The sequence below is a fragment of the Pteropus medius genome, unplaced genomic scaffold, assembly GCF_902729225.1.
Source record: "Pteropus medius unplaced genomic scaffold, Ma_sr-lr_union100, whole genome shotgun sequence".
Classification (NCBI taxonomy): Eukaryota; Metazoa; Chordata; class Mammalia; order Chiroptera; family Pteropodidae; genus Pteropus; species Pteropus medius.
Window position 1 is genome coordinate 8696935 of NW_024352786.1, and position 72089 is coordinate 8769023.

A 72089-nucleotide genomic window follows, 5' to 3' on the forward strand; every position below is an offset into this window, starting at 1 on the left:
TTTTATTTTTCTATAAAGAGAAAAGAAACACTAACGTCATACTTTCATTCTCTTTTACAGATAATGTGGCATACATACACATTAAGAACCTCAAATTAAAGTTGCCAAGCTTTTCTATTCTTGATACCTAAAATGTCATACTTCTCTCTGTTCTCCTACTGTCCAGTTTGTAGTCAAACTCAGAGTCTGAATAAGAACAAAACACTAATACAAGTTTTAGTCTTAAAAGGATCAGGCCAATAAACAGGGAATGGCTCCCTCCTAGTCTATGCATGCTAATATTTTATGAAATAACACTTTGTAAAATATTAATGTAATAATTAATAATTATTAATACCTTAAGAAAAAAATGAGCTATCCAATGTGATATATTGCCAAAAATGGTTCTTTTTTTGGATTATGGAAAGAGGTCCTTTAGCAATACTCAAAAGAGATTTCTGATAGACACAAGATATCAGAGTAAATGGATCCCTAGCAATATCTGACTCACCAGCTCTAACTTTTTCTTTAGTTGACTATGCCAGGACAAGCAGCTTCTAGAGCCACAGTCTGCCTAAATCGTAGCTTATTCAACTGATAACACATATTTTTTACCTGCAGATAATTTCTTCAATCATCTCATAAGGTTTTCCAAATTTTTCTCCAGAGACCAGATATCCCTTTGATTAATTTTTAGACTTTTATGAGTTTTATTAAAACTCAATAATCAAAGATTCTACCAATATAAAGTGAGGCTTGCAGACTTGGACCAGTAAATCTCTCTGGTCAAGCAGTGGCTTTTCTTTTCCTTTACCAATTATATGAAAAACACAAACCAGAATGTCAAAAAATATTAGCAATGAAACAGATCTTAGAATTTCCAACTTTTCATAATTGTCCTTGCAATTCAGGATGCTAAATTGAGGAATGTGAAAGGAAGGAAAGAAGATAGAAGGAAACGTATTAGGGAAGAAATAATTTTTGAGGATAACTTACTCCACTGCGATGTTTTTTAAATATGAACTTGCATTAGAAGGAATTTACTTTGAGTAAATGATCAGAATCTTCAGACTGCAAGGACTTGGAATGTTAGCAAGATTATCCACAAAATAGTTTCTGTACTTCAAAGGATAAAAAGGCAAAAAGTACTATAGCATTTTTTAAACTGAGATTATTTCATAATTTTTTTAAAAAATAAAATGTTTCTCATAGATATAAAGAAATTCCTTAACATTTTCCAGTAAAATATTCCCATTATTTAGAGCCTATAAGCATAGCTTATCATATCCTTTGTGTTAGGTTCAGTATTGTAGAAAATGAATGGAATTTCAAGTCAGAGGGCCCGCCTTGCTACTTAATTTTGAAAATTTATGTCATGCCCCCAAACCACAGTATCTTCACTTATAAAGTAAAACATAATAAAAATCAATCACGCTTTTATTTTGAAAATGAAACCTATGTAGATGGATTTATTTAACAAATATTTTAAAAGTACTATACTAAAGTAGTCATAATCATTTTTATCATTTTGAATAGCACATTGCAAAAAAATGAATGAATAAGAGATCATTCTCTTTTCCCCAGATTTATTAAATTTTTTTTCTGAAATTAGGTTTAAAGTTATAGAACAGGACATGAGAGAAAACTCCTTATTAAAATGCTAACCATAACTGAATTTTGAAGAATTTTTGACTTATCCTTAGAATTTAGTAGTCTTCTGCTTCCATTCCAAAATAACATTTTTTTCAGAAACTCAGGTATTTCATATTTCAATGTATACATATATATATACATATATATGTATATCTCATAGAGGCAAAATAGTGAGGTAACAGTGAGTGAACAGAAAGTAGATTTTGAAAAATATTTTATACTAACTGATGTTTTACAAGGTAAGGAACTTGATGATCTTTCTCCTTAGTATTTAAGATTTTCTTTCCTTAAAAGAAATCAAAAGAAAAGAAGAGTTAAAGAAACTTAGCTATAATTCGAGTTCCTCGGGTTTGTTTTGGATGTGGCATCAACACAGAAAGCAAATCATGATCAGTTTTTTCCAAATACTAAAGTTTGTAGATCATGAATTAAATCACCTCTCTTAATTACTCCTCACGGTGTTTACTATCCAGTTAGAGTGAAAACACTGAAAAATCTTAAGTCAGTGGTTGTCAAACTCTGGTATGCTTTAGTACCACCTTGAGGGCTTGTTAAAACACAGATGGCTGAGCCACACTCTCAGAATTTCTGATTCAGCAGATCTTGGGGGAGGCCTGGGAAACTGTATTTCTAACAAGTGTCCAGGTGATGCCACTGTTGCCAGGGCCCACACTTTGCTGACGACTGCTCTAAAAAAAATGTGGCCCCTGGCAACAGTGACATCACCTGGACACTTGTTAGAAATAGTTTCCCAGGCCTCCCCCAAGATCTGCTGAATCAGAAATTCTGGGAGTGTGGCTCAGCCATCTGTGTTTTAACAAGCCCTCAAGGTGATACTAAAGGGGTGATTGCTCTAAAATACTATACAAATATAAGTGAATAACAAATATAAGTGAGTAACGTAGCTATTAAATAGTTCATTGGAAAAACAAGTCTTCTGAAATAAAATACAACCCCATTGCATTAAGCTGCAGCAGGGGTGAACACAGCAGGCACCACAGTAAGCACGAACTTCTCAGATCACTTCAGGGATTACCGCGCCAGGCGTGTACACGTTGTGGTGAGAATTTTCCAAACAGACACTGCTGTGCTCAACAAACTGGAAGAGAGGAGTGACTCGGCCACCCAATTCTTTTTTAAAATCCCAGAAGTCTGCCTTGCTAGTAGAGATCACTTCCTGTTTGGGAATTTGAGTATATTCTTGTTTTTGCTTTTAAAATCCTACCAATCAACTCGTTCAAACCTCAATGAAGTTTTGATCAATATCAATCTGGACTCAGTATTTAACAGAAATATTTGGTAAGGGGTGGTATCACTTTACACAAAACAAATTGAGGGACATCAAGCTTTGGTAGTCTTGGCAAACTGTAATTCCATTTCCTCTCATTTAGCTCACTACTATTAAATATAAATAGTGCTGAAGCTGCTCTTTTGACAAAATTCAAAAATTTAATTTAAGCCTTTTCACAGAGCTTCCGTATTATGGAAACAGAACTCTTCCTTGTGCCACAGTAGCAAGTCCTAGCTCCATGAGGACAGAAGCTGCTTTGTTCAGGCCCTTGCCCTATATATCTCTTCACCCAGATGTTAATTTGTATCCTTATATAGCCTTTGTAATAAATTGGTAATAAATCTAGTGAATAAAAAAAATTTAATAAAACTCTCAAGAACTCTTTGGAAATGTATCTCTCCATGAAACAAACTTATTTAGAAAAAGCCAGAAACTAAAGTGTTTTTTAAAACAGTATTATTTACAGTATTTACACACAGCGTCTTTCACAGTTGTGTCAAAGTTACTATTTTCTTCTCATCAAAATAACACATTTTGCCCTACAAAATGAATCCTGGACAAAGAAGTCCTGTGACAGTGATCCACTAATAACATTGTCCCATGTCTCCTTAAAAAAAAAGCCTGAGGATTCGAGAAGAATTGTTCTACTTTGTTCAGTTTTACCCTCAAATTATTATCCTGCAAAGTAAAAATTATAAGGCATTTTATTAACAGATTTCATTCTTTTCTATATTAAGACTCTACTGCATTAACATATCTAACACAGATCTGCTTGTAAAAACCAAGTGGTCAGGACAGGCTCCAGCCCAGAACCTCATATCAGCTCTGAGTTGGCTTTTTGATTAATCTTCTGGCTTTATAGAGAAATCCTATCGGAAATTTGTGCATAGTAAACTAAAAATCAGATAGCACTGAAAACTAGACAGCACTCTTTCTGACATCACCAGTTAGCATGCTGGAAAATGAAAGTGACACTATATGTCACCATGCTGACAATAGAGATGCATTTGAGCTTGCTGAAATAAATGTCTTAAGGTTAAATTCATTAAGGCTAGATTAATTAAAGCCTTTCCCAACAAATTCTTCAAGAGCTCTCTCATAAGTTTTCTAATAAACAGACATAGAGATGAATTCTCATTTACTTTGATATCTTACTGGAAAATTGATATTGACCATTGACATAATTAAGGACAATAAAGAGAATTGAGAACTAGTTCTTCCATGTGGGAGGGGGATGGGGAAGCTGTGAGTAGCTGTGACCTACGGAGAGTATTTTAATTCTCATTTCCAAAATCCACACGGTACTCACTTCTATGCAGTATGATTACAGTTTGTGCTATATGTAGTACTTAATAACAGTGAAGCCTAAATTACTGACAGCTATCATATTGGATTCTAAAACTTAACATGCATCCATGCTCATTATAAAATAGTTACATTTTTTATAAAAATAAAATAAAAAATTGTATTGCTCAAATACAGCAATAGTTCCAGCAAAAAGTATATGTTGTTATTCCAGCTGTATACATTACGAGTATTCCATTCAACTTATCCTTTATATGAGTAAAATAGGCAACTTGTAACTCTGATGAAGTCTCAAGCAAATTATTTGATAATTTAAAATGACCTATTATAAGAAAAATACATCTTAGAAAATATATAAAACATTTGTTTATGACAAGTGATAAAGCGTCAAGTCTACTGAATAATAAACTCGATACAATAAAGAATAGGGGGCTCTATGTCCCCCAGACCTTTTACAGATGAGTAAAAGCAAGTTCACTGGACTTCTTCCATCCCGTTTTCTCAGGTTCTGAAAAAAAGATGTTCAAACAAGTTTAACTCTTTATTTAGGAATAGGCAGCCTATTAAGGAGCAGGTGTATCCTACTCTTCCTCTACACTCTATTATTGTGCCCTAAATTTTGAGGGTTGGGGCTGGGGGATGGCAGAGCAATGCCATGTATTGTTAGTTTCTATGAAAAAAAAACAAAATGTAAGATGATTCGAGCTTTCTTTTCACAATATGGCATATAAATGGTTTTAAATCCCATCCTCCCTTCATTAATAGTGAAGTCATTCTCAATGAAAAATGTTTGGATTTTTTCCCATTCTTTGGAAAAAAAATATGGGAGCAACTATAAGTCCATAGAGAATAAACATTTCAAGAACCATTAAAAACAGTAGGCTATAAACCCTTACAGCACATTACCATGCATCAGCCTTACAAACTCGCAATGTTCTTGGACAGTTAATCTTGAATCTATCTGCATTTAACTTTTCAAGAAACCCATCACACTGAATGTTATTCTATTATTCACCAAAGCCAAAATATATATGTATATTATATGAAAAAATTATATAATTATATAAGTATGTATATAATATATAAATAAAGCCACATAAATACACAATAGTTTTCCAATACACAATAAGAGAAAGTTCTGTTCGTTCTCATTTGTCTTATTTGGTTTAATTGGTAATTATCAAGAATTTGATAAAGTTATGCATTAAAAATTGGATAAAAATAAATTAGAAAATGTTACCGGACTTTGTGAACCTCACATATCACTAACAAAGACAGACACGAAAATGTATATAGAAAGTAAACTTTAAATTTTGATTTCAAAAACGAGGCAGACTCATAAACAGATAATTATAATATAGTGTGATAAGTGCTATATTAGTGTTTTTTTGCATTTTACTATAGACAGTAAACAAGACGGAGATCAATTGAGTTTCCCTAAAAGTTCTGTGTCTAGGTCTTTTCCCTCTGTGTCTTGGAGTTCCTTGTAACCCAACCATCCTCTCCACCATAGCAACCTACACACGCCAAGTGTTAAATATGAAAACTACTTGGTGCTTAACACAGCTGATCTGCAAACTCCCATCCCTGGCAGCAGCTCATTGTCATTATCAGGTGATTTCCAAAGTGTCCCCACCACAAACACACCCACCTGAGCAAAGTCGGGCCTCCCCTCCTCTTCGGCACATGAAAGCAAACAGAAACATTTGAAGTGGGTCACAGAGTGAGAATAGCATTAGGAGTCCAGGATGCAAAAGACCAAAAGTATTGACACAAATGCCTGAGGAATTTCCTTTTAAACACAGATTTCACACACACACACACACACACACACACACACACACACACACGACACTATAGCTCTTCAGGGATGGGCTCCAGGCTCTGCTGGGTACTGTGGATTCAGAAAGGAAAGAAGGAGATCTACTGTAAGGACCACATAATCTGATAATTGATATTACAATTTAAAAAAATTGATTAAGACATCTTGTATTTGTAACTTAATAGTTATCAGAAAATTTGACTACACAATATATTTCTATAAAAATTTGCTGCCTCATTAGCTACCAATTTAAAATATTGAAGATATTTTTAACTTCCAAAATTTAACTACCATTTTAATTAATTAACACATTTAATTACCAATTCTAAATATTGAAGACATGCTTTAACAGTGGGTGGGGGTGGGAATGCTTCCTAATTAATTGGGTTGAAATTTTCTTAAGGAAAGTAGTGTGTGCAGCATCATAGAACATCAACTCTTACTGAAGAAAGTGCTTTCCAGCAAGACACGTACTCTCGTTTTGGGTATATTTTAACACACAATCTCTCTGTCAAACTGATCCCTGAATCTATAATTCCACTTCCCAAAATAGTCCCCTTTTTCTCTAGACTGGATGTATTTACAATTTCTAATAAATTTAGGTGGCATTATTGCATTTCAGCAGTAGGCGTCTTAATGATTACCCAGTCAGTTTTTAAAGTTTAATTCATTATGAACTTAGTTTGAAATTCTGCATATTGTATGTTATTATCAGTACTACTCATAGAATGGAGACAAAAAGTACTCACAAATTTTCATCATGTCCATGACCCAATTGTCATGAGTTCACATTCAGTGCTTTTTATTCAACATAGTAGGCAAGCAGATTAGTTTAATCTTTTGGCGTTTGTGATTTTTTTTCATGCTACAGAACTTTTCTAAAACATAATCAATGAACTATTTCTAAAGCTCTAATGCTTGTCTCTGGTTTGGTCATTTGGGAATGTCTCCTAACCAAGGAATAAGAAGAGTTCTTTGCCAGGATGGATAAGAGAAAAATAACAGTTTTTTTTTTCCTCCACAAATCCTGACTGTAAACACAGGCCTGCCCCTCTATGACCCTGGATGCTGCCAGTTACACACATGCACGGAGCATGGGAATTCTCTGCTCTGGAGCCCTCATCTGCCAGTTCCATCATGCTGCGGCAGCAGCTCCAAGCAGGCAGTAAATCTGTCAGCGGGGCCAAGTACCAAATGGCACAGGGTTCCTATCTAGCCTTTTAAGACAAGCCTCTGAACAATTTTTTTCCCTTTAGACTGACATAACTGCTACGCTCAGAAAAAGGCTGATACCAAAATCTTGACTCAAGTTGTTTTTTCTCTTTAAAAATTTTATCAATACAAACCGATAAGAATACATTTCAAAGAATCATCTAAATGTATCCATACTTGAAAAATCAAGGACACTCATTTTGTTTTGGTTTGCCCATAAATACTGCCTCATGCCTAAAGAGCTAAAGATAAGCCGAGTGATATGTTGAGAGGGGGTCACTTCCAAGTCGGGTTGGAAGACTGTACTGAAGACTCCATCAACTACTTCAAGTGGGAGATCTGTGTTTATCCACCTTCCACTTGGATGCTGCAGTTTCAGCTTCTCTTTCCCCCACAAGTTCCAGTTTGTGCTATTATCAATGATATATTGGAATAGAGTCACAAAGTAATCTGAGGGAGAATGGGATGGGGTGGAAGCAAGACACCGCATTCTAAATAGTGCAGCCACGTGGAAAAGATGACTTTAACACAGAAATCCCCAAACCTCTCAACTGATATAACTTTCCCCAAACTGAACTAATTTGTAGTATTTCAGACATACAGCTCATATTTAAAATGAGCTTAATGGTTTGTTTTCTCAATATATATACATATAAAAATGTATTCCCATGCTAGAACAAGATTTTAGAGTGAGACCTGCGTTCAAATTCTATCTTGGTCACTTATGCGTAGGTTTATGAGGATTAACTAAGACAGTATATATAACTATCTGGAATGTGACATGTGAGTAAAAAAAATGTCTATTAGTTCTTACTTCTACCTCATCATATGTAAAATATTATAATTTAAAAATATTTTAATGATCAATATATATTTATTGTTTTTAAATTCTCTAGTAACTATTTGATTTTTGATTATTTTAGTAGTTTCTTTTGATTTGATTGATTGATTTAGTAATGGCTGACTTTATTTCACTTTATAACCTAAATCAAGTATGGTGATCAAGAAAATTTTAAGATGACCCCAAGTTTCCTGCTTCCTGGTATGCATACCCTGTATAATTCTCATGTAGTCACAATATTTGGATATGTCTTATGAGCAAGGTGATGAGATAGTTACTCTCTGATGTGTTATATTATAGAAGACTCTGTCTAAGCAGACCAGAGAGAAAGAGATTTGTTCTTAACCTTGAAGAAATATGTCTCAATGTTGGAGTAGGGCCTCATGGCAGGGCACTGCAGTGGCTCTTAGGAGCTATGACCAACTTCCTGCTGATAGCAAGAAAATGGAGACACCAGCCTACAACCATAAGGAACCGAATTCTGTCAGCAACCACATGCTCTTGAAAGAGCACCCAAACTTGAGGAGAATACAATTAGCCAAAATCCTGGTTTCAGCCTTGTAAGACCAGGAGCAGAGAACTCAAGCTCCTAACTCACAGAAAGTGTGAGATAACATACATGTGTTGCTTAAGTACTGAATTGGCCATAATTTGTTACACAGCATAGGAAACCAATTCAAGAAGCAAATCAACATTTCATATTAAGTGAATCATGTAAAAGTCATTCCTTCAAGGAGAGAGTAAAGTAAGAGTAATTAGCTCCTTAAACCATAATCTGTTAGGGGAGACATGTCAACCCCTATCTATCAGAAATCAATATCAGTTGGCAGTGAAACAGAGACCTACTTAAAAAAAAGCAGATAGGTATACTACAAATGATACATAGGAATAACAGTGACAACACACATCTATTGGCTATGTCTTGTTTGCAAGAACTGTTCTAAGCACCTGATGTCATTTGCCCTTCCAGATGTTTTTCCATGGCATATAATTGAAAGTTGAACAAAAAAAAAATCAAGATTTGTTTTTCAATACTATTTTCTCAAAAGAGTTCTAGTGTTTAGAACTTCTAGATTAGATCTAAATTTATAGCTATTAAAAATCCAATTTATTCATATGGAATCTCAAGAGACCCCAAATAGTCAAAAACATCCTTGAAAAAAAAACAAAATTGAAAGTTTCACACTTCCTGATTTCAAAAATTATTACAAAGCTACAGTAATCAAAACAATGTGATACTGGCATATAGACAGACATAGAGACCAATTAAATAGACTAGAGAGCATGCGTATACATGGTCAAATGATTTTTGATCAAGGTGCCAAAACCATTCAATGGGAAGAAGACAGTCTTTTCAACATTTGGTGCTGGGAAAACAGAATATCCATATGTAAAAGAATGAAGTTGGATCCTTACCTTACGCCATACACAAAAATTAACGCAAAGTGGAACGAAGATCTAAATGTAAACCTAAAACCATAAAACTCTTAGAAGTAAACAGGAGAAAACCTTCATGGCATTAGATTTGACAATAATTTCTTGGATATGACACCAAGCTCAGATAACAAAAGAAATAACATAAATTGAACTTCATTAAAATTAAAAACTTTGTGCATCGAAGGATACTTTTAATAGAGTGAAAAAGCAATACACTAAAAGGAAGAAAATATTTGCAAACCATACTTCTGACAAAGGGTTAATATCCAGAATTTATAATGAATTTCTAAACCTCAACAACAAAAACAAACAACTCAATTAAAACATGGGCAAAGGACTTCTGCAGATATTTTTCCAAAGAAGACATACAAATGACCAATAGGCATATGAAAAGATGTTCAACACCACTACTCATTAGGAAAATGCAAATCTAAACCACAATGAGATAACACTTCGCTCATTAGTATGATCATTATCCCAAAACCAAGTAAAGTTGTGTGTTGGTAAAGAAGTGGAGAAATTGAACACTTGTGCACAGCTAGTGGAAAAATAAAATGGTGCAGCTGCTATGAAAAACAGTAGTGGTTCATCAAAAAATTCAAAATAGGATTACCATATGATCCAGCAATTCCACTTCTGAGTACATACCCCCCAAAATTAAAAGCAACTACTTAAATAGGTATTTGTACACCCAAGTATATAGCAGCATTATTCACAATAGCCAAAAGATAAAAACAACTCAAGCGTCAATGGATGGATGAATAGATAAACAAAATGTGGTATATACATATAACGGAATATTATTCAGACTTATAAAGAAAGGAAATTCTGACACATATGCTATAACATAGATAAACCTTGAAGACATTGTGCTAAGTGAAATAACCCAGCCACAAAGGACACATATTTTATAATACTACACAGATGAATTTCCTAGAGTAGTCAAATTCATAGAGACAGAAAGCAGAATGATGGTTGCCAGCAGGCATGTGTGTTTGGGTGGGGTGGAGGATAGAGAGTTGTTGTTTAATGGGTTTCAGTGTAGGAAGATGAAAATTTTCTAGAGATGGATAGGGTGATGGTTACAAACACAATATGAATGTACTTAAGGCCACTGAGCTGTACATTTAAAAATGGTTAAAACGGCAAATTTTATGCTATGTATATTTTATCACGATAAAAAAAAATCACTTAAAAAACCCTTATTCTACCCAGAAGACAGTTTTAATCAACATATGGGAGTGTGATAAAGAAAATCCATTCAGACCTATAGGTTAACACCACGCTTTGAAAAACTGGTTCCAGTACACTAACCAAGTTTCCCAAAGAGTGTTACTAATAGCAAATTTAAAAATAAAATGAGTCCTCGCTCACTCGAAACGCTGTAGTTAACAATTTTAATGTGGCAGTTAATTAAGACTCAGAAAGAACTAAGTTCAAATTCTTATTCTACCACTTAGGTATGGAAAATTGAACAAGTACTTAACTCTTAGTTTCTTCATCAACAAAACTTTATCCTTTTAGGACTGCTATAAAGATTGTTATAATTTAAAATATATGTGCGTGTCAGAGTAATCTCAGTGGCTTAACACAAGACAATGTGTTCATTTGGCATCCTTTTACATGGGTCTTCAGAATCTTGGTTCCTTTTATCTCATAGATCACTATCCACCTGCTACTCTGCATTTAACCAGCAAAAGTATGTTGAGAGTGAGGAAAATCTTGTAGTGATTTTGTGGCCAGGGCTGGAAATGGAATGCAACACTTTCACGGACATTTAATTGGCCAAAATCTGGTCCCATGATTCCAATCTGCCTGCAAAGGAAGCTGCTAAACATAGTCTTGTTTGCCCACAAAAGGAAATGAGATAGGGAAGCATCTAGTCTGTCTTTGCCACAACTTTGGCATAGGGGAAAGTTGCCATCCATCTCTTAAGAAATATCTCCAATAGTATAGTGTGAGTGAGGAAGCCAACTATTTCATGTCTTCTTCGACCATTTGATGGCTCCTGGTGTCAGGTATTTCTCTCTTTGCAGGTGAGATTCATTTGCCCTCAGGGGCATGTAATTGTTTCTCTGGGCTGCTTAAAACTATAAGATAAACACTGTGTACTTCCTTGCAATGTCTTAACTGGTGGGGGAGTGAGGTAGGGGTGGAAATTAGTTAAGTGACTTAACTCGTACATCGTTTAAAACTTTAAATTTATGAAGTAAACTTGAATATAATATAGAGTAGAATGAAAATTTCATATGAATTTTTAAATGAGCAAACATGAAATTTCATACAGAAGGGGGTGAATTTATGCTGAGTTTCCCCATTGCTATGTGTATGTGCTCATTCTGCTTCAGGATTATTTCAAGGAAAAGGTATCATAAGCACCGGAAAAACATAATACCTTTTGTGTTTTTCATTACTTAACTGAATCTTTCTACTTCTTTTTGTGTGTCAAATATTTTATATGTATATAATTACTAAATATCAGCATAATGTGAATATTGCACAATAGATATACAAAAACTTATACTCCATTATACTCAAAATGCTTTCTCACGCCTTCAATATAAATACACCAACATTCTTTCAGCTAAAAACAGTTATCACCCGAATGGTACTATGTCTGCATTGCCGTCCAACTGTTAAGAGCATTTCTCTCTTGCAAGTGTTTGAAGATAGGCAGGTGGAGAGGTGTTGTAAGACAAAGTATATCCAAGCCAAGGAACTAGTTCAAATTCGTGTCTGTCGACGTTTCATAAGAGGCGACTTGTTGACTAGATTTCCAGACCTAAGACATTTGTTTATTTGAATTTATAACACAGATAAAGGTTGACCCTTTCGCTTTGCATTACATTATTTAATCTTAGAAAAGAAATTAATGCTAATGGTATGTAATGAAACGAGCTAAGATGCACAAAGAAGGAGTTAATGATTTCCCTTCTTCTCATTGCAACCCGCCCCACTTCAGTAACCAATGTAACATTTTTCTTCTTGATCATGAAAACATATATAAGCATACATGTACACAGAATTCTTAGATGTTTGTTTTTACAAAAGTGAGATATTACCAAACACATTGCACTTCTCACTTAACATATTATAAACATTCTTCCAGTTAATAAATGTGAACACATTTTGTTTTAAATTATAGAATTATATTCCCTAATGTGATATACCATAATTGAATCAACTTGGACATTCATGGAGTTTTTGCTTGTATATGTGTTTGTAAATCACTACAAAAAAATCTGCAATAAATATCCTTCTATAGATATCTTTTCATAATGGAATTTTTATTTCTTATTATAAACTAGATTTTCAAAGAACCAATAAATGTATTTATTTTATTTTTTAAATTTATTTTTTAATTACAGTTGATATATAATATTATATTAGTTTTAGGCTTACAACATAGTGATTACATTATTTATGTAATTTACGAAGCGATCACTCCCATAAGTCCAGTACCCATCTGACATCACACATAGTTATTACTATATTATTGTCTATTTTTCCTATGCTGTACTTTACATCCCCATGACTATTTTTATAACTGGCAATTTGAACTCCTTAATCTCTTTCACCATTTTTACCCATTGGCCCAACCTCCTCCCATTTAGCGACCATCGATTTGTTCTCTGTATCTATGAGATTTTTTTTCTGTTTTCTTTGTTCATTTATTTTGTTTCTTTAGATTTCCATACAAGTGAAATCATATGGTATTTGTCTCTGACTTATTTCACTTAGCATACTGCATTCTAGGTCTATCCATGTTGACACAAATAGTAAGCTTTCATTCTTTTTTATGGTTAAGAAATATTCCATTGTATACATGTACCACTTCTTCTTTATCTATTTGTCTGTTGATGGATGCTTAGGTTGCTTCCATATCTTGGCTATTGTAAACAGTACTGCAATGAACATAGCATTGGATCTGTAGATTGCTCTGGGTAGTGTTGACATTTTAACAATGTAAATTCTTCCTATCCTTGGACACAGAATAGCCCTTAATTTATCTTCATCTTTTTCAGTTTTGTTCTTCAATGTCATAGTTTTCCAAGTACAAGATTTTTACCTCCTTGGTTAAATTGATTTCTAGGTATTTTATTTATTTTTTATTCAATTGTAAATGTGATTATTTTCCTAATTTCTCTTTCTGTTAGTTTCTTATTAGTGTATGAAATGGCAACCAATTTCTGAATGTTAATTTTGGATCCCTGCTTTACTAAATTCCTTTATTAGTTATAATGGTTTTTTGGTGGAATTTTAGGGTTCTCTCTGTATAGTATCATGTCATCTGCAAATAAAGACAGTCTAACTTCTTTCTTCCCAATTTAGATGATCTTTATTTCTTTTCCTTTCTTGGTTGTTGTGGTTAGGACTTCCAATACTATGTTAAATGAAAGTGGTGAAAGTGGACATCCCTGTCTTTCACCTGATCTTAAAGAAAAAGCTTTCTGCTTTTCACCATTGAGTAAGGTGTTAGCTGTGGGTATGTCATATATGGCCTCTATTATTTTGAGGTGTGTTTCCGCTATCCACACTTTACTGAGAGTTTTTATCATAAATGGATGTTGGATTTTGTCAAATGTTTTTTCTGCATCCATTCATATGGTTATGTGACTTTTATCCTTTACTTTGTTAATGTGGTATATCTTGTGAATTGATTTGCTGATGTCGAACCAAACTTGCATCCCAAAAATAAATATCACTTGATCACGGCGCATGATCTTTTTAATGTATTACTGAATTCGTTTTGCTAATATTTTGTTGAGGATTTTTTTGCATCTACTTTCGTCAGCAATATTGAGCTATAATTTTCTTTTTTTGTAGTGTCTTTGTCTGGTTTTAGTATCTGGATGATGCTGATCTCATAAAATAAAGTTATGGTTAAGATAAGGGTTAGGATTTCATTTAGTTCTTTTTCTGGAGTTTTGTCCTGTTCCTTCATTTGGGACTTGCTTTTTCTCCCCTCATTTTGGCCTACTCGCTGCATTTGTTTCTACATGTTAGGTAGATCTGCTACGTCTCCTGGTCATGGCAGATTGGTCTTATACAGAAGGTGTCCTATGAGGCTTAGTGGTATAGTCTCCTGCTCATCTAAGCTGGGTCTTTTAGGGGTGTCCCTTGTGTGAGTGTTGTGTGCCCTCCTGCTGTTGTTGGGCCTCAATCGCTTTTGTCATGTTGGTGGGTGGGATTAACCGTCAGGCTGACTAACTCTGGCTGGCCATTACTATAGCAGGTGAGCTGTTAAATACAGAGTGGGAGTCACTTTAGCAGGACTCTGGTACCAGCCAAATTCATCCTCAGGGTGTCATTTGTGGAGCTGGTTAGGTGGTGTTTTGGTGTGTTCTGAAGCGAGCCACCAAGTATGTTGATTCTAAAACCTCTTGGGAGGGGCTCTGGTATAGGGGCTCTGGTATATATTGCCTGGTTTGGGGCTCTTAGTAGGAGCTACCTAGTGATCTGCATTTGGCTGCCACTTATGCTGGTCTTGGAGACACTTGAGAGGGGCTATGTTGCAAACTCAGGCTGGCTGCTATTTGTGCTAGTCTTGGGATCCTCTGGTGGGTACCACAATGCAAGCTGAGGCCAGCAGCCACCTCAGCAGGTCTTGTGGCCACTTAGTTGAAGCTATGTTCTAAGTCAAGACTAACCACTGTTTATCCAGGCTTGGGCCACCTTATGGGAGTTGCAATGCAAGTTTAGACGAGTTACCACTTGTGCCAAGCTTGGGTCTGCTTAGCATTAGGTACAAGGCACATGAAGGCCAGTTGCCACTTGTTTTATGTTTGTGAACCTTTGAGACATTTTAAGAAAGTTCACACAGCAAGCCAAGACAGATCACTTGCGTGCAGGAGGTGCCAGAAAAGGCTCAGGCCAGGCAGGCAAGTAGGGTAAGGGTCTCAGGGAATCAGCTTCTTCACTATAAGAATTATCTCACTTAAATTGCCAATAGTTTAATTGTTGAGAAACACGATATTTTCATAAATATCCTCTAAACTCCTGTCTTTTATCAGCAACAGCTTCTCTATCCTTGACCTTATCTCTGATTGTTCATTTTAACTTCTTGCTCTAAGAGAAACTGGGCTGGTAACACACCAAGGGACTCTTCTCAAGGGGAAGCTGTCAAAGCTCCCACACTCCAAGCTCTTTAGTCTCAGCCTCATCCAATGTCAGTCAGTCTATATTGCCCATTATCAAAATCCATGACCTGTGAACTTCAATTGAAAGAAATTTCCCTTTAAGAGGCCAAGTATATTTATTTATAGGAGAAAATTCACCCATGCATGTTGTTGCCTCTCACAGGTTGTGGCGTTTGAGAAAATCTTGTCTTCCTACATAGAAATTTGCAGTGGCAATGTACCCAGGCAGCAGCCTTATTTGAAGAGGCTTCCACCCTTCCCTGACATCTGGCTTATTTAAAACTTTCTCATTTCCTTCTGAGCCTGCATTGTCATCTTCCTAATATTGCAGTTGTCTGTGGCTTCTGGCCTATGTCCTGACAAAGCTTTCACATGCTCCTGTGTGCTGTGTCACTATCTCTTGCTATGGAATTGCTTATGCCTATGAGATCTATCTCCTGGGGAAAGTTTCTCCCACATATCCATGTTTTTTTTCAGCTGGAAAATAACCATTCAATAGAATGCTTATCCGAAGCTTCTACTGATGCCTCCGAAGTCCGTGACCCCTTGTACCTGGTGAGGAGTGAAATATTTCTCATTTGCCTTTAAACAGAGTCTCAATTAAGCATTATCCTCTCCTGATCTCCAGTTCTAATATTTCTCCACCTGGTGCACACTAAAATGAGCATTGACATTGGACGGTTGCCAGGACCCCACCCGCAGATGCTCTGGTAAACTGGTGTGTAGTATGGCCAAGGCCTCATTATTTATTAATTCCCCAGTGATTCTAATATGCAACCACCACTGAAAACCACTATCGTACTTTTATGCTGAGACAGTAACAGTTCTATTTTCTTCACTAGGAGTTTCCTGCCCTTCCACAAGTGAGGTCAATTCTGTGTGTTGACTTCGAGAGCTTTCTTTCCTGTCTATCTCCTTTTGCATTCTAGTGAATACACTGTGTTTTTCTCATACAGTACTTTAGATTTCATTCTGTGGACACTCATATTCTGAAAGTTATAAAATCGATGAGTTTTCTGACTTCCCATTACATCTATTCATATAATTTTTATTCACCATCACTTTAGAATCAGATAATTCCACTCAAGCTTACTTTTCCACTGAAGTAAGGTCTAACTAAACTCAAACTATTCTTATCCTACCTGGCAGATAAATCTCCCCTTAGAGTACACAGTTTTCAGCCATGTCCCCATAGGGCACAGCCAATTCCTGCAGTCACCTGCCATAACTATTATGTTGAAATTCATTCAGATAGTCTTTGAGAATTTTACAACAATCCTTTAAGTTACCTTCTCTCAAATCTGAAACCATATAATATAGCAATCTGTCTCCATTTAACATATCATAACTACTTTTATGGGGAATACAGTCTGGAAGGGTATGTGCAGATTTAAGAGAACACCTTATATTGATCTCCTTGATCTTTCTATTGGAAAGTCATTCCAGTCTGCTCTCCATGATCTTCATCCTATTCTGTTAATTTCCTCTGAGACAAATTTATAGTTTCTGATTAGTAACGACTAAAATCCACACATCTCCTGACTTTTCTAGGCTCCTCTTTTAGAGACCTTAATCTCGTGTATATGTTTTTTTCTCTTTTTCACTTCATACTGGATTTTAATATTCAATTTTCCCTTCTTTTCTGTCTCTTATGACTTTGGGTATCACGACTTTCTCTTATAAAAATACTTGTTCTTTTAATTTAGTCAGTCTTATTTCCTTATGTTGTTCTTTTATATTCTTCTTCTGCTCTTGTTATAAGACTAAGATTAGAACATGTTTTGCAAATCACTCTAGTTTATCATTTATGTCCTGACTAAAACTTGATTCCTAAAAATAGAAATCAGAACTGTTTTTTTAATAGTTTTATTACTAAACTTTGATTTTAAAAAAGTATAGATTCAGAAAGATGTACATAAGTAAACAGTTCAGTGACATTACGAAATGATCATACTGTGCCACCGTTACCCAGGGCAAAAACTGAAGTCTGCATGTTGCCACCTACCAGTTAGTCCCCCTACTTACTGAATAGGTACCCATTATTTTGGCTTTTCACATCATTTCCTATTTTTTAACTTTACATAAATTAAATCATACAGTAGGTATTTTTTAAATTTTTGGCTTATTTTTATAAGATGCATTCATGTCGTTGCATGTAGCTGTAACTTATTCATTTTTATTGCAGTATAATAATTCGCTTTATAAATATACCAAGATATATTTATGCCAATTTTTCTTTTTGGACATTTATAACTGAATGACAATTGCTTATAGTCTATAAATTCTATCAATAGCTGCCTTTGGACTATTATAAATAATGTTTTTTTAAATACTTTTATTTGGTTGGTATATGCATTCAACTTTGCTGGACACATATTGACAAAGTGGAATTGCTGGTCATAGGGATCCACTGAGCCAGGATCTAGTTGGTGCAGTTTCATGAATAAGACTTTGGTATACTTTGAAAGGTTAAATAATAACCTTTTTTTTTTTTTACATTTGTAAGTATATATCCCAGAGAGGTATAACTGATCCAATAAAGTCATATTCCATGGAAGCAAGTGATATAATTGTTGCTTAACAGTTCCAAATATTTAGGCAGAAATGTCACTAGACTTGAAGAGGCAATTAACTAGATATCAGAGTATGATGGGCCCAGATTATAGGGGCCTCTGACAGCTAGGCTATGATGTTTGCATCAGATTCTCTGGGTAATGGGCACTGAATGGTGGAGTCACCTGTTACCTTAGGGAGATGCTTTGGCAGAATAGACAATATATAATGAAGTATGGATTTAAGGTAGTGAGCCATGTAGATGCTGCTTGGGAGTGATCATTTTGGAGACACCAGAATATGGAGAAGACAGAGACAAAGGTTCAGAAATGTTGCAATAAATGAATCCAGAAATTTGTCTTTCTTTGTAGCAGTTTTGTCACATTTAAATGGAGCAAGTCAAACAACTTTTCTCAGGTTAAATTCATCTCATGACTTCTACCCCAAATCTCAAGTTTGGTTCCAACTTTATATGAATATCTAAGAACAAAATGATTGAGCTAAAAATTTATTTCTTTATACAATAATGACAGTTATCAGAAGGCTTAGGAGAAAAAAGTTTATCTCTTAAAAGCACAGCAGATATTCACAGAACTATTCTAATGACTTTAAGCATGCTAATAAAGTCATTGGACTTCTCCTGTACGAGGAAGTTTCTCAAATTATTCAAAATCTTGCTTTGTGTATTTTGCTTTTAAAAGCCTGGGAGGTACTAGTGTAGGAAAATTAACACCTTCCTGCAGAATGAGTACAGAATACTCAAGAGAATCAGTCAAAAAGCAGGACCAGTTGGAATTCAATGTAATGTGCACTGGAGAAACTACCTATCAACATAATGCCAACTCAGCTGCCATTTATATCCACATCCTCTTCAAAATAGAAATTTAACACACACACACACACACACACACACACATGCACGCACACACAAGTGCACTTTTTGTCACAGCCAGGAAAAGAAAGACTGGAAAGCAATACTGTCATAATAATTAATTAATTAATTAAAGTAGTGTCTTATGCATGATTTCTCCTACCACTTTTGTCATTTTTCAAGTCAGGATGCAGAGATATGCAGAAACACTCATTTATGATCATCTGCATGTAGTATTGTAGTAAGGGTTTGTGTTTCTATATGTCATTCTCCACCAACACCAGATAGCCTTGGGAACCCCTGAAACTGTACCAAAACTTCAAGGTGTTAAGTTAGTGCCCCAGAAGAGTTATCTCACATTTAGGTTTTTGGGCATGATAAATTTAAGGTTCCAAGGCCCCACTTGGAGCTTGTCATTCTGGTATGTAGATGAAGGGACAAGTATACAATAGTCCAGGAGGCTTCTTAGAGTTTTTTCTGTCAAAAAATAACTCAGACATGATGTTTATTTGTAGTAGCCTTTTTGCCTGGACTAAGGGAAGATGGATGAACTAAAACCTACTTGGACTTGTCATTAATGGCTTAAATCAATCATTGCAAAAAGCCACTGCATTACCTCAAAAAGAGGACTGAAACAAAGGCATTCTGGTAAAATGAGAGATGTCAACTTTACTGATGCTTATTCTAATCATAAATAATTTGTAAACATATTTCATTGGTGATAGGAAGATTATTGATTTGTTTGTATTAGTGTGGCAACACTGACTCAATTAACTTCACAAGAAAATTGGATTTTAACCCTTTAAAAAGGGAGTACATAAACAAATGTATTCCACCTTATGTGGCGATACAGGATATCAAGAATTGGGAAGTTTCCACTGAATTTTCCGCAATAGTATCTTTCAAAGCAAGGGATTAATACCTTTGTGGATTGTACTGAACATGCAGAAACTCGAGTAGACCATGAATTTAAGGTAAGGTGAGGCTATGGGAGGCTCTTCAAGAGACCACAGTTATAGTCAGAACTGCCTCATCTCAGAACTGTCTTTCATTTATACTCCTTAGATATATACTAGAAGATAAACAAAAGAAAATTCATGAATTTAGAATTAGTAGATACCATCTCTATATTACCTGGTTTCTTGGTCTTTGGGGCCCACCGACTGGCATTAGCAAAGACCACAACCTCAGTAACGGCTAAAATACTATCATGCCCACATCTCCCCTCCCGTCCCCCTCTCTCCTCGCTAGATATATATTTGAAGTTATACTGAATACATGTAAGGGATGTGAGCCAAAGAGAGTGATGGATTATTTAGTTTTTAGAAAAACTCCAATACTCAGAGCATAAACATATCCCTCTTCTCTGGAATATGTCCACTTTCAACAATGCAGGTGACCAGACAAATCAATTTACAAAATGCATAGATCAATGCAATATTTGGCTGGCATAATTGTTTTCTAGACTTTTGACTCTGGTATAATACAACCCAGGAGACTGAAATAACTTGCAAATAAGATCGTAATATGTCTACTGCTGAACACTAGAAATTGAGAAATGCCTTGTCTCAACTTAAAAAGAAAAAGAGAAGGAAATAGGAAACACGAATTGAAGACTGGCACACTTTGTATTAAGGCCATCAGTGGGTAGTTTGGAAGCATTGTAGAGGTCGTGGTCACTAGGAAACAAGTGGGTTCAGTAAGAGGAAGTCATGTTGTCTTTCTCCCTGTTCTTTTGTTTTTATGGTTATAATGGCAGTTTATTTCTTTGGGAAAAATGTCCCCCCAAAAATCAAAGGCTATAGGAAATGCAGTCAGCATTAATGTAAGAGTTAGGTGGAGAGCCTGAGGAGAGAATGAGTAATTAGGGGGATCGTTTTATAATCTATATAAATGTCTAACCAATGTACTGTATACTTGAAACTAATAATAAAATAAAATTTTTAAAAAAAGAAGTAAAGATAGTTAAAGGTGATGGTTCTTTGCCAGAAAATGAAAGTTTGGAATTAGCAAGAGTTGAAAGATAAATTTGACAGTGGTTCAACTATGGAACATAAACAAATCCACTGTGTGCTCTAAAAAGGAACAAGGAAAAAAAAAAAACAATTAAGGTAATCAATAGTGTTCCAGGCAAAACAAACAAACAAAAAGAGTGGAATCTGACTAGAGATAATATTTGCTACAGTGGTATTTGCAAATTTGAAATTTATAAGTCTCAAAACATTGTTATTATCTAGATCATAAATTATACATTTTTATAGAATCAAAATTATTAGAACTGAAAATTTTCTGAGTTGGTTTTATTATGTAACCATCAGTATTCAAATTTAGAAAATGTCTTCATTTGTAGATAAGGCAAATAAGACCGAAGTATGTTAAATGGGAATTGATAAATAAAAGGCAGAATTTAAAATCCAGATCTCATAAAGATCTTTGTGCCACACTCTTTACTAAATATCTGAACATTCAACTTTGTTTCTATTTTCTTATGCCCTCTCATGCACTAAATGGAACTGTTATCTCTCTGCCCCTTATTCAGCCACCTAAGATGGTTACATACAGGAAATATAGTGCATAACATCAAAAGTAAAATAATAATAATAATAATTGGGAAGGGAGAGATATTACTGTTTTTATATCAATTACAGAGTCAGAAATAAAAACTCTTTAAACTCTATATAAATATTTATGCAAGAAATATCACAGATTTGATTTTACATCTTTGAAATGAGGAAATAACATATCTAATATTCCCCTATCTCTATCATTAGTCATTCCTTATTCCATTACACTAATGTTTCTCCTCAGCATTTGTGATTTACTAAAATCGTACTATTTGTACATGTATTTATTTGTTTAAATGTTTTCCCTTTGAATGCAATTATGACTGGTTCATTCACATCTAACAACTAAACATAATCTGAAACATAGTAAGAATTCAAAAACTATTTGCTAAAAGAATTGATTTAAAATAGCAAAATATGTACATGTAATGTATGATACATATATTTGCTAGATGAACTGCATTAACTTATCCATGTGCATATTTGCTAAAATTCTTTTTAGCATTTCTATTTTTCTAAGAAGAATGAGCCAGTAAACACTTTCTTGATTTCCAAGATCTTCATGTTTTCTAGAATACCACTAGAGAATCTGAAACCTTCAAGCAATAAAATGATGGTCTATGAAATGTCTAAATATATCAATATTTCCCATAATAATCCTAGAAGAAAAAAAAAGTGCATTTTATTGATAAATAAACTTTGAAGCAGGTATTTATTTAGATACATATTGATTCTCTTAATGAGGTTCAAATGTCAAATTTTAAGATGTTTGGGCTAATTTAGAAATAACAGTGACTTTAGCCTTGTAGTCTATAAAATGAAGGATGATCTGATGAGAAAATGGGGCAGATGTAGAGGTTTGATGGAAAGAAAATAACTGCCAGCATAAAGACTCAATTGAAATTAATAGGTTATTGATACAGGGCAGAATTTAACTAAAATATAGAACCTTGGGAACTGCTTCAAATGCTTCCACAGGAGTACAGTCTCCTCTGCAGTGCATATTTAGTCATCGTCTACCATTTTCATTTCCAGTTAGGTCCACATTAAACATCAAGTTCAAATCATTTTCTGATAACTAGTTCCAGATGATGACAGATGTTTTCGGTTGCATATTTTTAAAATAAACTACAAAATACGATAGTAGCCATATGTTTTAGAGTTTTCTGTCTATTGTTTTCTGTGGAGTAACAGGCAAAAATAGAAACAAATAAAAGAAAACAGCTGTCACGGAAAACTTTGAAAGGCAGGAAATTTTACCTTTAAGCTAGTACTGAAATTAAAAAATTAGTAATTTTGAATAGTTAGATTTGTTTAAAAAACTGGTTATACATTTCTTTATTAAGTTATCTTGTTGAATTGGCATCTCTTTGTTTCAAGCCAGTAATATCTGAAGAAAAATGTCATAAATTCCTAAAATTTATGTAAACTGAATATTTCTTCCCACTGACAAATATATAGAATACACTGACATTTATTATAATAAAGACTTTATTTAACCTTTCATTTAAAATGGCAGTGGGTTGGCAGTCCCATGAATTTGACCTCTCAATTCCGTCCATTTAAACTACATTCATCCTGACAGAAATGATATTGCTGGAATTTTGGAGGAATTGCTATAAACGGTAAGGTTGATCTAACTAGACGTAGACAAAAATATTTTCCTACTCAAAAGAAGGCAGGAAGAAAATGATTTCTCTTCCATTGTCTTCCTATGGATTAAGAACTCTAAGGATTGTACCTTTGCTTCCAGACCATTCTTACTTCCATGCTTGTCATATAAAATCTGATCTTCCAGGCACGTAATTTTATTATGCTCTCTGCCCTTTTATGTAACTATAACAAATGAAATGAAGGCCTTTGCCATCTGGCTCAGTCTTCCTCTCTATGTGCCTAAAGGACATCAAAGTTCCATGAAAACCCAGTTCCCTGGCCTATTGGTTCCAAGTGACCTTCTCTTCTACTTCCACCTCAGATACACACAACCAGATTTGTTCCCCAATCTTTGTCATCATCCACAATTGTTCTACCTCCAAAAAGCAGTCATTCGAGTACCCGATTTCTCACCACAACTGCTTCTCTTTCCACCTTACTTATTCAGCTTCTCCACCCAAACAGTGCTTTGACATCGGACCATTAGCCTGTGGATATATCTGCCTCTGCTCCTCCAATCTATGAGTAATCTCCTTTCTTCACTTTCCTATTATCCAAATCCCAATCGCCATAAACACCTGACTCCGAATCCTAAAATCCAGTTCCCAAAAGTAAAACCAAGTAACCTATCTTACAAAAAAGTTTGATGGAAAGAGGACAAAAAAGTTGAAAAGCTAATCTCTCTCCTACTCAGTTTTATATTCTGCTCATCCTAGTTCAGCATCTGTCAGATTTATTCACATACATGTTTTTTCTGGTTCCTGGGGTAAATATAAGCCATATCCTGTGGCACATGTCTCGCCAAGAGGGAGTAGCTCCCTGGAAATAGCATGCTGAGGTCTGGATTTATTGGCTTAGAAAAAACAAGGGTAAGTAGTGAAAGATTCTTAGAAGAATAAACACATTTTCAAGAAAACTGCTTAATATAAGACCCTTTCCTCCATGCAGTGAGAGGCTGCTGTCCTTTTGCAAGGGAGGGATGGGTTACCCAGCCTGAGAGTTTACAGGAATCTGAGGGTTTGTGGTTCTCAAGAGCCTCTACCCAAATATCCCCATTCCAGGTCTTTGGCTGCAGCATAAGAGACTAGCTAGAGCCATGAATTTAATTTCTTGGAACTCTGCCAGTCTTATAATAAAATTTCAGGCCTGATTTTTAGCAGAGGTGGCTCTCTAGTTGCAGGAGATGAGGCCCTCTTTAAATGCTGCTCTGTAAGTTTTATGGCTTACACAATGTGCCCTAAATTGGTAGTTAGCTACCCTGAACTTGTCATTCTTTTTCTGTGAAACTTCTGTAGCAGTTAACAAATGCAAATCATCTTTACCATTATTAACATAAACATTGTCCCCCATATCTTTCAAGTGCTAAAGCTATAGCATAAACCAGTGCTTCCTCTTTCTTTTGTATTCTATCCTTGATCCTTAACTACTACAAATGATACTAAAATTCAGTCATTATTTAAGGTACAAAGTGAATATATCAATAGATTATATACATGGAAGTAATAACCAATTAGAAGAGATAATGGGGAAAATATTTCATTTACAATACCAATAAAAAAGATTTAAAATGCTTGGTATACAAATTAGCATTAGATCCAGCTACAAGCAGCATAAAACTCAAATAAACAGTGGCTTAGACACGCTAATGGTTATTGTTCCATGTGAAAAGACTAGTGATCAGGAGTCCAAGGCTAGAATAACAGTTCCACAGATCCACGGAGCCAGTCCCAGCTTTCTGCTCCAGCCACAGTGTCCCATTCTCACCACAAGAAAGAGGAAAGAGAATAACATTCCTCTTCCTTAAAGAACACTTCTCAAAACTGCACATACCACTTCCACCTATATTCTGTTGTCTAAAACTTAGTCACATGACCAGACTTATCTGCAAGGGAAGCTGTGAAATGACATTTTTATTCTGAGTGGCCATGTGCCAGCCAAAACTCAGGGCTTCCACTCCAGAAAAAGAAAAGGAGAAATGATATTAAGGAACAATTAGCAGTCTCTGTCATGTCTGGGAATATTTAAGAAGATAAGTAAGATCTACTAAGAAATACTTTTAAGTTGCTTGAGAGATACAAAAGAAGATCTGAACAAATGAAAATGCACACCATGATCTTGATGTGCAAAGAGAAATTTTACCTGCATAATCTATAAACAAATTGTAATAGCCATGAATTTTCATGCATGAAAAAGTATAAGAAAAATGTGTATAAAAAAGATTATTAAATATATGCATAAATAATAGCAACACAATTATAGTAACAAATAACATTTGGAAGATCATATAAATAAAAATAATGTTATAATTATTTTTAACAATAGAATAAATAACACCTAGAGTCAGCTAAGGTCTCATTTCTATCAAAAATTAAATTGGTAAATGTTCCCATTATATGTCAGGCAAAAGTTCAGTGGCCTCCCTAAGACTTCTGGGAATTCCCATGTCTTTCCTTTTCAAGATTCTCTTGAGCCTTGTTCCTGTCCTTTGAACCTTGTTAGATTCTTGCCTTCTGTCTAATTTTCTTTTATCCAGTGCACATAGGTCCAGACTTGGGACATAGACCCTTTTCTTCATTTATATAATAGTTCACATAGGTATTTTTTGTTTATAATCAACTTAACTGAAAGTATGAGACAGTGGAGTAGAATTACGGTTCCAACAAGCAAACTATTTACACAAACTCGGCAGACTATTCTTAAAAGTCATTCGTGTTTGGCTGTTCACCACCATGAATTTCACCCATTTTTCTGGATTTCACATAGACCACAGGACCACAATATTCTCTGCCTTATTCTAGTCCATCATTTTTTCCATGCAACAATATATAGTTCAAGCAACATAGATATGCAAATGTATAATTTATTAATTAAATTTGTTAGTTATACTGACCTGACTTGATTTCAAACTTGAGACAAGGAGATGCTATTATACCACATTCTAAAGAGAGGTTCTGGGGCTCAGTATCTCTCATGAGATCTAAAGAAAAGCAGAAAAATCAGGCTTACAACCCCAAGCCAGGCCCCACCTCCACTCACCCCACCCCAGCCACCTATATAGGAATAACTGGAGGTAGAGAAGAGGAGGTCACTGGGCTTGTGGAGAATGTATTATATATACATGGAAAAAGGTACTTCCCCTGACTTCAAGCCAAGAGTGCTAGAGGGAATTCTCTCAGAGACTGTTGAATAGAATTGTTTAGATCCTCCAAGATGAGCAACTGGCCTTGTATTTGAGGAATGTCTATATGCTAAGACTTGATCACCTGTCCCTGCGAATTAAAGAGAAATAATGGTAGGCTAAGAAAGAGGGTGGCAATAGTGCAACCAAGACTCTTATCATTGGTTATGCTAAGGGTGCGTGAATTTCTCATAGGTCCAGGAAACACTAGAATAGGAGCTAATCTTGAGATCATTCTGCTAGTACTCATCCTGGCAGGCCACTGATAGTGGCCTCTTAGTGTGAAAGACATTGAAATAGTTGGTCTCTCAGGGAGTGGCATGTGTGAGTTCTTCACCTTATCCTATGGCTGTTCTCTGGTATGGAAGATCAAGCCTGTACTTCCATGTCCATTTCTTGACATATCTTTATATGTAGGTAAGAGGTTTGTGTCCTAGGCTATTTCATCTGGCACCTATGTAATTATTCCTTGAGGAGAACTTTAATATTAGTTAATTTTGCTTCCAAGTCTGTGCAAAAGATATTGCGTAATGCTGAAGGAAACACTGCAAAGAACAGAATACATTTTCTATGATAGATCCAAGTGTTGCTAGCTGGTTCATCTGATTTTTCCCTTCAGATTGTAACATACTTATTTTTTAAATATTATTTAAACTTAAATAATTTTCCCTTCAGATTGTAACGTACTTATTTTTTAAATATTATTTAAACTTAAATACATATTGTTGCAAACTTTACTTCTGATCATTTTACTTCTCAACAAAGACAGGGTCACCAATCTCTTCTTCTATCAAATTGCCACCCCAAAGCCTCAGCACTATTTATTTGCACAGTAATTTAGCTTTCTGAAAGTCCAAAGATTAGATCGTAGGCTCTGATAAGCAAATGACCCAATGGTTTGAGTTGAATATGAATGAAGTAATAGAAGCTTTGAAAGCTCAGTCTTTCCTTTCTCTTCCCACTCTAATCTCTTTTCCCAATAAAATGTACACATCATTCTTGCCTCCTCGGAAAGCAAAAACAGTTACAATTGCTTTGTTTCATTTTTTAAAAAATCACCCTGCCCACGTAATATTATTAGGCATGCTGGATATGAAAATAAAGAGACAATAGGCCAAATTCACTCTATAAATATAGCTGAGGCTGAGAAACTGTATCAGTACAATTTTTTTTTTTTTAATCTTTGAGTTTGTGTCTTTGGGCGAGGTATGTTCTCTCCCTGCCACTTCATCAGCACCACTCCCTAATGAATTACTTCTGGCTATTGAGCACATTGATATCACTTGCCTGAGTTCTGAAGATGTTTTGATTGACTTGAAACAAATGTTGAATATACGGATGCATATTTGTATGTTCTTCACTAATGCAGAATATGCCTTCTATTCAGGCATCCATAAAACATTGGTAAATATTGTTTCAGAGTGGGCAAACAAATCAATAGAACATTAGAGACTATCTTAAAAACAATAAAACAAAATCATAATGGATGAAAAAGAAGCACTGCAAACCAATGCATGTGAATCAACTCTCCAAAAGTTTTGGTGAAATTCTACTTTTGAAGAATAAATTAAGTTGGATCCCAACTATCATTCATTAAAACAAATTTTATTTAAAAATAATAGCAGAAAACACATGGAAATACGACTAACTGATCTCAGAGAATGGATAAGCACTTTCCAAACATAGAAATAAATAGAATGCATAGAAAATGTTGTTAAATTTACCTATGTAGAATTTGAAGCGCTCTGAAGAGAAAAGCTCATAAAAGTTTAAGACAATTCAAACTGATAAAATTATTTATATGAATAATGACAGAAGTTTGATAATACCATTTTAAAAACAAACTCTTAAAGAACTTTTACTGAAAATAGAGAAATAATATGAACATATAATTCACAGAAGGTGTCAAATAAATAATTCATAATACATTAAATAAAATATTCAAGATATTAACAAATAGAGATATCTAGTGAAACAGAGAGAAAACAGTGCATTATCTAATTGCCTCTTTTTAAGATAATAGTGCTGCCAAGAGTGTACTGAGAAGGGTTTCTCACACATAGCTGGTAGAATAAACTGATATAAACTCTCTGAAAAATAATTAGACAACATGAACAAAGATAAGTAAATGTATTGCTGTTCAACCTAAAAGAAATATAGTTGAGAATAAAAGGTCATATTGAAGGAAGCAAATTACAGAATATACATAAAAGCAAATATTGGATAAAAACCTAACTTCCCAAAATAGAATAATAACTAAACAAATAATTTTTGAAGGATATTAAATGAAATGTAAATGTATAGGCATTCATACATGACAACTCATAACTTTTCTAAATTATATTTAAAAATCACAAAGAAATAAAATATTGATTATATTTAGGTGACACAATTATAAAAGTTTTATTTTCTCCTAGAAACTTCAGTATTTTCCAAACCTTGTAATACATGTGTACTATAAAAATTTTTATAAAGTAGTGATTGAGTACTGAGTATATTTTTTCAATGGTTTGGAAATCTCTAATGAATACTTAAAATATAGCTTTATATCACAGTAGGTTTGGCACTGCTGTCACAAAACAAAGTTAAAATCCAAAGCACCTATTACAAGCCTAAATTTTAGAGACAAACAAGGAATTTTCTTGCCTTTGGAAAGTGTCCAGTCTAATGAAGAGACAGACAAGAAAGTCAGCTACAAGGATACGACATGCTAAGAGCTGCAACCGAGGAACTCACTGCACGCATTTCAAGTACAGATCAGAAGCAGTGAATTCAGCCTAGAGGAGGGTGTTGCAAAAACTTCTATAAAGTAGATGATTTTTGATCTGACTCATTTTTCTCCCTCATCACTCTTTTCTTTTTCTCCCCATGTGTCAGAGACCAAAGAGACAACACTGAAGAGACAGAGCCTTTAAATTTGGCAACATAGTCATGTTATGAGCAGTTCTTAAAATCAACTGGAGAAAGGGTTGTTTATTTTTACTGTCTCAAATATGAAAATCTAAGGCACCTTCCTGATACAGAGAGTAGGAAAATACCCCTTCCTGATGGAACCAGAAATTGGGGGTATTGATTACTTTGCTGCATCTCAGGCATGGAACTGGAGTCTTGGGAGAACAAGATGTAGCTAAGCTATATTCCTTTTTAAGAAAGGAGAGGCTGCCCAACTTCAAGTTGTAGCATGAAAGACTGACAGCCTCCAGGCATCGATGATAGCAGAGTGTGTTCCAATTGTCCAGCTGAGGTCACTCTTTTCTGCGGGTGGAGGGAACTAACCAATAACTGAACAAGACAGTGATACAGGGGCTAGTTATTTCCATCCAATGCGGCACCCCTCTACGTGGCAAACATGGCTTCAAACCACTCTGTGGGGCTTCGACAGGTCAGCATAACAGTCATGACTTCTCCTTGTCTGTGTCTGCCTCCTTTCCCTCTTCCTTCCCCTTTGGCACTCTCACTCAGTCTCCATATCTGCTCCCCAGACAACCTAACCATCACTAGGCAAATGAGTCAAAAAGGCCTGGAGAAGTGTGGGTAAACAAAAGGAACAGAACCAGAAGGAAAATGAAATTTGCACTCTCATGAGATGAACTTGGCCGATAGCAATATAATTTCCTTTCTGGTAATGTCCTCTAGGCAGGAGGCATTAATAAAAAGGACAGGAGACACAGTAAGATGACAACCTATGCAGCAATCAGGAAGAATTAGAATATCAGGAAACTGCCATCAACTGGAGGAATAAAGAAGAAGAAAAAATGTGTATTGGGATGTGGTATTAATCCAGAGTGGAAAGGTAGGAGAATGCAGTATACTATGTCAAATAAATAACTTACTTTCTTTTCAACTTTCTTAGTACCTAATTTTTTATTTCTATTAGTTCCATAGTCTCATGAGAGAGTAATGGAATTACACATGAAAATCCTGAATAAAACTTTTTGATATTATTATACTTTCGGTGAATGTTAGAAATAAACTTAAATCAAATACCAGACAGGAAATAGATACATTCCAAGGACTGCCAGAATATCCACTTACCATTAAGTCTGAAAAAAAATAATTCATAGGCACACATTAGACTCCAGTAGTCACAAAACGAACGGTAATTTGAGCACATATAAGATTTAGTTAAGGTATGTGTTTAAGGTTTGTATCCCCAGTGTAGTCTCAGACAATAACAATTTCTCTGTGATATGGTTTCTCCCAGATCAAAGTTTCTAGATGTCTTTACAAAACTATATGTAACCATCTATCCAGAGAGCTCTTCTTCCGTGTGATATAAGTTTGCCTTTCAAACATGTCACAACCACTTTGCATGGACACCTACCTCAAATTGATTGTTGTTTAAAGGCCTCAGAACAAGACTAGCTTTTCATAGCTTTAAGATAGTAAGTACATAAATGAATTTTGTTTCAAGTGCCACAAAGGACAGAAGAGCTCAAATAGTCCAAAAGGCATTCTCCTGAATGGGTATTTTCCAGTGATAGATTTCCGTGGCCTTCACTGGCTGATATTGCCCTATAAAGTCTTCCTAATACAAATGCTTGTGCCCATGGCCATGACTCAGATGGGCTTAAGCTGAGTATTGCTTAAAAGCAGTGTTTTGTCTTATCATTGTATTTGTAGTGCCCAGGACAATCAGTAGATAACAATTTCTGATTTGTGTTTCAGCTTTACAAATCAGAAACATCTTCTCTGAAAGTAGAATAACATGCATTGTTCCAATAACTATCCTCATGAGCTAGAAATGGAACTGAAAAGAAAAAAATCCAAAGGCTTAATAAGTTACAATTTTTAGTAAAGTTCTTTATGAAGTAAATGGCCCAAAAGAATGTATCCTCAGTGGCTTTCTCACACCCTGTCAAAGACATAGTTGACTTCTACAATGTCTGATGTGCCACTGGCCCAGCATGAACTTCAGAAACTGTGATAACTATTATCTGTAAATACACTGCTCTTCCTCAGAATTAGTTAATGCCTCTGATACTAATGAAAGTTTTCAGTTGGGTATGTTTATTACCAAACCAATTTAAAATGTCAGCCTTGATTTATTTTCTACTAAAGTCATTTTATAGTAAGTTTTTTTTTTATCTCTATCAGGATTATCATTTCAATCGATATGAATGACAAAAAGTAATAAAAGAAAAGAGATATGGATTAGCTTAAACAAAATTGCCAAAGACAACACAAGTTAAAAATGTAAATGCCATTTGAATTATCTTCCTTTTGTATTTCTCCCAAGTGTTGCTATGAATTATACTGAACAGACTAATGCACTCAGGAGTTTCAGCATAAATTACAGTCATGCATATTTTTAAAAGCCTTCACCTGAGAGCATAGCTAAAGCAGAGATGCAAACTAAAAAAATAATAATTTTTAGAAAGATAACAAAAGAAGAGCTTAACTATTTAAGGAAATCATAAAATTAGTAGATTGTTTAATATTTTCCTTCATATTCTTTAACTAACTACATGACAGTTGACTGTGAATATGCATGCTACAATTGACCAAAACCCAGAATGAAAACCTAGTTTAATTTGAATCAGAAAGTTTAATGGGCAAAGCTTTATTTGAGAAATCCTCTGGTTTAATTCATCAGAATTGAATGAAAATTATGAAATAAACAAGTTTGCCTGGGACATTTCTCCCAACTCAAAAATCTTCTCTTTCTCTTTGTATCTGCCTTTGATCTTTTGCTCCTTTTAAAATAAATGTTTTTTATTAATAAAATAGTACTTATCCTTTAGACAACATTTGACGTGAGAAAGTGCTATGTCTCTCTTTATGTTATCACTTACCAATTATATTGACAGACTTCTATGACTCTCTTTCCTGAATATAAGTTCTTCCAGCAGAAAAACAGAAACTTTGAGACTCCAGTGCCTTAAACAGTGAACAGCATATATTTGAGGCTCAACATATATTTCTTATTAAAATAAGCAAAAAAAAAAAAAAAAAAACCTCATAAGTTCACCACCCAGAGTTATTACTTTTATATTTTCCTATATTCCTTTCTAATTTATATTCTATTTCTTCTGGATCATTTTTCTAAGTTAGAATTATTTTCTAATTCTAAACAAATTTTAATAAATGAATGCTAGCTATCAAAATACCCTTGAGTCAAATGAATAAACCTTGAGTGGTAGAAATAAAGGCATTATAAGAGAAAGATATTCCAGAAAGGCAAAGAATTTACTGCCATTGTTAAAATTGTGATACCCACTACTCTACTTCCTAGTAATGTTAACTCTCTGCCGCTAAAATAAGGAATCGAGATTTTCACTGTAAGAGAAAAGCGGGGAAGGGAGAGTCGCGTAATACTAAATTAGAAACAGCGGTATGAGCTCAAGATTTTTTGTGCATGTTTTCTAGCCCTAGTCACTGAAGGGTAGAAACGATGACATCTTTTTAGCGACGAGCATATTTTGTGCCCGGATCTTGTATTCTACACACCATTCTCCACTAAAAGAAACCAGAGAAATTTGGAGAAACGCTTGTTCGAGGTATGAGTTAGGGAAAATACGAAGTGAATCTGAAAAATTTTGTTGCACCAGAAAGAAATAAAAGTGTTCAACCAGTGGGGTGGTATTAGTTATCTATTTCTGCGAAAACAAATGACTCCCGAATTTAGGGGTTTAAAACAATAAACATTTACTATATCATAGTTCTGTGGGTCAGAAATCCGAGGGTGGCTTAGCCCAGTCCTCTGGCTCAGGGTCTCTCACGAGGCTGCAATGAAGTTGTCAGCCTGGCTTCAGTCCTCTCAGGCTCAGCTGGGAGAGGATCCATTTCTAAACTTACTTTATATGGCTGTTGACAACATTTGTTTCCTCATGGGCTGTTATACTGAAATCTTAAGTTCCTTCCTGGCTGTTGATCAAAGGGGTCACTCAATTTCTAGCCATGTGGGCTTCCTTATAGGGAAGCTGACAACATCGTGTCTGGCTTCCATTAGCATTAGCTAGCAATAGAGTAAGGAAGGATAAGAAGGACAGAGTAACGGGCTTTTCAGAACCCAATCTCAGACATGGCATACCATCACTTTTGCCCTATCCTTTTTGTTAGACATGAGTCACTACATCCAGCCCATACTTGAGGGAAGGATTATATAAGGGAATGAATATTAGGAAGCAGAGATCATTGGAAGCAAGTCTAGTGGCTGTCAATTCCACGGACAATGTCAAAGGTCAAAGGAACAAGTTTGAATGGGTTCCAATTGAATGGGCTATTTAGGTCAATTTAATCATCAATAAAAAATAACTATGATAATTGATTATGGTCCATTGAATTTAAAAAACATTAGTCTATAGCTATTAGGAAAAATGGGAAGTAGAGGAAAAGAACAGTCTTATTTATAAAAGAATGCCAGCTAATAAATATAGAAGAAATGATAGAATTAGAAAATCACCATTTTGTAACCCCCCAATGTAATAAATGATTCTGGAAAAGATTATTAAAAGGAGCTAAAACCATTGGATGAAAAGTAGTTGTATAACAGAATAGTCAAAAAGTACCAAAATATCATCTAACAGATTAAATATTAATTAAATAGAGCAAAACATATGCCTTTTTCAATACCAATTCTGGTGGTCAGCACCTTAACTAGTCACTAATAATGAGACAACCTTATATTATATGCCTTTGATATAATGTAATACAAAGTACAAATCATCACCTATAAAATCTTCTTGCCATAAATGTTTTTAAAATCTAGTCAAGTTTTAGATCAAACATCCAAATTATGGGAAATATAGGACATGAAGGAACAAATTAAATGACACCATAAGGAAGAAATCCAATTAGAGAAATCTAGAATGTGTGACATCTAAGAGGAAACTACCCTGAACTCTTCAAAAGTCACTGTCACAGGGTAAAAATAAAAGAATGGAGCCATGTTCTAGATAAGACTAAAGAGAGATCAAAACCAAATGCAATGTGTGAACCCCGATTAGATTGTGCATAGGAAAAAAATAAATTGCTTAAGTTTCTGGAGGATGCCAGCCAAAAAATTCAAAGACAGATAGTACTAGTACTCAGAGAGAAAATAAAGTTTACAAAGTGAAAGGTTTAAAGAATAAAAATAGCAAAGTAAGTGCATTCCCCATAACTCTCACAATCTCACAATTCAGGTTGCACACAAATGACCTCTAAGTGCGTGGCCAATGTTCCAGTAAAGAAAGATTCTTCCTACTGATATTTATAGGTATAGGTTGGGCAGGAACCATCCATGCAACTATACAACACTGGAAGCTCCCAGGTTAAGAAAATGGTCTCATTAGAAATATGGAGCATCCAGAATCCAGCATCTGGCATCTGCCCCTTCTTTCAATGAACTTAGATTTGCTGAGAAGTTGAGCTACTGAAAAGAACCTCCAAGAGCACCAGGGGATCCCATTGGAGGACAATTCAAGAAATTTTAAAGTGAACTAGATATTAAATAAAATCGTTGAATTACTATAAATTTTCTTAAGTGTGATAATGGTTTTGTGCTTAAGTATGAGAAAAATCCTTTCATCAGAGAAGGTAAATGCCGAAATATCCAGAGGTAAAATGGCATGACATCTGCAACTCATTTTCAAATAGGCTTAAAAAAAAAAAAGTATATGTGTAGAAAGAAAGAGAGACAGGGAAATAAAATGTGACACAATGTTAGCAGTCGCAAATACTAGGTGAAGGGCACGTGAGTGTTCACTGTGCTATTGTTTAAACGTCTCTGAAGTTATAAAATTCTTGGAATAAAAAATTGGGGGGAATGAGGGTTTTTTTTTTAACTCTTTAGCAGATTAGAAATAAATTTACAAACAATATGAACACAAGCTTTCTAGTTCTTTCCAAATTTAAAAAATCAATAATGTGGACTCATAGGCTAGACTGCTGCCTGGAAATAAGTGACCTTTGGAAGCCAGATTAAATTATTCAAGACAAATTCGCCCCTGAAACACTGAAATGAGGACATGGCAAATAATATGCTCATGAGAAGATTTTATGTAGGTCATTTTGAATCTCTTGCTATTTCTAATTTAAAATTTATCTATTATACATAGCTGGCATATTGGCCATCTGATTGCCTAGGCTGTGATGTTGATCCAGCAAAATTTGAGACAAAATTCACTGTCATTTAAAAGTATTTCTTCTAACTGTAATTATGTTTATTCCTCTAATAAATTATCCCCTATTTTCTACTTATTGCTAAGCCATCATTTGTTAAACTAAGCCTTTTTGTTAAATAGCTTAAGCTATTGGTCCAAGAAACAAATTAAGGGACAAAAAGTAGAATTTTTCATTCATCACTGTTCTCTGGCTTTCTATGAATATTTCTTTAGTAATTGTGGTTAAAGCAGATTTTATTGTGCTATCTAACTTCCAATCATCATCTTTTTCTCCCTATTGTTCAATAAATACCTGGTTCAATTGAATATTTGAGTTGCTGAAGAAATAAAAATCACATGTTCTCCCTCATTCTTTCTCTGATATTCATGTAACTAAACTGTAAAAACCAGGAAAAGAAGTTCATTAGGAACAAATTTAATTATACATGGGAAATTCAGTAAGGTGGTATTAGGTACCAGAGCAAGACACCTACATTTATTTCTTCACTGTGAAAATTTTAATAAATCTGAAAGTCTGAGTTCTGGAAAAAGGGAAATAGTGAAACAGTTAATCAGCCTACTTTTTAGAAAATAGTAATACGATCTTCTCTATGTAAGTTGACCCAAGTAGACAATATGGATTTGTTTAGACTATTTTAACATAGCACTCTAAAATTAAGAAAACATAACATATAAATTAACACATATAATAGTTTAAATTGAATGCTACATAATTTAATGGAGAAAAGTTTTTCTTAAACTAAGAGAATAGATGTTGATATTACAGAGACCTGTTTTTGACACTAACTGTTCAAACTTGAGTATGTTATTTAACATGTGTACTTGAGTTTCTTAATCTGTAAAATGTATAGCATTTTATCGTGTTATTGGGAAGAGAAAATGAACAAATGTATATAAAATGCTTGGTACAAAGCACATGGTCAATAAATGTTAGTTTTCTACCAAACTACTCCCTGAAAATGATTCACCAATACTGTATCTCTTTTTATAAAAACTTTTTTTATAAAAAGTATCTTAATAATTGTGGTGAACGATCAATTTTTTAATCATATCTATAACTAAATTTGATTTTCAAAATTAAGTACAGTCATTCACATGGGTGTGACTTGTTTTTTCCAAGAAAAATCAAAAGAGCTTAATTAAGATGAGCTTTTAGTTCATAGAATTCTAACACTGTTTAATTTTTTTCTAAAGGAGATCATGTCTTTTTAACTATAATGAGCATTAATATAATTCACATACATCTGGTACAACATTAATCTGATTGAAATTTTAGGATTTTAAAATTACTATCCCTCAAATAACTGTTTATATCACAATTAAATGGAAAAAGGAAAGATTATGAAACTTGGTGAAGTGCATTGTGGGAAAGTGAAGAGACCGCCAGAGTCTAATCAAACCAGCGTTCCTCCTCACAAATAAGCCAAGCAAAAGGGCTTCTGAGGCACTGGTCCTTCTGTTTGTATTGCGTTACTCAAGGTCTCAAGTCACTAGGTTTATAATCTTTTTAAATCCCACATCCAGTATTTCTTATAGATTAAACCCCATTCCTCAAAGAGAGAGAGAGAGAGAGACAGAGAGACAGAGAGACAGAGAGACAGAGAGACAGAGAGACTGACTCTTAAAGTAAATCCCAGGTCTTGAGGTGTTATGCCAATTTTTTATTTCATCGCCCTTTTTCGATTTTTTTTTCAATCACTGTGTTCAAACTATACACAAAACAGTTCAACAACTGTTATAAACTAATGTAGGAATAGTGGCCCCGATATCTTTCCTTTCTTCATCTTTCTGCTTCCCACCGTATCGATAATCTCTTGACCCTATGATTTAAGATTGTTCTTAGATGGTGGAGTTAAAAATAAATTCAATTTGGAGACAGCTGGGAGATGCAAAAACAAAAAGAATGAAATTAAAAGTATGCCCTTTAACTCTGTTTATCTAATCTTCTTGGAGAATATGGGAGCTCTAATATCTATGACATGTGCTGATGAACTAAACAAGGCAAATATATTCGGAGTTTTAACTGCCTCTCAGCTACCAGCCTCAGAAGTGCATGCAAAAGGAGGACCAGAGAGCAGTGCTTTAAAAGTACGTATTTCTTCTTAAAGATGCTGCTCTTTTGTTCATTAGTTTCCACATCCTCTGGAGAAAGAAGTGGAGAAAGTCAAATAAAATTTAAACCCATAAATTTGTCAATTTGAATTGCTGCTTTCTTTCCAAAGGCATTTAAAACAATATACTTTTCATCTTGGCCACAAGCTAAACACAATCCCCGCATCCTTAAAAAAAGGATTGTTAAAACAGGGAAAACGGGTATGTGGCTCCCCCAAGTGGCCACTGAGAATGTCAGCACAGTTCAGAGGTAAAGCCCGGGAAATGGATACTTTGAATCACAGCCAGCAAAGGCCCATTGTCCAATCTTCTTCACCACCTGGTAACAGCTGGTGTGTGTGTATGTAAAGATGAAACGAAAAACGAATAGAGGTCAAATCCAGGAAGACTTCTCTTGTATAGAAAATCAATTTAAAGTAACAAAAGTACCAAGATAAAATTTCCAAGAACTTCTGAAGCTTGAAAAACACAGCTAACCTTTAGGGAAAAGAGATGGCAAGAGAGAAGATAGGAACAAAGCTTCACTCCACATAGCATTTTATTAAGTTTCAAATTTAGAAAAGTAGAAGAAAAACTGTCATACCAAAGTAAAGGCTAATACCAGACAGAATATTCCCAAGCTGACAACTAATTTAGAATGGAAATTGACACAATAAAAAAAAATGAATGTACAGAATATATTTCAGCTGAGAGTCTTCAATATCAGCAACTCCCAGAGGTTCTGGGCAGGCACTCACAGATTCACAGCATCAGAATGTCTGGGCCTTGGCCCAGATTTCAACTCTGTCCCACATTCAATATTACCTTTGTTCTCTTGAGGGTTTGACCTTCCTAGCAGCCTCTAAATTCAAAGCATAACTTTTGAGAAGGCAAATGCTTTGGAACAAAGATGGAAATATATATCTATCTGCCTTTCAAATTTATAAACCTCTGTATTCACAGTGCCAGTCAGCCCACAAGCACCATGCACAGACGATTCACAACCATGGGTAACGGCTCAGGCAAGATCTGGCTGAGAGCTAGGCTAACCCCCTCCAATCGGCAAGCGTGACTGGATTCTGCTACCTCATCCCACCTCTTAAATACATCTCCTTAACTCATTCGCGCATAAAACCCCTCCTTACCTTTGTTCCTTTTCATATTCCTTTCTCCTCTGTTTTTTGCCTTCAGCCGCCCTCTTTACCCCTACCTGTCACTTTTCCCCACCTCCAAAATACTGTTCTTTTCTAGGTTCAGAGGTTGACTTCTTCTCTCTTGACTTTTATTTTCCTTTATCTACTTCTAATGAACTTTCCTCAGCCTCCCATTATTACCAACATGTGAAACAGACTGTTAAGAGATAAATTACAGAAGAGGCTCTACTACAAAGCATTATGGAGTCATAGAGCTTAGAGCCCCAAAGGGCCTCAAAATATAATGTGACAGAGCTTTCAGCTTACAGGCTGTTAAGGTGCCTCTTTGAATTTCTCAGATACTGAAATTGAGGCTTAGAGAAGGTAAGTTTCTTGCTCACTGACAATTACCTGGAATTTGCAGCTTCTTAAGACAGAATATTTCCCATTATAAACACCACCCCTTACACATAGCAATAGAGAAAAAGTTTTGAGGAAACGGTTAGGTGTTTCATACTCTTTGAGCATTGTCACATAAATACGAAGCCACTTGATGACACTTACACTTGAATCCCAGTATTAGAAACAATCTACTTTTTAATTATAACTATTTTGTTTTTTACATTCTTTCCTCTTCTTGTCCTCACTGCCAATATGAATAATTAGTCCTTTTTTGAAAAATGTCTCTTCCTTGGTTATTGTGTTTGAACACAAAATATATTCTCACTTTACAGTATATTCTTTTCACCTGCTAGCTTTCATTAAATTTACATCTGTAAAAGCAAGCCTTCCTTGGAGTTTTTTATGTTTTGTTTTGCCCATGAAGGTTAATTGCAGTCCTGCCTCCACGGCTTCCTTACCGCTGTGGAGTTAACCATGGGTTTTCTGCGCTGGGAAAGGTTTATCAAAGGTCTGGAATCCAAAACAATGGCAGCAATAAATACCAATTAGACCCAGGCCTTCTGCTCCCACTGCCTGCACAGGTTAAAGTGGCAAACCTGGCTCTTGACTTCAAGGAGATTGGACTCTCCTAAAGCCACTGAGGAGGCCGACTTAGGGAACCTGTTTCTAAAATGGCTTTTAGATCACAGGTTCTTCTCCCTTGATTGAGATGATAACATGTTGGTGCTAGTAAGCAGCATCCTTGCTCCCTACCTTCTAGAAACAGCTTCTCTTAAGAGTTTGCAATTATATCAGGCCTTAATTAACCAAATAAATGTATAAGTATGTCGGAGCCAGCCGACGAAGTAATTGAGGGTACCTGAAAGGGGGAGCATGGACTGAGGAAAAGAAAGAAGACAGACAGAATTGCAGGAGGGATCACAGAATCAAGCTGTGTCTGTGTCCCTGAGTTTATTTAGAACACACTATTTATAACATTACAATAAGAAAGACAGTAGTCAAGAACCAAGGTTAGCCAGATTACTTATCTAGTAGAACAATGAGATTCTCACAACTCAGAACTCTCTGCTAAACTGTAGCAAGGAATGTGCAGTGATCGCTATGTGAACAGTTACCTCCCGGTTTTTCCCAGCGCTTTACAATCTCAACTTCTTACATTGTTGCCAAGTACACAAATATCCTTGTTCCTTGTTATACGTTTTCACATGTCCATAAGTGACTCCCCACATCTCCCCCTTTTTTATTGTTTAAATGCCCGAACCCTCCTGGTTCTGGCGCAAGGTGACTGTGCCTGTCTTAGGTGATCCCCTCACCAGATCTGGAACTTACCCGTCATCGGTACGTGCATTCCGTCATGCACGCCCTGTCTTAGGTTGTCCAGTCTCTGAAGGAGTCTTACCCGTCTTTGACTACCAGCCCCCGCAGGAGGGAGATGTCTATCTTTTAAGCCGTATTTCGAAGTCTTACATGATGTAGGTTGGCCTGAAGTTTTAACATAGCACTAATGAAGTATTTCAGTAGAGAAGGAAGCAGGCACAAAACAATAATTACACAGGCTCCTATAGTCAAAACAGAAGCAGCTAGCTGATAGAAGGAAGACCATGAGGGGACAAGGCCCTTAAGGTGATCCAAAAATTCAGTGGCCAATTTATCAGCGTCAACTTGTAGAAGTTTAGCATTTTTAAGTCCTTGTATTTCTTTATGCAGGTTAATTAAATCTAAAGATACATTAACATTGTGCCATATGCCTTTTAAATGATATTTTACTCGATCCCAGTCATGACTGGTCTCATTATATCTTCTAGAGGTGACACAGATCCAATGATACTTTACATGACATTCTAGTTGAGATCTAATTTTTAGACCCTGGACTTCATCACCCAGGTATTCCACTGTCTTATACAGTGCATCTAACTTTTGTTCTAATTTTCTATCTATATTTTCCTGTGTTCCCAATGCTAAAGTAACATTTCTAGACAAATCATTGACATAATGAGCAGTTTGTACAGTTTGTGAGAGAGCCACCGCAGCGGTGGCAGCAGTAGCTATAAGAGATACAATAGCAAGTATTTCTGCAACAATTAGTCCAATCACCCTCCTCATAGATGGCATGTCCAGCAGCGATGTGTTGTTCACTTTCACAATGACATTTGGTCCTTGCTATATGGTCAGATGTAAGAGAGGTGGGTCAGGAAAGTATGTCCAGTAAATTGCACCTTCAGCTGTCATCGCCAGGCTCAGCAAGATCAAGGTTAGGGTCATCCCACCGGGTGTCTGGTGGAGCGGCGAAACGGACCAACCTCTCCGGCAACCACATGGCGTTTTCTGCATCCTGTGGAAAAACACAAACATGCCCTCGTCCCCATATTAATACCGGGTCGGGGCCATGTTGATTAGTTTTGAGCATCAGAAATTCAGTTTTTTGAGCATGAGAAAGAATTTGTGGAGAAACCGGCTTGAGGGCATCACGGCATCTTTTTGCCATGTTTGTTCGACCAGTCAGATAACATTTCCCGCATAGACTTTCCCAGCTGGGCAGCAGTCACAGCAAGTCCCTTCATATATGACAGCCCTATGTCAGAACACAACCTAACATAATCACTTAAGTCTTCTTTCTTTCTAAAAGTTCTGATTGTTGTTTGATAGGCAGAATTTGCATTTTCATAAGCCAGCTGTTTGACCAGCAGAGAACTGGCTTCTAGGTTCCCTAAAAGCCATGAAGCAGCCTGCTGCAGCCCTTGTGGTAACCCTGTTTGAGGCATTGGTTTCTGATTAATCCAAAGGGGTGTGCCAGTTGGTGCAACAGGGGCAAAACTCACAGGAGGGGGATCTAAGCCTGCAATTATAGTTGGAGTCAGCCTTCCCCCTGACCTCGGTGGATCCTGAGGAACTTTAAAAATTGGCACTTTTAAGGGCCATGACCCCATGGCCAGCTTTTGCATCTGCAAAGACAAATTAGCCAATTTCTGTTTTAATTGTTCAACCTCTTCTTCCTCATGATATTTAGCTGTCTCATCCTCTAATTGAGCAGTATCTCCTGGATCTAAAGATTCCTCATTCTCATCAAAAAAGAGGGAAGTGAAAGGAGGCGGTGGAGCAGTGGGTGCAATATCAGGATTAGGTATTAGGTGGAGCCTCAGGGCCAGTAAAAGCATCCTTGCCTTGTTCCTGCCATTGAGTTCTCTCGTGCCTGGGATCTAAGCAATCCCTTATCAATGTCCATAATCCAAAAGTATCCACTGGCACTTTACTTGGCCCATGGGCATCATAATAGTCTTGTAACTTTTGTCCTACCCTTTTCCAGGTTTCTAAATCTATAGTCCCTTCTTCCGGAAACCAGGGACATACTTCTTCTACAAATTGCAAAAACTTAGTTAATTGTTGCTGGCCCACTTTGGCCCCTCTTACTATAAGCATATTTTTAAGCATATGTACAAAAAGCAGCCGGCTATTTCCTTGGCCCATTTTTACTTCTTTAAGTTTCTGTTTCAGTTTCTATATTACAATACTCCTGCGTACTTACGGTTGGCCGCCTAGAGGACTCTTAGGTCCCCAGATTCCGCGTGCGCACGCCTTACTCTGCGACACGTCCTAGCTGTTATCCCCCGTGTTCAGGTCCCTGTTCGGGCGCCACTTGTCAGAGCCAGCCGATGAAGTAATTGAGGGTACCTGAAAGGGGGAGCATGGACTGAGGAAAAGAAAGAAGACAGAATTGCAGGAGGGATCACAGAATCAAGCTGTGTCTGTGTCCTCGAGTTTATTTAGAACACACTATTTATAACATTACAATAAGAAAGACAGTAGTCAAGAACCAAGGTTAGCCAGATTACTTATCTAGTAGAACAATGAGATTCTCACAACTCAGAACTCTCTGCTAAACTGTAGCAAGGAATGTGCAGTGATTGCTATGTGAACAGTTACCTCCCAGTTTTTCCCAGCGCTTTACAATCTCAACTTCTTACATTGTTGCCAAGTACACAAACATCCTTGTTCCTTGTTATACACATGTCCATAGTGACTCCCCACATAAGTAACGCAAATCTGTCACCTAAAGTTTATTTTTTTTACAGGCTAATAATTCGAGAAATTGAAGTCGAAACTTGAATGTAGGACAAGGAACATCCAAAGCAATGTAAAAACTGCATATACTTTCCAATTTGGCCAGAAATGTGTATTTCTTACCTATCTTATATATTTACCTTTTTAAAATTATTTGCTTTCTAAAATAGAAAAATAGATGTAGCAATCTAAAAACATATAAAGATGCAGAGATATATAAACTATCACATCAGGAAAATTGGTGTCCTTTAAAAGATGCAGCTGTTGAAGTAAACAGAAAATAGCTAGTAATTTAACAAAATCATTGAAATAGCGACATAATTACTAGCTACAATGACCTCCGTTGTTCTTGTGGCTAAACAATAACGATTATAAAATCGCCCTTATTTGTTGTGATTAACAAATATCAATTCAAATTGTAATTTCTGAAAACAAAAGGGATCTCACTAGCAAGTCTGGTTTTACAGGTTTCTCCAGGAAAAGAAGATATAACAATAAAATTAAAGGATTTTTAAACATTAATATGTCACCATTCTTTTCATTTTTGTCTTTAACTTTCCAGTCATTTTTCACATGAATACACATTAATATAGTCATCAATATATATTTTGGTATGGTCATCAATCGTTTTGTAATTTTAGAAAAATTTTTTGACTTTCAACTTGAAAATCACAAGTTACAAACAAAGAGATCAAAGGATTTATCACTGGAAAAGTGTGATGTGCTAAAGTCATACATAAATGCTTTTACAAAGGAGATTACTAAACATCAAAATCAATTAATTAGAATACAGAGAACAAATATCTAATGGGAAACTTTTGTCCTACTGAAAGCCTGGGATTCTGGTGTTCAGATTCAGTTCTCCTGCAGGAAAGACAGACCCATCACGCAATTGCTGCACTTTGCCCTAAGCTGAACTCAGTCTGGAAAACAGGACTTGTTTAACTGGAAGACATATCATAATGATTTTAGCTCTGATAAATCTGGTAAAAACTGGTATAATCCATGCTTCTTCAGAAAAATAAATCCTATTCACTGAAGCGCTGCATCTTGGTAAGCTGAGTTTTCAACTATGGAAATAAGGGGTTTACATATCTCTTTTAATGGATCGCATCCTCCACAAAGAAACAATGACCGAAAACATTTCTAGAATGTTCTTATTTAGGTCTTCCATTTCCTCTGATGAGAAGTCAGTCCTCTCATCTTCATCCATCCGGTAAAGCAGCTGTCACAGTGATCTCAAAATAAAATGGTTAAGTGATGATGATTTATGAGCTAGGCTCTAACTACAGAAAAGCCATAGCTCATCTTTTTGAAGAGGACACCCAAATCGTGAGCCTTATATTTTATGAAACATTGCATTTTCATCCTATTCTTTTCATTTCTGTTATAAATGGAGACCTGTAGGTCAATTAGAAAAAGATAGAAGTAATTAACATTAAAGTAAAATTAGAACTTCTTTTCATATATATATATATATATTTTTTAAAACTGTCTCTCATCTAACAGTCAAGTCACTGGACCAAGTTTTATTTTTATTATTTAGGTTTATGGAGATTTAATAAAAAATAAGGAAGAAATTTGTATGAAGGTAGATGGGGGGAGCTTTAAGGAGTACAGAAACTGAAGGTGAATTCAACAGTCTCTAATAAAGGGACATAGAAATTGAGATATTGAATTGCAAAGAAAATAAATCAAAAGTTAGAGGAAGATTAATTTTCCTCTTTCTTTCTTTTAGGTTGACAAGTAAATATCAAAATGATCCAAGAGCTAAGGAAGAAAAAAAATGAGGATTATATGTGGACAGTACAGTTACAAGTGATTCCCCAAATGGCTGACCATAATGTACACAGCCCAGAAAAGAAACACTGAACTCGTGATAAGACCAGAAGTTCCCAGTGGGAAAGGAACCAGAGAGGAAGGAGGATAATTCAAAATATTGTGATATCGGAGGCTTTAGGAATTTGCTGCTTCTATATTGTGCATTAACTTTTGCTTGTTATATTAAATCTCTTTCTTAATAAACTTGTAACAAGAATTCAAGAAATAGAAAGGCAAATAAAATCCATTTAATTATGCTCAAGAATGCAGATAAATCTGTGCCAAAAAGATATTTCTGAGCTAAGAGGTCTTAAGGTCTTCATGAATCTGATAAAAGAGTAAAAATTTTATGCAATTTTACCTTTTTTCTAAAGGGTATGAAATCCTTAAACTGTTTTAAATTAACTTTTAAATTACTTCTGTAACCTTAAGTTTCCATTTATCATATATTTAGCCATTTTAGTTACTATTATAAAATATATACTGAAAACTACAAAACATTGATGAAATAAATTAAAGAAGACACAAATGGAAACACAGCCTATGTTCATGAATTGGAAGATTTGGTATTGTTAAAATGTTCATACTACTTAAAGCAATCTACAGATTCAATGCAGTTCCCATCAAATTCCCAACAGCATTTTTTTACAGAAATAGACAAAAAATTCTACAATTATATGGAACCACAAAAGACCACAAACAGCTAACTCAATTCTGAGCAAGAAGAACAAAGCCGAAGGCATCACACTTCCTGATTTCAAAATACATTACAAAGCTACTGTGATCAAAACAGTTTGGAACTGGCATAAAGATGAACAGATAGACCAATGAATAATGTAAAGAGCCCAGAAATAAATCCATGAATGTATGTCAACTGATCTTCAACAAGGGTGTCAAAATATGCAGCAAGAAAAAATAGTATCTTTAACAAATCGTGTTGGGAAAACTGGATATCCATACGCAAAAGATTGCCATTGCACCTTATACCATACCCCACCCCCCGCAAAAAAAAACCTCAAAATGAATTAAAGATTTAAATGAAAAACCTGAAACTATAAAACCCAGAAGAAAATATAGGAGAAAAAACTTTATGACATTGGTCTTGGCAATATTATAGATACATCAAAAGCACAGACAACAGAAATAAAAGTAGACGATTGCCACACATCAAACTTTCCTCTGCACAGCAAAGGAAATATTTAACAAAGTGAAAAGGCAACCTATGCAATGCAATAAATATTTGCAAACCATGTATAAGATAATGACATTATTATCCAAAGTATACAAGGAACTTCTACAAATCAATAGCAAAAAAACCTAATAACCTAATTTTTTAAAATGGTCTAAGCACTTTTACAGACATTTCTTCAAAAAAAAAAAAAGACATACAGATAGTTTATAGGGATATGAAAGTGCTCAAAGTCACTAATCATCAAAAACTGCAAATAAAAACCACAATGAGATATCACCTCACAAATGTCAGAATGGCTATTGTCAACAAAACAGATGAAGAAAGCAAGGATTTAGAGAAATTGGAACACTTGCACACTGTTGGTGGAATGCAAAATGGTACAACCGCTGTGGAAAACAGTATGGAGCTTCCTCAAAAATTAACGAAAGGTGTACTATGTACTTAATCCCCTTTACCCTTTTCTATCTCCTCCCGCCCCCCTTTCCCTCTGGTAACCACTAAACTCTTCTCTGTGTCTATGAGTTATTGTCTGTTTCTTTGTCTTGATCATTTGTTGCTTTTAGTTTTGTATCCCACATATGAGTGAAATCGAATGGTTCTCAATTTTTTCTGTATCCCTTATTTCGCTTAGCATGATATTCTTGAGACCCATTCATGTCGTCGCAAATGACAGTATTTCATCTTATGGCTGAGTAATAGTCCACTGTATATTGTTTTAAAAATTAAGAAGAATATCTCATCTCTCCAGTCGTTCCCTCCCAAAATTTAAACTACCATATGAAGCAGCAATCTTACTTCTGGGTATTTATCCAAAAGAATTAAAATCAGGATCTCAAAGAGATATCATCTCATATGTGGGATATAAAACTGAAAGCAATAAATGAACAAGACAAACAGAGACTCATGGACATGGACCACAATTTAGTAGTTACCAAAGAGAAGGGGGAAGGGGGAAGGTAGATATAAGTAAAGGGGTCAAATATATGGTGACAGAAGGAAATTAACTTTGGGTGGTGAACACACAATGCAGTATATATATGGCGTATTATTGATTTGTACACTTGAAACCTATATAATTTTATTAACCAATGTTGCCCCAATAAATTGAATAAAAAAAGAGATATTAACAATTGCACATTCATTGCAGCATTATTCACACTATTCAAGATGAGGAAACAATCTAAATATCTATGGACAGATTATAGTATATACATGCAGTGAAATACTACTTGACATTTTTTAAAAAAAGAAATTATGTAACATGCAACAATATAGATGAACCTTGAGGACATTATGCTAAGTGAAATATTAGTTACAGAAAGACAAATACTGCATGATTCCCCTGTTGTGAAGCATCTAAAATAATCAAAGTGTGAAATAGTATTTGCCAGGGGTTGAGGGGAGGTAAAAATGGGAAGTTACTAATCAATGGGTATAAAATTTCAGTTAAGCAAAATGAATAAGCTCTAGAGATTTACTACACAACATTGTACCATTAGTCAATAATAATGCATTGAACACTTAAAAATGTGTTGAAAGGGTAAATCTCATGTTACTTGTTCTTAATATAATAAAATAAATTTTTAAATGATACAAAGAAATTATAAATATAATAAATGTACTAAATTCCTATCTGTAAAAAATATTAATCAAACTATAATAAAAACACTTTAAATATTTTGCAATAATATCACTTTTATAATGAGATACAAATGTCATCAGTGAAGAATATCAATGGTTATTCAACCTGCTGCATCAATCTTTTTTCTATTTATGGGGAAAACGGGAGAATATGCTGGTTATTGCATGGACATATAATACCAGATTTTCTATGCTCTAACTATATCCTATGTCTAAACAAACTCTCTCAAAATACGTTCCTCCTGAAATGTGCTACCTTTAAAATAAGGCTAATAATATCCACTTCGCAGGAATATTATGATCACTAAATGAGACAACGGTCACACAATGCCTTGAGTAATTCTTAACACAAAATAGGCACATAAGAAATCAATTTCACTTTTCATAGACGATATGCTTTAGTCACAGTTCAGCTGAATCTACTATACATTTTCATATAATTTAAAAAAAAAAAAAACGGCTGCAAACCCTTCCAACTCTTTAATTAAGGGTTGTGTGTAAGCGGCTTGCGGGGAGGAGAGGAGTGGAGGTGGCGGAGGAGAATTCTCTTTTGCCATTGAGTTTTATTTAATTTTTAATCAATATTGTTAAGATATGATTCTCATGCAATAAAATGTGCTCATTTTAAGTGTACATTTTGATGAGTTTTGATGAATGTGTACAGCATGTAACCACCACAACAGTCAAGATAGGAACATTTCCATTTTCCTCAAAAAGGTCTCTTGTACTCTTTGTACTCACTTCCTCTACCCCTGCCCCTGCAACCAGTGATCTACTTTCTATCATTGTAGATTAGCTTGTTCTGAAAGTTCATATAAATGGAATTACACAGTAGGTACGATTTTGTGTCTGGTTCCTTTTGCTAGGGATAATAATCTTCTTCCAGATGCACCCATATTATCGCATTAGTGCGTCCGTTCATTTTTACTGCCAAGTGATACCCTCACAGGATGTACTGATATACGGTTATTAATATATTGATTGTGTTCCCTGTGCTGTACTTTGCATCCCCATCACCATTTTTATAACTAACAATTTGTACTTCATGATCCCTTTCACCTTTTTTCCTTCAACCCCTCCTCCCACTGATGGGGTTGTTCTCTATATCCATGAGTTTATTTCTACTTTTTTTGTTTGTTTGTTTATTTGGTTTCTTTAGAGTCCACATGTAAGTGAAATCAGATGGCATTTGCATTTCTTTGTCTGACTTATTTCACTTAGCATAATATCCTCTAGGTTCATCTACTTTTTCAATAACAGAAAGATTTCATTCTTTTTTATGGCTGAGTGTATTCCATTATATATATGTACCACATATTCTTTATCTATGTGTCTCTCGATACACACTTAGATTGTTTCCATACCTTGGCTATTCCAGCCCTTGCCCTAAAGTTAGTCAATTTAGTTGCTCCTCATATGTCCCTGACATATTTTGAGCTGCAGCTTCTGCTCTGGAGCTTAGAGTAAGTGAGTTTGTGAGCAAGTGAGTCTGCGGACAAGCCCATCAAGGAGTTCCTTGGTCTCCCACAGCACTTTTGTCTTTCTCAGATGCAATACCTGCTCATTTTCACAGCCAAATGTTATGGGCATTCCTCTTCCTAGTACTGATGTGGTGGCTAGGGAGCCTGGCCTGAGGCTAGGACTGCTTGCTCCCTAAGGGGGACCTCCACATCCAAGATATCACTTCCAATTCTTAAAGGTCACACTGTAGCTGTAGGGCCTGCCCGTTCTGCATCTCTGCCACTCCCACCAGTCTCAAAATGGCTCCTTCTTTATGTCTTTAGTTATAGATGTTCTGTTCAGCTACCTTTCAGGTGTTTCTCAAATGGCTGTTCTATACTTTAGTTGTAATTATGATGTGGTCATGTAAAGGGGTGAGCACACCATTTACCTCCTCTGCCATCTTGACTAGAAATCTCTATGGTCGTGTATTTCTCGCTTGCTTGGATAAATGACTAGCAGTGAAATTGTGAGTCCTGTAGTAAGTACATATTTAACTTTATATGAAACTGTCCAATGGTTTTCCAAATGGTTTTATTATGTTATTTTTCTGCCAACAATGTATGAGAATTCTATTTGCCTCCAATCCATGTCAACACATGGCATTTTCAGTCTTTTTATTTAACCGTTCATATAGGAGAATAGTGGTATCTCATTATGGTTTCAGTTTTGTATTTTACTGTTGAATAATACTTTTTAGCATCTTTTCATGTGTTAATTGGTCATTCATGTATGAATATTGAAATGTCTGTTAAAATCCTTTGCCAATCTTTTAAACCCTTAATTAAGATTTGTAAATTATCAGATTCCTTCTGAATATCTGGGACAGGACCCATGAAAGCATCTCCCTTGATGGCCTTTCTAGAGTAAGAATCTCCTGAGCCAAATAAAACTAAAATTTAATACCTGAGGTGACTGAAGCAACACAATGGGATAAAGAACAAAAGAGAATAGAAAATATTGATAATTGAATCCAAAGAGTAGCTGAAACAGGAAGCAAGTTAAAACAAAGCATAGTCTGTGGTCAGGAAGATCAGGAGAGAATCAGGCTTTACAAAATTTGTTAAGGATAAATTCCAGAATAAAGACTGAACAGTGAATGTAGGGTAAAGTTTTTATATGTGGTACTGAGTGTTTATGTGGGGTCAAAAATGGAAACTTAAAGAAGTCAAAGATGATTGAACAAATATGAAAATATCACCTTTATAACCTTTCATTATTGTTGTTTGGAGTTTAGTATTTTAACAACATGCCAAGTTTTCACTGATTTTTTGCTCTAATTGAGAAAGCAGCCTCCAGTTAATGAAGCAGGAGATGGTGTCAGGAGACATGGCTTTTACTCTTTGATATGCTTGCGATTAACACCTTATAATCTTACCAAAATGCTTCAGCTTTCTTCATCTCAATTTCCCCAACAATTATATATAAATATTTTGAATTATAGAAGCTGTATCCTTAATAGTTTGCACAAGTAAGAGCAAAAAACAACAAAACAATTTTTCCTAATACCACAAGCCACAGAAATATTCACAGAAACTCAAATTCTAGTGTTCCCAGTTCATGCTGGATGTGTAGTCTAATCACAAAGACTTTGTGCAAAATTCTTTCTTTACAAAAATTAAATAATATATTTGATGTAAAAGGTGCAATATTTGAAAATCCCATATGAACATGCTTGCCTTCAGCACTGCCACATGAGAAAAGCAGTGATATGATCACAATGGGCTGGCTTCCTGGTACTCCTTTGCTTTCTTCTGTGTTTTTGGATCCCATTTCTATTAGCCTTCCCCAGTCAGAGAATTCACAGTGATTTAGGGAAGGTGGAGATATCCTTAGAGCCTATTTGCACATGTCTCTCAGCTGTGTTGGCAGAGTACATCAACACTCATCTCCGAATCTTTTTAAAGAAAGGATTATTATAGTTCCTCTGTTTCAGCAAATGTGTATAGAACACCCATTATGGACACTGCAGTAGCAAGCAAGGCTCATTGGTTTTCCATGATAGCATTTTCCTTTATGGCAAACATGCTAGTACCTTTGGTTGGCAGAACAGTAAAGAGAGAACATCTCTATAATGTCTCTCTCTTAATATTTTCACTTATGTTATTGTGTTAGCAGAGAATTTTTATTAAACCATAGATATTTTCTTTATAGCTTAGGGAAAAAGGAAAGATCTGAGTTACCATGATTTCTATATAAATTAGTCAACAAAAAATAAATATCTCAAAACAAGATTAAAATTAATTTGATGTGCAATAAAAATAAACTGAAATAAAAGTGGACAAGATGCAAATGATAGCATCAAAAAATTAAACAACATAAAATAATTCATTTTTACCACATATGTCTTCAAATTTAATCAACTTCACCCACAGAAAAAGGATAAAGAGCTAACAGTGCACACGCAATTTAAAGAAGAGGAAAGTCAAGCAGTTAACAAGAAAATGAAGAGATACTCAAGCTTATTATTAATCAAAGAAATACAAACTAAAACCAGTCGAAATTTCAGTCTGCATCCTATACATTAGCAAAAATCATAAAGCCTTAGGAAACTAAGCATTAATGGTAGTAGTAGGCACAATTGGTGGGAATCATCAGCCACCCTGGAGAAGAGGGCACTAGCAGTATCCAATCAACTTAATTATTTTTCTAGGTATCTATCCCATTGAAATTCCAACAGATCTATAATTGGGAAAGTATGAACATGTTCACTAAAGTGTTGCCGGTAGTGATGGAAAATGAAGGCAATTTGAATATCCTTTCACTACAAAGTACTATATAGTAATTAGAAAGAACATACCAGATAGAGTGCTGAAAAAAACTTATGCAAAGAAGAATGATAACAATAACACAATGACATTTATATTAATTTTTTAAAAAATATACATGTTAACAATATATATTTTAAAAAATCCATATGTTCAAAGGGATAGATGTTAAATAAATTTAAATGATTGTCCCTAAGAAACAGGTATGTAAATGGGAAATGAAAATGAGTAAATAAATATGTGAATAAATGTAACAAGAGAGGGGCCTTGCAAGACTAATGATGGTAAGAACAAAAAGGAAAATAAGAGACTAAGATTCAGATGAGTTGAGACAGAGATTAGGGGCAGGGAGATAAGGAGACAGAGAGAGAGAGAGAGAGAGAGAGAGAGAGAGAGAGAGAGAAATGCTATTATTAGATAAGTACCAAAATATACCTTGTACCAAACACCTTGTTTTTGTCTCTGTCTTTTTTGTGTGTGACAGTAACAGGCTTCTAGAGCTTGGATAAACTAGAAATAACTTGCAGGAGGAAAAACAAATTTGATTTGAAGAATAAAGATAAAGAATGGGAAGGATTTATATCACATTACTCCTAGGACTCATCTTGTTATACTTGTGATGTCCTACAGACAAGAACAGAAGCTATTGTAATAGCCAATTTAAGCCACCTTTAAAACAAAGCCCTGCAGGCCCCTATTAGCAAACACACTTAGCCTGGAGCAAATGGTGAACACAGTACACCTATGTTAATCCTAGGGAAGAATAGCACCTCCAGTGTTTTAACAGCATGCCAATTCTCTAAATCTATCATTAGAAATGTATTTTGAACTATGAAGACTTACCTGTTTCTTTTAAAAAATAGGAACAATCTCTGGAAATCTTTAAGAGAAAATAATAATCGAACTTTACCTTAGAGAGTATATAGATGGACTGGGTGAGAAATTAAAATATTTCAAAATTTTTGTCTTCTGTAAAGAATAATCTGCCCCTTTTATTTAAGAAGAACCTGATGAATTTCAAATTCCCAACAAAAACAGAAAGCTTGAAAATAGCATGCCAGCTCCTACATGTCAAGGGGTATTAACAGCTGCTGTGGGAGAAACTGGAATTCCATGATCAAACCGTTTGGTAACCTGAGTTAAACACAGTTTCATGTTTCATAAACTACAGGACTTATTGAAGCCTATACTATGTCAATGTGAACTGTTAATATTCCAATCATGTAGGACCCAGTATTTCCAGATCTCGTCTAACTATAGACACCATTTGTTACTGAGAACTTTGGGAAACTAGTGTTCTTTCATATCCTCTTCAAGAAATGCTACTCTTGGTCAAGTGTGACGATATCCAGTTCATCATCAAAGTCACCTTGATATATATATGTATATATAGCTGGATATATAAATAGATACAGATATAGATATATAGACACAGAGATATGTAGACATATAGGTATATAGACATATAGATATAGACTGTGGGTACCATCCGGACTGACAGACTCAGAATGTCTGGTGGAAATGAGAATGAGAGCATAGGAAGCCCAGAAATTTGTGTTTTTAATAAATAATCCTGGTACTTTTGTTAATTAACCTAATTTAAATATTATGCATAGATAAAAACTTAAGTATATAGGTTGTTCCAAAAGTCTTTATATAGTTTTAAACTTTAATAATGTCAGAAGTATAATACTACACACTTAAACATTCAAAAGTTTATTTAAATTTTTTAAATATTGATAATTCTTATTAAAATGTAACCTAACCATTGTCTTGTACTATACATTGCTGTAGCTAATTTTCAAACTTTATAAAAGTAAAAATTGCAAAGGTTGCATTTGTAACTGTAGCCTTAATATCATTTAAGGAATGAGGTATTGAAACACAGAACACTTTTGACATGACCCCACAAGAGTCTCAGGGAAAGAGAACAGGTTACTGAAGCGGACAAGAAAAGGACTTTCCCTACCTGAAACTATGACATGAAAAAGGTTTAAATTAAAAATTTACCTTTTACTATTATCTACTTATGTTATTACCTCAACAACCTGCTATTGTATCTGAAATATGATAACATTAGATGTTCACGATGAATATAGTGAGGAGTAATAGGGTCCAAGTTGTTTTCTAAATTATCAAAGTAAATTTACATTTGATATAACTGTGATGTGTGTTACACTTTTAAGAAAATTGGTAATCTGTGAATTACCAATGATTGCAATTTTTACATTAAAAAGATATTCAATTAACAAAAATATCCAATCACCATTCATTGCTTATACAAGCAAACAAAATTCAAATGATAGACTTGAACAATCTATTACTTATTCATATTTATTATAATTTAAATAAATGTTATATTTCTTTTAAAATGATTTTTAAAGAAACGTCAATTAGAAATACATATATATGTATATATGTGTATATATATATATCTGAGTCCTCAGAAATGTGAGATAAATTAGGGACTTCGGCAATGAGAAAGTCAAAGGCAACAGACGTTTATTACTTTGTAAACCACCTCTGTCCTTACAACAGTCCAAATTAGTTTTGTCTTTAGATGAACTCGGAAGAACAATGTTCCATCAAGTTAATCTACCAAAAACCAAAACGTCAAAACTCTAAAGACATTTGTCTTCCCTAATGTAGATTAACATACTGAAAGGAACAGATTAAAACACAGAAGAGGTCATGAAAATTTCGAAATTATTTCATTCCACATTACTTCCTGTCCCCTACCCCACCTCACCTTACCCTGCAAAAAAGCTTAAAAATGAGTGTTGAGATAGATTCTGGGGTGTATTAGCCTTCTAGTATTATCGCAGCTGTCTGAAAGCTGGGGGAAAACTCTGCTCAGGATTATGCTTTCTTCCTTTTGTTGTTGTTGTGTTTCATGCTATTCATTCTGTGGTTTTGAAAACCGAAAAAGAATAGGCAGCTGGATGGACAGACAGTTCCTTGAAGCCAGATTATTAGTAGCTTAAATAGTAATCTTCTAAGTGTATTGCCAAACATACTGCAAAGACCTCTGAAATAGCTCTTGAGTGAAACGCTGAGGTGATGTGGTAACCGCACACCTCGAACTGTTTTTGACTACCTGAGACTAAAATGTTACTTTCATCTTATTAAAAATTACCTAAAATAGAATAAAGTTTGGAGCCTTCTTTTATTGGCTGTGTCTCCACTGTTTTTTTTTTTTAACTGTCATTTGAATTACTCAATTTTTTTCTAATAATAAAAAAATTATTATCTCCACAATTCAAGTTGTATCAACATAACAACTATAATAATCCACCAGAATTAGGATAAATAAAACCATTTCAGCTGTATTTTTCTATGCTTCACAAACCAGATGACAGACAAATTTGTGACTGTGTCAATTATTTCAGTTAAGCATATTGGCCTATATCACTAAGATTTCAAGGCAAGAAAACCTCAACAGAACAATAAATTTCAGTTCAAAACTAGACAATAAAAATTTTCATATAAACATCAAAACATAATCAAAGCAGAATAATTATCTTTGCCAAAATCTCATTTGGGAAACAGATATTAGGATTACTTTATTGGCATAAAAATAGAAACAGCAACAGAAAAAATATGACTTAGATTTTAGAAAGCATAAAAAAACAGGTATATTTCTTTTGATAGAAAAAAGCAAAAAAACATAAAACCATTTATATACTGCACTCTCATCTTTATTTCTTTTATTGCATTTATTTCTGCATTTGGGGATGGGGTGAGTGAGGGGAGCATTGCAAAAATAAAACTTGAAAGCATTTAATTAATATACATTTATTGTGACAAATCCAAACACAAACATATACATTAAAAAATAATATCTCCACCCTTTCCCTACTCCATTCCCTGGATGCCAATAGAAACCCTTTCCATTTTGCGTGCTTATATAATGTATATATGCAATTACATAATATATGTATTTAAATACATATATAGCCTAATAGCCTAACTTTCATATATTTTTAAACTTACTCAAGAGACTGTAAGAGAACCACAACACCAGAGATATTAAATTTTTTTGGTCCCGAATAAACCAATTTTTATTAGCTCCAATCCAGCGTATACAGAAGGTGTACAAGGTATACAACTGTATATGAAGCATACAGTTATACATTCTTCTAGGCAATTTTTGTGGAAATGCAGTTAGAATACTTTGCCAAGTAAAAATGATCATAGTAAGAACCATGGAAGCTAAGAACCAAATCAAAAATAAACAAATAAATAAATCAAAGAAGATAAAGTATATTAATATCTCTATTCATTATCAGGCTCTGATAAGCTTAAATATTATAAAATTTTCAGAAACCATGCCAGACATGCCCCTATTTGCAGCTTGCCACAAAAGAGCATTATTAATTCCAGCATACCTTTTGCCGATTTTTTTCTTTTGCTTCTTGTTTTAAAAATGTCTCTCCTTTAAAATTTTAGCAATACTTAATTTGAAACAAGTTCCTTGAATCTGCTGTTATGAACAATAAAGTGTTTTGTCTAATGTTAGAAGTTCTAAACTGTGGTTTTGTTTTTACTTATAACAAAAACCTGTGTGATAACAATTAACAATTGCCATGTTACTCGTCTATGTATCATTGATGTGGCAGCTGCAGTAGTTGGATTTCCCAGTGTCTTTGAGTGATTTAGATTGGATTTATCATATATCAGGAGCTAAGTGCTAATTGCTGAAATTCATCATCGTGTGGTTGTATGTGGTTGAAGGATCCACTGGGATCCTAAATCTCTTAGAGCCAGAGGTGTGCTGGTAAATGGTTAACAATCAACCCAGCTCTGATTTTTAGCATTTGGCATTTTCCATGAAGTATATATTCTCACCATGGCCAATTTCGAGATACTGAAAGAGGTCATTGACTTTAAAACTGGGAAGAGACGTATGCAACCAGCCCCTGAGAGCCCCTATAAACCACCTCCAACATGCCACACCACTTCATAGCAGTCTTGAAAATAAAACTCTGAAATTCAGTGACATCTCAGTTTTTCACTCCAAATGGCCTTGTTCATGATTACCACGAAGGCACCAAAGTCATCGCCCTTCTTTTCTGTCTTCCCATCACATCTCTCTCCTCTGGAAAACAGTCTAATACTCAGATAAGAGTTTGATCTTAAACCTCTTCCCTGAACCCAAATTTTCCCTCTCCATTTTGCACATCTTGATAATACCAGGGTCTAAAATAAAAAGAAAGGGAAGGGAAGGGAAGGGCAGGGAAGGGAAGGGCAGGCAGGGCAGGCAGGTGGTGGGCAGGGGCAGGGCAGGAAGGAAGGGAAGGGAAGGGAAGGAAGGGAAGGGAAGGGAAGGGAAGGGAAGGGAAAGGCATTGTCCATGGTGTTTCTCTAGGCCCAGAGCGGTAACTGCTGTTCTTTCCTAGAATGGACTAGAGTCAGGAGGAAGGTAACTATAATTGGTCCTGAGGTACATTTCAACGTGCAGGGTGCTGATTTCAGAACCTCCTACCTAAGTTCTTTCCCACCTCCTCACCTGTAGGGTCACCATGAACGGTTCCTCATGGAAACATACACAGCCAGGGGCCTGGCATAGAATAGGGAAGGGTATGTGTTTGTTGAGTAAGTGAGTGAATATTCATTTCTTCTCTCTTGTATCTTGTGATACTCTTTTATGGATAGTCCCTTAGAAGGAAGTATACATAACATAGTCGCCCTTCCATAATATATCCATAATATAATGTATTTTACAGTATAAGTAATACGAAGGCCACTGATGGAAGAGAATATTATGGACGTATTTCTGAATGTAGCAGTGGAAGAAGTTGCTAAACTGCAAGTAAGAGAAAATGCTATATTCCTGAAATTGTCCAAAGACACTGCTGTCTGTCATATCACTATAGTTCCAAACTTCTAGGCCTGGATTCACTGGGGAGAACCTGCCTATACTCCAGGAGGTCAGGTGAGCATCTGAAAAATAGTAACAAATGAAACCACCTGGCTCAGAATTACACTCAACAAATACATTTTTTTTTTCAACTTTCTATTCTCCTAATAATTCCCCTGACTTTGTCTCCTTACTGGCACTATAATCACATGCTACCATCACTAAGTGCACTTTGATGTTCAATTGAAAAATGTTCACTTAGAATACATCTCATTGTCATTGTGGAAAAAGTCTACATTTGATATATTTTTATTCAACTCTGCATTTTGTTAGGGGCCAGAAAATATAATGCTATTTCTCAAATGCCAGATCAAATCTTTACAAATTTTGTAGTTATTGTTGTTGTTATAATAGAATCAAATGCCGTCTTCTCTAATAAACTTTCCAAGTAATTTTTAAAGATGTTGATTAGATGTGTTTTTAAAACTGTGCCTTATTTTTAATTCAGTAACTTCCTTCAGAATTAAAAGTTTCAAACATAGTAGAGAAGGTAGCAGCCCCACCACATTCCCTAGGACTATTTTAAGTTTGCCAAAACTCCGAATAGCCTGTAGAGGTCCTTCCAATTCTACAACTGTGAACACAGGAATCATCTCATCTTTATAAAAAAAGAATGGAATCCTTAACAATTTATAGGGGAAGAGAAAACTACAGCCCTCCTAGATAATAGGAGTTACATTTCAAAAATCTTCTTCCCTGTTTCTTCCAGAAATTAGTTTCTCAACATAAGCAGACAAATGTAACTAAATTCAAATTACCTTTCAAGTATTTGGTCATATACAAATCTATAACTTGTAGTATCATCAAGATTCCTTCCTTTCTTCAGCAGACACTTACTCACCAACTATCATATCCGGCAATTGAAAATGTATACTCAGAATATATAATTCTACTTATTAATTTAAAATACTGTTTTGCTGATTTTAAAAAATAATGCTAACCACAAGAACTTGTGTTCTTCCATAGCTAACACTTATTCAGCACCCACTATTAAGTTTTGTTTTTATTTTTATCTTCAATTTTAGATTTATGTTTGTCTTATCAGTGCTCTCAGAAAACTGCTAGGCTTACAGTTCAACCTGTCTGTAAAATCCCCAGAGGAGCAAAAGTAGAGCTTAAGTCACTTTACCCAACTGTGTCAGCTATTCCTGATGACAATAGTGCCACAGGGTGGGGCAACCTCACAGAGTAATAAATTTAATCCTCTACTTCCCCAATATTAATATATTGCAGCAATTTCTCTTTCCACGGGGTACGATTAATAATTATTTCTCATTCAAGCAGCTGAGACACAACACTACCATTAGACACTGTTTCTGCAACAGCTGAGTCATCCCTTTCAATTTGGTATCAATTAGGCTAATTAGTGGTTAGCAGCTCAGACTGCCCTTCAATCACTTGGAAATAGCTCTCAACAGAAATGTCAGGCACTCTAAGATTTTCTCACATACTGATGATACTATATGTCTTGGCTGCTAAGACAGAAGCTACCGGCTGGAAAGAAAGTATTTGGCCAAAACACTTGTCTGACCACTGTCACAAAATAGAGCTTTTGTTGGCCACCCACTAGTTCTAAGGTCTCTTGTCAGCCACAGCAGTTGGGTTACAATTTGTTGGCCACTGAGATAACTGAGATCTGATATCTTTTCATCTCACCAGCTAGGTGGTCGGGGTGTGCTTTTCCCTGAGGGCATATGTACCTGTTAAAACACTATTTCTTTTGGCTCTGATTCTAAACCCAGGCAAAGGGGATTAGGAACCTGGCTTTAATTGTGCTTGTCTTTTTCTTTTGCGAATGGCAGTCATTCTGTAGCGCCTTTTGTGATACGAAAATGAACACTGGATTAAAGCATATTTTTGATTCCCCACCAACCGTTCTAGTCAGTCAGGCACCTTGCTTAAGCCAGTGGGTGTGTGTATGGGGCAGCTCAGCTTTGGCAGCAGGCAAATGTTGAGCAATTTCAAAGCAAACGTAGTTTCTACTCCTAAAGAAGATCGCTGGGAACACGTTTACAGAGATAATTCAAAGAATTATTTAGCATCATTCATGTAGTCATCAAATTAAACCTTGAAAGTTTTGACAGATTGATTTCCTTCATGAGATTTTAAAAGTCATAATACATAAACCAAGAGCCTGCATAAATTATAGAAAAACATAAAGTAGGTTGTTCTCCAAATTATATCTTCATTAGTAAGATATCTTTTCAAAACTTAAGGTAGTGTTTCAACTTTTTAAAAATGTCATGTATCTTTTATATATATTATATGCCTTTTAGGTTGCCTCATAATGTCAGAAAATTTCAATTTCATATGAGAAAATACCAATTTAAAATATCCCATAATTATGTTAGATGTTTAAGAAAATTTACCTTGTTCTACTAAATTAGTTATGTTATCAACCTTTTGATTCTAAGAAAATAAATCCTATGTAATAAAATTACATATAAATATACTTTTGAATATGGTAATTTAAAATAAATTTTCTGGAGTCATTATAAAATTAGAGAATTTGCCAATTAAATATTTATAATGACTATAAAATATCCTAATAATAAATCTCATGTCAAATTTTATGTTAAAAAAAATCTTCAAAATACATCACTGACATAAAAAATATACATATAATTTAAGCTTATTTGTGATGCAAGTTAAATATAATCTATACTTTCACTTTACAAATGACACATTTTTATTTTATTTATATGTTTAGAGTCTATATAATATGTAAAATTTTTTTACATATCATATAGGGTTCAATTATATATGAAATTTTTAAATATACATGTGGATTTACATTATATAAACAAATTAAGAGAATTAAAAAAACTCCGATGTTTAAAAATGTGGCATCAATTATAGCCAAAAGGAAATGTGACCAACAAAGCCTGATAAATTAAAAGATCAATTCTGACTAAACATTGGCTCAGCAAATTAAATAATATAATAATTTGAATCATTATAATTTTTAAACATTTTTGGTATATTGTGATAATTTTTCTTTTTAAAATTAATCATCTGAAGACATAAATATTCAAATTTTTTATATTAGTAATATAAATACTTGAAATATTTGTGCCTTGTAAGCTGAACTTATATATAATATGAATAGGTATAGGATTGAATAGATAGAGCAAGATAGAAATTTCTTTTTATATACTGCAAGTTATGGATCAGAAACATCAGGTTTTTTTTTCATTTGCCTACTCATTGACTATCAGTAAAATTCAATCTTAGATTTTTTTCCCTTAAATATAAAATGATGCTTTCAAGAAATTTTTCTTCAGCAACAAGAATTATACAAAAACTATAGAGCCTGTAGTATGTGGGACAAATTTTTTAACTACATTCTATATAGAAAGTAAATTAACTTCTAAAACATGAGAAGTAAGAAGAAAAATTAATTTATAGTACTCACTACTTTGCTAATTTTAAAGCTCCAACATTTTTCTCTTTCATAAAGTTTCAACAGTAGGCTATGCATGTCCCCAAATAGAGGACTTTATCAATGAAAACAATCCAAAAATATGTAGAATAATCTAAAAAATGTAATTAGCCTCTTTTCTATATTTGAAAGAAAAATGAATTTCCATGTAACTCTTTTTATAACTTGTTAAGTAAATAATTTCTTACCAATAACATCATAATTTGTCATTATAAACATCAATGAGAAAAATTATATTCTCAAGTATACATTGAATATAATCAAGTAAAACTATTATCCAAATAGTTTTCAAAACAGTAATAGAAAATAATAAAATAACACCAGAATTTGAGAAAAGAGGTAGAATAAAATAGAAAAATTACAATTTACAAATCAGACCAGGGATTTTGGTCACATAAAGAGTAATTCTTAAAGAAGGAATATGAAATTTTGTGTAGATTTAAAAAATTTTTAATAGTTTTTTTTTCAACCATTTATTTTTTTCTGTATGAAAAGTTATAACCCGTACTGTCTAAAATGATAACCTCTGGCCACATGTGTCTACTGAGCATTTTAAATATAGCTAGTCCACAATGAGCTGTGCTATAAGTGCAAAATATGCATTGTATTTCAAAGATTTGGTAAAAAAAATTATAAAATATGTCCTTCATATCTTTTTATATTTACTACATGTCAAATGATAATATTTTGGGTATATTGGGTTATATAATGTATATTAGTAAAATTTACTTCGCTTGTTTCTTTTTAGTTTTTCATGTAGACACTAGAAATTATAAAATTATATTTTTGCATTATATTTCTAGTGGACAGCATTAAATAATTAGTGACTTTAATCAAAATTTTGATGTGACTTCTTTTTTTCTAAAGTGGTTAAGTGATACCCTAAGGAAACTACTTTGCCTATTCTGACCAATAAGACCAAAATAAGACAAAAGAAAAACAAAAGTCAAATAAATCTAAAAGCAGTACCAAACATAAAACACAGAAAGTTATATAAAAATAGGTAAATTGAATAATTTTCGACTGGTCAAGTCATTCACAGAACCAGATCATTTGTGCTTATTGATACAACTTCAATTTTTTATCCTGGTCAATCAGATCCATCCAACTAGAAAATATTTACATTTCTGGTACCCTCCCATATATATTGGTCATGTATTAGTCTAAGCTACAATATTAAATTCAAAAGCGTAAGAGTGATAATGTACCCTAGGCTTATACATACAAAATATCTCTACGAAATCTGGAATTTTAACTGTAATTTTTTTTTTAAGTAATATATTCATTTCAGCAACAATCGGTAGCATGGTTATTTTATTGGCAAGTCCATTTGAGTATAGTTGTATCAAAATAGATATTTGAAAGCTGAAAATTTTAATCAGTCAGTGTTTTATGCAGTATTGTATAACCATAGTCAATAGAGTGGGCATATCCAAAGAACAGATTGAAACTGACTTCGATATTAAATAACATGGGGAAAAAAAATGGCAACTAAAACTGAAAAATACCACAGCTAAATCAGAAATAAAACAAAGTTATACTGCATATACTAATCTTCCGTTTTACAGCATGCCTCCTCTCCTACTGTTTCCAGTAGATTTGTCACTTAAAGTTCTGTTCACATGGAATTTGATGAAATCCCCAGCAGACCGCAAGATTGGTAAACCTGTTCTGACTGCTCTTACAATATCATGGAACAGAGCTTGAATTACCAATCCACCAGAGAATGCTAATGCAATTATGAGTGTTTACTTACACCATGTGTTTCTCACTGAGCCTGCCCCTCTGTGTCAGGATAAACCAAAGGGAGCTAATGTTTTATAGATGGTAAGACTCTGTTTGTTTTCAGTAGGGCTAAGTCTCCCAAAGCACTCAGACACACTAATTAAAGTAAACTGCAGAGGCCCATAATAAAATATATGTGTTTGGAGACTGTGAGATGAACCCTACTGGCTTATTAAAAGTCAAAAGAAAAATATACATTATTTATGACTTCAAAGGGACACATTGTGAGCTCCAGTTTATTTAAAGGATTAACTAAGCAGTGGTTATTGGTGACCATCTGAACTGAACGGTTCTTCTTTCACAGTTCATTAGTTCTGTCATATATGTGAGAAGTCATCATTTGGGTTCAAATCAAATATTATTAATCAAATAAATTACAGAGGGTACACCAACATTATTAAATGAAATCTTTGTAAAATGGCTGCTAATAAATCTGGTACTTACTTTTCAACAGTGGCCTAGTTGCGACAATATGATTTAGGTTTTCAAAATGTGTTATAAGTATTAAATAATGTTATTCATAAATTTGGCCATGCCAGAAATAGGAAGCTAGGGAACACAATTACAAAACAACTTGCTTCCTGACAATTTTCACAAGTTATTCTATAGTCTCTTAATCTAGAAACCTGAAAACTTTACTTTCTTATTTTCGACACAGTTTACAAGAAAAAGTAATCACACATGAAAACCGAAGCCTTTTTACAACCTATATTTCTTTGAATTATTATTAATCATGCCAAATAAAACCACATTATTCAATCAAAGTTTATTGCTTACACTTAGCTTAAGGGAGTCTGAACTAAGAATGATCAAGACAAATCAATACTGCTGTACTTGTTCCCCTACACGTGAATAATTGCAAAGCTAGCCATTATTATAGGTTCTATCAATGAAAATTTTATATTATTCAGCTGATTATTTACATGAGTCTAAAGATTCCATATAACTAAAAGTTTTCAACTATCTGACGGTACGACACTAAAAAGTTTCTCATATCATTCTAGATCACCTTGAGATTTAATTAAATTTACACTTAAAAGAAAATAATGCCCCACTCCCAAATAAAAAACTAGTTCCAAGATTTCTCTTCTTGACTATCTAGGAAACAGAGCTCCCTGAGTTTTCTGAAGATAGCAGATATGCTACTGTAGATCTGCTATTGCTTCCTGATTGGATTATTAGGGCTTTCAATCTCATTTTTTCTTTATTTTCCCTCTCTCTTTCCTTCTCTCTCTCTCTCTTTCTCTCTCTCTCTGTCTTTCTCTCTCTCTGTCTCAGTCGTCATTTGTTTCTATCTGAATTTGCCCACAGTCATTTATCATCACAAGCTTAGGTGAAGAACACAATAAAACCTGGAGATATAACATGACATTTTTAACATTATGGGGTATATTTTCAGGTAATTGGTTAAAATTGCTGAGAGGTAAGAACTAATGATAAATTTTTTTTTATTTTCTTTATAAATTCACTTTAATATCTCTATATTATGTCCTTCATTAGGCAGGAAAAAGCGGGGGGAAAAATCTAAATGGAATAAACTTAGCTTTATCTTAATAGTACTTATTCAAAATTAATTTTATTTCTATAATTTGTATAGCTTCACTTCAACAAGGAGATTTACATAAGTTTAATTTTTAGATTTATGAAACTACTGGTGGCAAAATTTATACTATAATTTTAATATTCTAGAAATTATTAGTGGTGGAATTCCACTTGGTTGTGAGATTTTTCTCTAAATGCATATTAAAAAGAGAAAATAATAAACAAAAATTATTGGATTAAGGGCTACTTGTCATATGTTTTTCTTTCTACTTCTTTTTTTTTTTTTTTGTCTTGCCCAATGGACTTCCTAAGTCTATTTTTCTGTAATGCTAAATTTAAAACTTCTTTTTGCTTTCACAGTTCTGAAACTGTGGTGATTTATGTCTTTTTTTTTTCCTTAAAAAGATGCTCTATAGACTTATCCTATACCATTTCAAAAAGCATGATGATTCTATAAACAAAATTAAACAAAAAAAATCACTAGAGGAAGCTTCATCTTCTTTAAAATTCATGCTCCTTTGAGCAGTAAAATTTGGGTGTAATTTGATGATGTATGTGTAAACTAAAACAAATGACTTTAGTTGTTTTTTTTTTTTAATTTCTTTGGCCCAAATACTATCCCTTGCTCTTAGCTCCATTTTACTCTGCTTTACCAAACCAAGGTGTCCTTATTGAAGCATCAGATTGAAAGTATTTTACAAATACAATAAAGTTCCTCCAGTTTCAAATTAAATGTTGGTTGAAAGAAGAAAAAGGATAGCTACATTTCCTTAGTACTTATTATGAGGTAGATCTGTTATAGATAAGAACATTGAGATTTAAAGAGACATGGTCATTTTTTAGTGTCATTCGACTAGGAAGCAGTGAGGCTTTGGTTTTGATACTAGCACAGACCTGTCTGAATCTAGAGTCAAGAGCTTAACCACTCGGGTAAATTTCCTTTCCAGTAATAGGAAACCAGTTGTCATTCTACAAGGCCAGACTTTTAGGGCTACAATTAGAATGAACTGTACCCGAAAATCAAGTGGAAAATATTCACAGTAGCTCAGAGTATTTCACTAAAGTACTTTCATGTCTTCTACCAAGAAAGGAATGAGGAGGAAGGGATGAAGGAAGGAAGGGAAGGAAGAAGGAAGGAAGGAAGGAAGGGAAGAAGGAAGGAAGGAAGGAATAAGCAGAAGAAGAAGAACGAGAGAGAGAGAAAGAAAGAAAGTTATTGAAAGAGAGAGAGAGAGAGAGAGAGAGAGAGAGAGAGAGAAGAGTTGTTGTTGCAGGAAAAGTTGTTAAGCGGAAAGAAAGAAAAGAAAGAAAGAAAGAAAGAAAGAAAGAAAGAAAGAAAGAAAGAAAGAACGGGAGAAAGAGAGAAAAGAAAAGAAAAGACAAGACAAGAAAAGAAAATTATCTCAGAATCCAGCACTTAATACAATAGGATGAATCAAATTTATCTAGCCATGACTTTCCTTAGAATTTTTATTATCTTCATAGTGTGTTGCCCTTAAATCAAGCTTTTAAGAACATTGTTGTTGGAATTTATATAAACTTACATCCACTAAAAATAAATCCATGTATGGATCCAAATTTTGATATTATCAATATTTGTTTCTGCCTCCCTTCCAAAACTACAACTTTCAGATTGTGTAAAATGTGTTTGAGCATGAATTAAACTACACTACACTGTGAGAGTTCAGTGTGCATTCAACAAATATTTATTGAGCTAACTCATACTACTTTGCAGCATCCATAACTACCCTCACAGTCCTATATACATGGATGGTATTCAATAAATATATATTTAAAAACTGATGAACATTTTATAAAATAAAGATGAAAAACTTACTTGAAATATGACAATAAAATATTTTACATTAAAACTGCAAAACTTAAAACACCGGGTGGTCAAAATAAATCTCCTAGATTCAAAATTAAATCACATGTTTTTTATTAATGTACTTAATTTAATCTAACTTCTACTCAGCTTTGAAAACAGTAGGAAGTAGAGTAAAATGCACAATTATTCTCTGGTCTAGGACAATCTTAGGGATTATTTTTAATATATAACCTCATATTTAAAGGTTTAAGCATTTCTTTTATTCTATAAATATTTATTTAGAAATGAATCAATGATGTCATAAATTTATATAAAATTTTTTCAAGTTTATAACAATATAGGGGCTGAGATTCAAACAGTAGAAAAGCAAAGTAACATGTAGTAAAACTTTTTTCACACAATTTATCTCAATTTGTATAATTATTATTAATAACTGTCTCAATCGTGAGACTGTAAGGTCCATTATGTAAATAGACTGTAAGGTCTATTTTTATTTTACCCCCAGTGCCAAAGAAAGTACCTAAAAAAAAAAAAAATGTACATTAAACAAATATGTGCTAAATGTTTATTACGGGGTTGTAAATATAGTAAGTCCTGTAGGATTTCAGAGGGGAAGAGATTGCTTCCAGTTGGAGTAATTGTAGAAGACTGTGTAAAGGAAATAGCTCTTGGGTTGACCTTGAAAAATGAGTTAGAATTTCAGTAGAAGGGGTTAAAAATGTATACTTGAGTGCTGGGGAGCAAGGAGTGGAGTGGGGGAAGGAAGGATTTCAGGCAGATAGGATAACAGAAGATATGAAGGATAAAATACAAACACATTGAATTAGAGCAAGCAAACTGGCTGAAACGTGGTAGTGGGAAGAATTCTGCAGAGAATAAGGAAAAGGAAGCTGAGGTCAAATTAAAATTCAGGAAGCCTTGAAATTCAGACTTCATTTGGAAGATATTTGAACAGAGGATGAGGTAGCATTTTATGAACCTAAGTCTGGCAATGAACTACAGAATAGTTACTGCATTAACATAATAGTAGCATGAAAATCAATTGAGACAATTGCAAAAACCTAAGTGAGAAGAAAATAAAACTCTGAAAATGTTTCTGCTCATCGATTCCTGAACGATGTTTCCTTTAGATCAGCAAATTGTTTAATTTGGGGACTAAAGTGATTTTTCTAGATCTTTTTTCCAAACCTTATATTTTATGATTCAGGAAACTGAGGGCCAAAGAGATTCAATGATCTGCCCAAAATTGCAAAGTCAAGACTGGATGTAGATCTCCTCACTTCCAGGTTCATCTTTCCATGATGAACCTATGCCTCTTTCAAGGTGACTCTTTAAAATAAAGTGAATTAACAAAGTAACAAATACAGAATTAGGACCTTTATTGCTATTTCACTAACTGAACAGTAACCTTATTTAATAGATCTTCCTTGCCACACAGACGTCCTGCTAAAGCATTGTAATAAATGTAATAAAAGGGGAGATTAGGGCAAACATCACCGGGAAGACATTAATTAGAGGAAGACCTCATCAGTTCTCAGTTGATTAATCCTCAAACCCTATAATTCTCATAAGAAAACTGGCAATCTTGCTTTACTTCTTATCAAAAAGAGCTTCCAGACAAAGAGAGTGGCAGGCAGAATCTCATTAATTTTATTAAATATACTCTAAAGTCTCATAATAAATAATTAAGCCCTATTAAACAGATATTTGGTAGTACGTTTTATCTCTCCTTATATATGGACATAAATAAAATGACAGTGCTTACAATGAAAATCTTAAAACATAATTGTTGTTATTGATGTTAATAATACCTTATGTTTGTTTTAGAGATTTTAAAGCTTTTCAATCATGACTGTTGCATCATAATTGTCCTACAAAGCATTTATGCTTTAATCTATATAAATAAATTTTCTATCTACTAGCTATTACATCACTTGAAAATGGTTAGACAGATTTTCACTAAATTTGGCATGTATGTTTGTGATGACCTGACTTAAGATAGTAATTATTCAGAAACTGCCTGGCAGCATCAATTGAAATAGAGATGTAGTCACCACTTATCTGACTAGAGTACAGATTAAAACTTTTTCACTAGTGAAAATGTTAAAGACTCGTGAAATTGTTTTTTTTTTCCTGTTACCTATATTACTCATTTCTGCTTATGTAAATAAATGTTTTCGGCTACTAGTAAAATTCATAGTACCAAAATTTTCTTTATTTTGGACTGTGACTATGATACAAATGCAATAAAGAATTTACCAGTTTCAATTGAATCACAGTACTTTCATATGGACATTAAACCAGTTGCCTGATGTGGTAAGCAGAATGCCTCCTATCCCCAAAAATGTCCATGCCCTAATCTCTGGAACCTGGGAATGTGTTAATTTGCATGGTAAAAGGGGCTTTACAAATATAATTAAAATTATGAATCTTAAAAATAGAAAGATTATTATGGACTTTCCAAGTAGGTCCAATCTAATCTCATGAGCAGAGAACTTTCTGTGGCTATAGTAAGGGAGACACTGCAAAAGGAAAAGTCAGAGAGATTCAGAACGTAATAAAAAACCAGCTCACCATTGTTAGAGGTGGCCTTGTGGAAGACATAAGAAGTAATGCAGGCAATGCCTCAGAGAGAAGTCTGGCCCCAGGTGACAGCTAACAAGAAAATGAGACCTCAGTCTTACAACCACAAGGAACTGAATTCAACCACAAGGAACTTAACGAGCCTGGAAATAAATCCTTCCCCAGAGCCTCCAGTAAGGAATGTGGCCCAGTCAAAACCCTGCTTTCAGCCTTCAAAACCCTATGTAAGGACCCAGCTAAATTCACCAAGACTTCTTATCTACAGAAACTGAGAAATAATATTTGAGTCATTAAAAACCACTTAGTGTGTGATAATTTATTACAGCAACAATGAAAAACAAATATACCTGAGTACTTTGGTTGATTTAATCATTTGAGAACATTCTATATATAAAGTGCTAGAGTAAATATTTCCTTATCTTGAGTGGCCTACAGTCTAGTTAGAAAGGTTAAGATACCTAAATTAAAGAATGATTAGTAAGTCAAAGCAGTAGCAAATGATATGATAAATAATAAATGTATATCAGTGTTTAAAAAAAGAAGCAATGTCTATCTAGATCATTTAGGGGAGGCTAAAAGGTAGTTTTTTTTCCTATATGTAGGGAAATGAGTTTCAAATTACAGATTATATCAGAGTTACCTGGGATTTGCTGGTGAATTTATTTAAAAGAACTCAGTAAAAAATTATTTTCAAATTTCTGAAAATCAGCAAGACTCAGATAGGACTTGAGAAGTTGCCTTACCAAAATTCCAGGTGATGCTGATGCATCAAAGGACCAAAAATGGGTAATTACTGTGTAGAAGAAAAAGAGATTGATTTAAGCAAATACTTAAGGCTTAGAAGTTCAAAAACTGATTAGAGACCATGAATAGTCCATTGTAAAAATAGTGCTTTAGAATTATGAATAAGACCATAAGTACTCAGAAAAAAATTGGAATCAGGAATGAATATAAAGCAGAAGAAAAAAAAATTTTTTAATGAAGAAAAGAAGCCATTGCAATAATCTAAGCATGATAAGCCTAAACCAACAATGAATGCACGCAAATAGAAAAAGGAAAAATGCTTGAGAATTAGTAAAGGACTATGAAATAAGAAAATAATAGTTGATAATAAAAAGAGTAACCTGACTTGTTCTACTAAAGGTAATTGACTCTAAACTTTTAAGCATTTTATATTTTATTTTTTCTTCTATTAATTTTGGTTGTGTTTTTAGAGGAATAATCCATTTCATCAAATAGTCACTTATTAGTGTAAATGTCCTCTTATTACCTTATAATGTTATTAATATCTGAAATAATATTGCCTTTTCATTATTAATATTGATAATTTATGTTTTCTCTCTTCATCAGTTTTACAAGGAGTTTTTCAATTATGTTAATTCTTTCAAGAAAACAAATTTTGACTGCCAGTTTTTTTTCATTTCATGTTTACTTCCTTATTTAGTTATTTTAGTTCGCATCTTTTTATCTCCTTTTTATATTTTTTCAATGAAATTTGTTGTAGTTTTTTTTTAATTTACTGATATAGAAGCATTAGAACAATAATTTTCTGTTGAGAACTCCTTCCACCCAGCTGGCAGGCACAGGAAAATGACAAATCTGAATAGTCCATTAATTTGAATAACACTGTTTACCCTGCCCTGATGATTCGCCCTTCCCTAAGATCCCCTACCACCTAACTCCAGACCAGCCAGAAATTCATTCAGTGGCAGTTCCAGAAAAACAGCAGGCCTGGGCTCATGCTGTGGACTTTCCTAACATCTCTCAAAGGTTCACAAACCCCAAATAAGCAGTGCCTTGCCTCAGCAGTACCTCTTGGTAAGTGGCCCCAGGCTTTGCATAAGTGGCACCTGGCCTTGGTTCACAGCTTACCCTCTCCCAGGCATCTCTGAGCCCAGTACAGGCAGCAATCATCTGCAGAACACTCTGTAGCTCCTACTTGTGACCCTGAGCCAGGCATAGCAGTGGCTGACATTGCTTTGCACCAAAGCCCCTTGCAGGAAGCCCCATGTCCAACATACCCAGTGGCCAACTTCAGACCACACAGGAGCACCACCCGACCACCTCTACAAACAGCACACAAAAAGGGTGGATAGGGAAGGCACCAGAGCCCCATTAAAGCAAACCCCATTCCATGAGGTCAGCCCCTGCACAACAGCTCCTCCTCTGTGGTCATGACCAGTCCTCACAACCAATCAGCCTGAGGGTCAATTCCTCCCATTGACATGCCAACAGCAATTAAGGCTCTATGACAACAGGAGGGCACGCATAACCCATACAACGAACACACCTGGAGCACCTGACTCAGGATACCAGAGAAACTGCACCACTGGGCCCCATAGGACACATTACATAGCCTACTCTACTAAAAGTAGACATAGCAGCTCTACCTAATACATAGAAACAAACACAGGGAGGCAGCTCAAATGAGGAGACACTGGTTATAAAGATGCTCAATGAACTTAGGGGAAGAGTAAATGAACTCAGTGATAACTTCAACAATGAGATAGAAAACATAAAAAATATAAAAAGAATCAGTCATAAATGCAGAATGCGATGAGTGAAATGAAGAATACATTAGAGGGAATCAACAGGAGTTTAGATGAAGTGAAGGATTTAATCAGTCATTTGGAAGACAAGGTAGCAGAAAACATCCAAAAGAATAGCAAAAAGAAAAAGAATTTAAAAATAAGGATAGTTTAAGGGACTTCTAGGACAAGTGTACCAACATTCATATCCTAGGAGTACCAGAAGAAGAGAGAGAGAGAGAGAGAAA

General features: G+C 34.5%; 1 protein-coding gene across 2 annotated transcripts; it reads right to left on the reverse strand.

Annotated features, from left to right (window-relative positions):
* Window positions 1–40478: 40478 nt before the first annotated feature.
* Window positions 40479–54790, reverse strand: LOC120591157 (endogenous retrovirus group K member 7 Env polyprotein-like). Of its 2 annotated transcripts, XR_005649853.1 has the most exons (3): window positions 54780–54790; window positions 53713–53715; window positions 40479–40920 (listed from the first exon to the last, which is right to left on the reverse strand). XR_005649853.1 is itself a non-coding variant. In XM_039848747.1 (2 exons), exon 2 carries the CDS (start codon window positions 41342–41344, stop codon window positions 40676–40678), a length of 669 nt encoding a protein of 222 aa, XP_039704681.1. In that variant the 5' UTR covers window positions 41345–41754; window positions 54780–54790; the 3' UTR covers window positions 40479–40675. The 2 variants fall into 2 exon arrangements, 1 of the variants encoding a protein (XP_039704681.1); XM_039848747.1 differs by lacking the exon at window positions 53713–53715 and having other exon boundaries at window positions 40479–41754.
* Window positions 54791–72089: the final 17299 nt, after the last annotated feature.

Excerpts from the sequence above, each read along its gene's own strand:
- LOC120591157 (XM_039848747.1), bottom strand. The coding sequence starts at position 41,344 with ATGCCATCTATGAGGAGGGTGATTGGACTAATTGTTGCAGAAATACTT.